Here is a 72,089-nt window from a genome sequence, read left to right as displayed (position 1 = left end):
TCTGCTAAAGCGTGACGTTACCTTCACGACTCTGGATGACATCAGCGACTGCTGGGCCTGTTCATAACACATACAGACTATTGGTGGCCTGTCACTACCATCAGACCGCGAGGTTCTGTTTGCGCAATTCAGGCGGCTGCTTTCACTGAGGTTCTGCTCACATGGAAGTCGGAATGAAGGTCTGAGCCGGTGCTGACACATGAACAGTACGGATCTTACGGCAGGCTGTCTCACTCTACGATTATCGCGGATCCTGACTGCCATCGTGACACAGGCTGTCGGATCTTAACGTTCCTGCGCATCCGTGAAATATGGAGCGACGTCTTCGCAATGGCCTCTTTTATTTCCACGCCAATCGTGGAAGGTGTTTGTCAACACTTAATAATCAGGCCGAGGGGCTCACAAATAGCCAATTATTTGTATAATTATCGTTTTCAAATTGCTTTGTCAAAACAGTGTCATAATGAAGGATTCTGCGGAGTAAACTCCTGTCTGACATTTCAAGCGCAGCGTTGGATTGCCAAGATGACTGATTGCCCTGTTTTAAATGGCAGACTGCAGGACCCACGTTGTCCCTTGATGAGACACAGAGAGGGTATTAAAGCCGATTTAAAACAATTAAATGTGGATTGGTACGGCGTCGGGATGGAGAGACCGGCGCTAGATTGCTAGTTAACCATCGACAGGGATGCATTTGAAAAAAAAATCACACAACATTTTGGTTCCGTTTCAACTGAGAAGGGTGTGGAGACCAAGCTGAATTCAGACCAGCGCATAATTTTATCAGCCGTAATCGAAATGGGTCTTTTGTTTCCAGTGGCAAATGTGAAAACCTTTTTATTTTTTTGAGGTTAAGCGAGATTAGCTTGCTTTTCTATGGACCTGCTGGCTCCTAAAGCCTTTTTTTCTTCTTTTTTTGAGATTGCACATCCTGTAATTATGTCATGTACAAAAAACCTGAAGTTCCTGGAATCATTGAGGAGCTTGAGAACACAGCACTGTTATGAGGAGACAGGGCGTTGATTCAATAAAGTTCTGGAGATGGTTGCCAGTACCGTCATCCTGTTCCTCCATTGGGACTTCTCTGACCCACGGTCCTTTTCACGGATTTTATAGCCCAGCTGCAATTCTGATTGGCCAATGAGTTTTTTTGAATAGCTGACGAACAGCCAATGGGAACAGATGCTGGCTGCAAAGTTTGATAGCCAGCTAACTGGATTGGTGGGCCGTTGTTGAATTTTGAGCTCCCTTCTGATGTTAACGAGTGGATACAGAGAGGTCTCTGAAACTGGGCTGAACTGCCATTAGAACTGTTGGGTGCCCTATGGGATCAATAAGTTAAGAGGACTATGGAAAAATCGATAAGATCACAGGATTTGGATGATCATCAATACCTCTAATTTAGTGTTTCACAAACCTTCAGTAAATGGACCCAGGATCTGCATGAACACCCACAATGTATGTTAAATGGCAGGAAATAGTCGCTGACAATTTCAACTGCAAATTCCACGGAGTTGCTTTTTGTGGATACATAATATTTTTAGTGTTAAAATATGGGTTGAGTTATGTTTCTTATAACAAACCCTTCTTGATATTTTCTTGCAGTTGTGTCCAGCTGTAATCTGCAGTTTCCCTTCAGTTGGGTTTGCCAGTGCTGTAACCACCATCACGTTGGGCTGAGCCCCCCCCCCCCCCCCGCGCCTGGCTGCAGTTTCCTCAGGACTACTTCATAATGTCATATTCTGCGATGCCCTTGAAAAGCCATTTACGTGTTGCTTTCAGCTCACTTTCCAAGTCGGAGACCTACCTTTCATCCTTCCCCGCCGCACTCATAATCCACCATGAATGCTGTGGTGAACAGGGCTGGTAAATTCAGAACCGGGGTGCAGCATGGCCCCATACCAGGTCTACTGCATTTGTGGGACATTCAGGAGCTCACCGGCAAGTCTAGATCACTGGCGGAGCAGACGGGCTGGACATAGGAGTGCTTCTCCAGCTCTGGTTATTGCTCAAGCAGATGGGACCTGCAGACTATACTGAGGGCTGATTATGATATTCAACCCCGTTAGCCTTTAGCCAAGCTGAATTATGCTGTACTGCAGCCAGGAATGCTCTTTCAGCTGTTACACCGTGGCCCACTGGGGAGCGCTACCATGTCACTTTAGGTTTGTGGGTTTGAATCCTGCTTCCACCGTGTGTATATGTGCAGTTTGTGTTACTCGGGTTTCCAATACTTCATGTTGCATGGGTCCAGAAATTTGTAGTTAGGCAAATGATCCGTAGTTTGTGGGTATGTTTGTGCCCTGTAATGGACTGGTATCCCATCCAGGGCATCACCTGTGCTGCCTGGCGTTTGCTCTAGGCCCTCTGTGACAATATACTGGATATGTTAGGGAGGGATGAGCATTACAGTGTAGCGTTAAGTCATTAGGTCTATCTGTCCTGTTTAAGGGTAGAAAAAGTGTAGGATTAGTGTGGAGTATGGTTAGGGTTTAGAGTTAGGTTAGGGTACAGTAGGGTTATAATAGAGTAAAGTAGGGTTGGGGTGGAGTAGGGTAATCCTACTGTACCATAACCCTACTCAACAAAAACCGTAGTCTACCCTAACCCTACTCTACTCTATCCAAAGTTGACTTTACTCTACACCAACCTGACCTTACATTACCCTCACCCTACTCTACTCTGCTCTACTCTACTCTAATCTGACTCACCCTATCAACCCTATCACTACTCAATAATAACCCTACTCTACCCTAACCCTATTCAGCAATAATTGTTGAGTAGGGTAAGGATAGAGCAGGACCAGCTCTGACTAAAGAACCTTTATGAACTGCAATTATTCTGCTCAGGTCGAGCTGTGAAACAGCTCCTTAAACACTACAGCCCACCATCCCAGGTCAGACTAACACTGACCCTCGCAGGGGAGGTACACTTCTGTGCCGGAGCTGGGCCGGCTCGTCCCGTAAAGCCATGCAGAGTCATAATCACGTACAGAACGTTCTGCTCGTGGTACGGCGGCAAATTTTCATCTTCCTGTGACCGTCAGTTTGTGCAACGGAGGCGGCCACCAGCGGGGAGCGCTGTTCTTGGGGACCCGCACCCCAGGGAGCAGTGCCAGAAAAGATGAAAAGCGAATAAACAAGCCCGGGAAGAAATAAAAAGGTCTCCCCATACCAGGCGTCCTCTGCTGAGGCGTCACCGCTGCGTACACACACACCCTCTCCCCGTCGGGCCCATATCAAATACATTACATTTCTAACAATGCTTAGTGCCTATTATTTTGCCTCTCTGCGCCATGGCCTCGGCGCTGCGCCCCGGGGCACGCCGGCTCACATGCTCCACGATGCCGAAATCTCTAAGTCCACTTTAAGGCTCCCAGGAGATGGTAGATCTGAGGAAGCTCATTCCAGAGTCAGCCCGGAGCAATGTCAGTCCGTGAGAGGCAGCCTGACAGAACTGCGAGCAGGGGGATTAGGGGGAGAGCGGGCGGGCGAGCGAGCGAGCGAGTGGGAGCGGGCGGGCGGGCGGGCGGGGAGAGCGAGAGAACCGCAGAGATGGGGAGAATAAGGACAGGAGAGAAACGCACTTTCAGGCAACTCTCGTGTTTGTTTTTTTTTCTCTTCTTTTCTTTTCAACAACTTAAGTTGAGGTGTAAAAAAAAAATGCAAGTCTCCCCGCGAGCTGCTGGGTTTGTTGTCCTGTTCCTCCCGTCTCGCGGTCTCTCCCAGTCACTCCTGGTGTTTCCCTCCACGTTCCTCATTCCCGCTCTCCAAGCTCATCGCCGACACTGAAGACTGTGCGCGTCGTCGTGAATAAGTAATGGCGCTCCGTACTTCCGACACACTCAGACACGCGTGTGGAGGCGAGGACATGCTGTTTTATTCCGCTGCACCTGCCCCCCCATCCAAGGTCACGCGTGGTATTCTGGGGTGAAGCCCAGGTACGATCCACTGGGGGGGGGGTTAAATTCCACCAAACACTCCACCCGGGTCTAACCCCTATCCCCCTCACCCTAGAGTCACCCAGCAGGAGACAATGGTAGGGTGGTTTACGGAGGGGGGGGGGGCTGTTACATACACACACATACACACCCCTGTAATTGGTGTGGAAGAAGGGGCCATATCAGGGTTATGTGGGAGGGGGGGTGAAAGGCAGACCCACCGCCTGTGGGTAGGTCCCGCTGATGGAGAACAGGTCTGTAGAACCGCCAGTGCCCCCAGAAGTCTTCTGAGATCCTTTTCTTTTTCAGCCTGACCCCCCCCCACCCCCCCTCTCTTTTGTGCATGCATGCTTGACTCAGAGGAAGGAAAATCGCATGAAATCGCAATTAAAGCGGAGCGACCCCACTGTCTCCGCAGGTCAGGAGTTGTTACAGTGTCAGTTGAAATTAGAAGCGGCCCGTGAGCCGGCCCGGGCCTCCGATGTGATATAGCGCCCCTCCGCACTTTCGACATCCGAGCGCAGATGTGCAGTGTGACAGTGACTCACTGGTGGAATTTCTCAGTGAAGGACGACACCCCATCCACAGACCTGCAAAACAAATCTCTGAATGGCCTCCATTGTGTTTTGTTCCTAACCAGCGGAAAACAAGCGTCCGCTGAAGCACCGGGAGAGGGTCCAGGCGTGGCCCCCCGTGTGTCTGCCCTAAAGCCCCACCCCCCCGTGTGTCTGCCCTATAGCCCCACCCCCAGTGTGCCTACCCTAAAGCCCCACCCCCCCCGTGTGTCTGCCCTATAGCCCCACCCCCAGTGTGCCTGCCCTAAAGCCCCACCCCCCCGTGTGCCTGCCCTTAAGCCCCGCCCCCCGTGTGTCTGCCCTAAAGCCCCACCCCCAGTGTGCCTACCCTAAAGCCCCACCCCCAGTGTGCCTACCCTAAAGCCCCACCCCCGGTGTGCCTGCCCTAAAGCCCCACCCCCCGTGTGCCTGCCCTATAGCCCCACCTCCCCGTGTGTCTGCCCTAAAGCCCCGCCCCCCCGTGTGTCTGCCCTATAGCCCCACCCCCAGTGTGCCTGCCCTAAAGCCCCACCCCCAGTGTGCCTACCCTAAAGCCCCACCCCCCCGTGTGCCTGCCCTATAGCCCCACCCCCCGTGTGTCTGCCCTAAAGCCCCACCCCCGGTGTGCCTGCCCTAAAGCCCCACCCCCAGTGTGCCTGCCCTATAGCCCCACCTCCCCGTGTGTCTGCCCTAAAGCCCCGCCCCCCGTGTGTCTGCCCTAAAGCCCCACCCCCCGTGTGTCTGCCCTATAGCCCCACCCCCAGTGTGCCTACCCTAAAGCCCCACCCCCGGTGTGCCTGCCCTAAAGCCCCACCCCCCCGTGTGCCTGCCCTATAGCCCCACCTCCCCGGTGTGCCTGCCCTAAAGCCCCATCCCCAGTGTGCCTGCCCTTAAGCCCCACCCCCCCGTGTGCCTGCCCTAAAGCCCCACCTCCCCGTGTGTCTGCCCTAAAGCCCCACCCCCCCGTGTGTCTGCCCTAAAGCCCCACCCCCCCGTGTGCCTGCCCTAAAGCCCCACCTCCCCGTGTGTCTGCCCTAAAGCCCCACCCCCCCGTGTGTCTGCCCTATAGCCCCACCTCCCCGGTGTGCCTACCCTAAAGCCCCACCCCCGGTGTGCCTACCCTAAAGCCCCACCCCCCCGTGTGCCTGCCCTAAAGCCCCATCCCCAGTGTGCCTGCCCTTAAGCCCCGCCCCCCGTGTGTCTGCCCTAAAGCCCCACCCCCGGTGTGTCTGCCCTAAAGCCCCACCCCCCCGTGTGTGTGCCCTAAAGCCCCACCCCCGGCGTGCCTACCCTAAAGCCCCACCCCCGGTGTGCCTACCCTAAAGCCCCACCCCCGGCGTGCCTACCCTAAAGCCCCACCCCCGGTGTGCCTGCCCTAAAGCCCCACCCCCGGTGTGCCTACCCTAAAGCCCCACCCCCAGTGTGCCTACCCTAAAGCCCCACCCCCGGTGTGCCTGCCCTAAAGCCCCACCCCCGGTGTGCCTACCCTAAAGCCCCACCCCCGGTGTGCCTGCCCTAAAGCCCCACCCCCGGTGTGCCTACCCTAAAGCCCCACCCCCCGTGTGCCTGCCCTATAGCCCCACCTCCCCGTGTGTCTGCCCTAAAGCCCCGCCCCCCGTGTGTCTGCCCTAAAGCCCCATCCCCAGTGTGCCTGCCCTTAAGCCCCGCCCCCCGTGTGTCTGCCCTAAAGCCCCACCCCCGGTGTGTCTGCCCTAAAGCCCCACCCCCCCGTGTGTGTGCCCTAAAGCCCCACCCCCAGTGTGCCTACCCTAAAGCCCCACCCCCGGTGTGCCTACCCTAAAGCCCCACCCCCGGCGTGCCTACCCTAAAGCCCCACCCCCCCATGTGTCTGCCCTAAAGCCCCACCCCCAGTGTGCCTACCCTAAAGCCCCACCCCCGGTGTGCCTGCCCTAAAGCCCCACCCCCGGTGTGCCTACCCTAAAGCCCCGCCCCCCGTGTGTCTGCCCTAAAGCCCCACCCCCAGTGTGCCTACCCTAAAGCCCCACCCCCAGTGTGCCTACCCTAAAGCCCCACCCCCGGTGTGCCTGCCCTAAAGCCCCACCCCCGGTGTGCCAGCCCTAAAGCCCCACCCCCAGTGTGCCTACTCTAAAGCCCCGCCCCCCGTGTGTCTGCCCTAAGGCCCCGCCCCCAGTGTGCCTACTCTAAAGCCCCGCCCCCCCTTGTGTCTGCCCTAAACCTCCACCCTCTATCTGCCTTATGTGTCCCTCTTCTGTCCTCAGCGGGATGTCACTATGTAACAAATCCTCTGCAGTGAGCATTTTCAGGTATTTCTGTATCTGTAATTTTATAAGCTGATGATGGCTGATGATGGCTGTATGCGTATTGATATACACATAGAATGGCTGTGTGTGTATATATGTGTGTGTGCATGTGTGTGTGTTTGGGTTTTCATAGATTACATTTGGGGACCAAAATGTCTCCAAGTGTAGTAAAACCTGAAACTTCCTTACTTTTGGAGAACATTTTTCAGCATGCAGAATGCAATATTTTGGTTGGTTACTTATGGTTAAGGTTAGGGTTAGGGTTAGGGGTGTCATGATTGGGATTAGGGTTTTTCCCATAGAAATTAATGGAAGGTCTCCATTTAGACAGGTACGCCAACATGTGTGTATGTGTGTGTGTGTGTGTGTGTATGGGCTATCATATGCACTAAGTACAAGGAATTGACCAGTTTTCTATAGTTAATGAATGTTGCACATTATTTTTTATGCGATTTTGTACAATAATGACTGGCACAGTTACTTTAAACACACATTTACATATCACATTGGTTATACATACATCATGGATCCTAAAAATACACCAGTGTTTTTTTTTTGCACGTGTTTTTTTAGTAAACTGACTAAATCAATGTTCCAGTTACTCTACAATGCCGATTCCCAGGCTTTCTGTGAAATTCATTTTTTTCATGTGGTTCTCCAGCCGCTTGCCACAGTGTAGGAGCGAGCTTTGTAAGCTGACACAGTGAGCAATTTAGCAATGAAATCACACAAGGACACAAAAAGGCAACGTTTAGCATGTCATGCTCTTCCATACCTCTACAGAGTCATTGTCCACCAGCTGTAAACTCCCGCTCCCAATTCACTTCCCATGGGGCCACGGGAGAAGGACACCGAGCGGAGCCCGCGATGGTGGCCCAGCCACGCGTCACACCAAGTCAAGAGCCGCGGGGCCGGTGCCTGAATGGTGAGTGCGCACACGTGTGGAGCCCGCGATGCACGAAAGCTCTTTACATTCCCATAAATGGGCGAAGAATGGGCCGGACCGAGCAATCGGTGACCCCGGCGGGCCTGCGGCCGAGTGCTCCGACGCTCCAGAGCACAATGACATCGGCACGGATGCTCCGGCCCCTTTTAAATCCCTTCACAAGCGCGTTTTCATTATTCACGCCTAGCTGAAATATTAAGACCTTGAGAAGCCCTTCATGTACCATCAAAAAACATAAAAGAAACATATAGAGTTCAACCCATTCAGGCCGTGAACCCAAGTCCGGTTTAGAAAGCCGGGGGCAAGATCTCTAGAGAAACTTTTTATAGCGTGTTAACTGAAGACACACCAAGGCTGATGGCTAGGTAGACCTTGCAGCCCCCCCCCCCTCGCCTCCTCGCACAGGAGAGGTTTTCATCTCTGTATTAAAGCTTTCTTGTTTGTCGAATTTTGGTTCCGGCATAAGTGACTGCTTGTAGTGTTCAAGTCCCTGTATAAATAAAAAACTCTGATGCCAGGACTGTTTCAGGACAATTGTAGAGAGAAAATGCATATTTCTTTAGTACGTTCTAAGTACATTGTAAAAATGCACGTGGCGTCTTATCGGCTACAGATTTGAATTTGCTGGCATATTCTATCCTATCCATGTATCTACCCTGAATGCATAATCCCAAATTCCTAAAAATGTTCCATGCCACAATCGTCTGATCGTCTCAAATTAAAATCAAATTCCATTACGCCAGACATCTTCGGAACTGGAAGCGGGAAGCCGATCGGCACAGCAACCTAGAGAGTAACATGCGCGAGGTTTTCGCTAACGCGCTAAAAGAGAAGCACGCCGGCACCTACAAACGCGACACGGAGTTTCTCTTTATTTCTTTGAGCTCCAGACACAAGTGCCTAGAAGGAAAAAGCATCGTTGACAGCGCCACACAACAAACAAACAACACAAACTGTCATGTTCCATAATCGTCGAGGCCCACGCGGTTTCCCTCCGAGCGAGAAGAGCTTCACTTGATCTTTTCAAACTTTGCCGACTGCCGGCACCCTCGGCTCCACCGCACCGTGGAGGCCCAGCCTTTAATGAACTCCCACGCAAGTTCGATTTTCCTGTAAAGTATACAGGAGGACCAGCCAGTCTCCTCTAGGAAATTCCCATTGTTTGGAGTGCTTGGCTTAGAAAGAGAGGAAATTTTATTACTAGACAAAACTGTGGCAGCAGGGCTGCTGTCAGATCTTTCTGTCATGGGTTTCAGACCAATACTTCATGGTCTGTAAGAATGGTGGTGTTTAAATCCCAATGGGGACCCAACGTCGCTGTTTTCCAGCTTGCAGTGTGGTCTGTAGGAACAGTTAACAAGCTGAGCCGACAGTTAATGATCTGAAGAGTAACAAATGCTACTGAATATTCGTAAAAATTTACTCTGATATGAATACCTATTCCAGATTTTGCGTGTATATATCGCGGCAGCCGGGAACTAAGTGTTGAGTGCGAGGGGCAATGTTGAGTAGGAGGGGTTTATCACAAAGGGTACGAGGGGTTTATAATGAAGGTTAGGGAATCAGATGATAACAGACTCCTCGTCATAAACCCCTCCCCCTTGACATTGCCCCTCCTACTCGACATTGCCCCTCCTACTCGACATGGCCCCTCCTACTCAACATTTGGCTCCTAGCTGTAATCATATGCCTCTCAGATTTTGGTTTAGGCTCCATTCATCAACAATAAAACATCACCAACGCTCAGGGCAAGGGCTTTTACAAACTGATTTAGGAATCTGAAATTTGAGATTGCATTCAGTTGTACAAAAGCTGTTAGAGAACATGACTTAGCATAAAGTTGTTGCCATGGTGGGGGGGGAGGGGGGGGGGAGTGGGGTGGTACTCATGTTTGTGACCAGGGGGCATAACTAGAACAGGAAAATATGCAGTTGGGAAGGCCATTTGGATTGTAACCGCAGAATGCCAGGAGGCTGGCTTACTCAGACCTGATATGCGGTGAGCCAGGTCTCTATACTGTAGGTAGGGTGACTGTAGTCTAATAAAGAATATTAACAAGCATATGAATGCCATCAGAGACTGAGATCTCGCTGTATTAATTTAACGACAGGAAGGTCACAGCAGGGTAGTCACTGAATGCCAACCAACAGCAACAACAATAATAATAATAAAATAATAATAATACATATACAAAACATATTTGAAATGAATTCAAATCTGCTTCTGAAGATTCATTTTTCTAGTTATGAATGGAGTACTCTGCTGGCTTTATTTTCAGGTTTGGGGTATTTTTGGTGGGTTTTTGGAGGGGTCAGGTGACCCCGTGGGAAGAGTGTGGTTGGTTGGTTTCGACTGTCTGACAAAAGCTGCCTGTAATTTTCGGTGGTGACCGTGTTCATATTAGGGGATTAATATAAACGTGGAATTCTCCTGGTCGTGTGCCAGGAATGTGTCCAAATGACAGTGCTCACCCGCGTCAGCCTTAATGTGAGTAACTGCCGGTCCTGTCTATGCCGATCATGTGACCAGTTGTTCGGTAATTGTGCTGTCATAACAAAGGCAGGAAATGAATAGATGCAATGAGCTTTTTTCACTAGTAACCCTTTTGGGTCATAGTTGGTTACCTGGTTTTGGAATCTCTACCTGATTCCTGTCCGGTATTGGAGGACGGAACTGTCTGATTCTCAGTGTAAATGCATCGCCTTCTTTTCTGTGCTTGCTAATAATTAAAAAGCTGGCAGGTTACAATACAGGCCGACTGTAATGTATCAAGATTAGTTTTTTTCCAATGACACTGGCTATCCAGCTGGATAACAAGCTAGCAACTGTTTAGCTCCCTAAGGGAAAACTATTAAACTATACCCCCCTTGTACTTTTGGAGGTTAGAGACCGCTAGTCATTACAAATGGTATTAACCCGCAAAAAGTGAGGAAGCAGGCAGCTGCATGAAGCAGAATAATAAGAAAAGAATGTAAAAACAGGAATATTAGGTTACTGAAAGTTTGCTGGTGTCTCGTATGAAGAAGAGTTAAAGAGAGTGAAGAACAGGCTGCAGATATGGAGGCAGAGTCATGTTAAATTGCAGTAAAATAGGAGTCACTCTGAGTAAAAGTTAAAAAAGAAAAGGTATAGTGCTTGAACAACTGATGGCTGTCCATCTCAAGGACCACCCCGGAAAAGACCATCACAATGTAATCAGAACCTTTTGATAATCTGAAAACGTCCTGCCAGAGTTCTCCTAGTAGTGCTGATTTACTCATTTAAATAAAGTCATTAGACATGTCTTAGTCAAAATAGCTCCTCTCTGAACTAAAATAACCGGAATGGATTGATATTCACTGGCATCCAATCCAGGATGTGGCCTACGTTGCCTGGGATAGGCTCCAGGCCCCCTTGACAGCCCGAACTAGGATAAGAGGCTGGAAGATGGATGGATGGATTTAATGATAGCACTAGTTTGGTTAATCTGCAGACAGTAAATGTGAAGATACTAGGCAGGTCTTCTATATGGACTGACAGCACCACGTTACAAAAAGCTCTAGGCTCCCTGCTCCATCTGGACTGGAAGGAGACCATCTAACATCCTCTCCCGCTTGAAGCGGGGCTATTTTTACCAACAAGAAATTTTAACAATCAGATACAATGCCATCTAATATTAGCCGCAGTGACTTCATTGGCTCGTTTAATAATAAAACAGGTAATATTAGACTTCAGATCCAGCCAGCAGCTATTAAGTCGGGAAAAGCCATGGATCACTGTACTTAGGCGAGCGCCGTTACAGAAACTTCGGCTAATGAGAAGATCATCATCTACCTTTCCTCCCGAGTCCACCTCCGTAAAGCCTCTTAGAAATGAATGATTAACGATTGATTAGTGATACTGCGGCACTCACCACTCAGCGAGATGCATCCATATCACAAGGAAGGAGCTGTTGACGATTTCCAAGTGGCTATAGGATGAATGTGAAAGCTTGGATTCTCGCAAGCTCAAACACGCTGAAGCATACTCTACAAATACATCGTGTCTGACTGAACTGTCACTCAGGCAGAAACAATCACCCTCACATAAACTAGAATTTTTAATGCTTTATTTGTCCTGTGACGTAGCGAACGCAACAACAGTAATTCTGCTTCTGGGTCTAGGTGCTGTTTTGTATGATCCTCACTACGACAGCCATTGGGGACCTGCTAGCTGTTTTGCCTCTTCGTACCTGTTTCACTAACTCTGACTAATTAATTCTATTATTCCTAAAATTTAGGGTGTAGCCTCACAACTCCACAGTTGGGTTTGCATCCCACCTTGCTCTGAATGCACGACTTTGGCATGTTCTATGCCAGTGTTTCCCAGCCCAGTCCTCGGGGGAACCCCGGACAGTCCGCGTTTTTGCTTCCTCTCAGCTCCCAGCGCACCTGTACCAGGTATTCGGTGTTCCTGATTGGCTGGGAGCTGGGAGGGAGCAAAAACATGGACTGTCCGGGGGTTCCCCGAGGACTGGGCTGGGAAACGTTTCAAACACAGTACAGCATTTCCTGCCTGTATTTCGGTGGTGGGTTGGTGGACTGACTTCTTGAAAGCCCTGTGCTGGGTAAGAGGTTATCAGGCTGATATGTGAATGCTTACATATGGGCTTCCACAAGGAATTCCTGGGAGCATCTGTAGTTCCTCATCAACACAAGCGCTAGGAAAGACGCAGCATTTATTTCTGCACATATACTGATACCAGATAAATGCAGGTATCAGATATGGATCGATCCACAGTCTGTAACCTTCCTACATATATTTCTTTTTACAAAATTAGAATTTTGCTCAGTCAGCTCAGAATTTAGGTAACGTTTAACATGGCCTTTGACAATCACGTTAATCCTGCCCAAGCCGCTTTGCCTGTGCTTAACAAAGACTGCAGAGCTCGAGCTGCAGTAGAACATTCCTAGCCCTTACCTTCCAGGAGTCCAGGCTGCTCCATCTCCACCATAAAATCCAGCTGGAAAACACTGTGCGCCAGCTGCTTATATCCTCAGCACTGGCCTAAAGACAGACTTAATTAGAAGGCACCTGTCTAACTGTGCCTGTTAATGTGAACGAGCCAGAAGACAATTCCAGAGAGCAGGATGTGAGGTTCAGTAATTCCCAGAATAAATAAAACGTCAGGCAGTGAAACCCTCAGCTGCGGGGGCCCCTAAATGACGCCTGTCTGTTCACAGCGTCGCCGGGATGACCAGCCGAAACAACCAGAATGTCACTCCAGCTCTACAACATTTTTACTAAAAGCTCCTAAATGCTTTCGGAAGGTATTCATATGACTCCTCCAGGGGTTTTTTTTCCACGCAGTGGGTGACTTTCCTCGTCTCACGCTCCGTTCCCCTCCATCCTTCTTCCAAACGGACTCCTCCGTGATGCTAATTTCTCATCATTTTAGCCCCCCATCTCACTTGTAATTTTTTCATTTCATTACCGGGTGTTTTGTTGGCTGCTCTGGGCCAGTCGTGGAGGAATGTATGGCCTGCAAAAGAGCAGCGGCGTGGGGGTGTCACAGGCCGCCCTGCGCTCCGCTGCCTCGCTCAGGGCTCTCTCCACACGCGCGATGACAGGGACGCTTCAGCAGGAGGGTCGGCATCCAGCAGACGGTGACACTAACCCTAACTCTCCTCTCCTCTCTTCTCCCCATTTTCCACAATGTTCTCACTGCAAAAAACACAGAGTGTTTCCCTAGCATTAGAATACTTTGTCCGTAGCGGGGGCAGTGTGTGTCTCAGAGGGTTAGGACACTGAGCCGTCCATCAGAAGCTTCAAATCCCAGGGTCGGCAGAGTGACGTCACCAGTGGATGTCTGAACAAGGCCCTCAACCCCCAAGAGCTCCAGGGACCGGCCCTGATTTCTCAGTTGGACGTCACTTTAGATAAAAGTGTCTGTTCATGTATATTTCAGATGGGGGATGTGTCAGGAAAGTATGCTAATTGGTCTATTGTGGCATCTTAACCCTTGTTTCATGACAGTTATAAGAGAATGTAGCTGTCATGGTGAATTTGGGACTGCTGGCATCTCACCTTGTACGATCTAACTGAGTAACATGCCAACATGTGTCTTTTTAAAATGATGATACTAAATCTGAAAATAGTTCATGGAGATTATTATCCATCCATTCTCTGTAACTGCTTGTCCTATTCAGGGTTGCGGGGGGTTCTGGAGTCTATGGGCACAAAGCAGGGAACAACTCAGGATGGGGCACCAACCCATCGCAGGGCACAAAGCAGGGAACAACCCAGGATGGGGCACCAACCCATCGCAGGGCACAAAGCAGGGAACAACCCAGGATGGGGCACCAACCCATCGCAGGGCACAAAGCAGGGAACAACCCAGGATGGGGCACCAACCCATCGCAGGGCACAAAGCAGGGAACAACCCAGGATGGGGCACCAACCCATCGCCGGGCACACTCACACCATTGACTCACACGCCATTGACTCACACGCCATTGACTCAGACATGAACACCTATGCTCAGTTTGACAAGTCCAATTAGCCTCCATATGTTTTTTGGGGGGGGGGGGGGGTGACAGTACCTGGAGGAAACCCCACGATGACACAGGGAGAACATGCAAACTCCACACACATGGAACCCTGGCGGAGACTATAGCCCAGGTGCCAGAGGCATGAGGCAACAGTGCGAACCACTACACCAGGTGTGGAGATGTGAGCAGCTTACAGCCCCTGTTGCCGTGGCTGTGGGGTAATTATATAACTTCACACCGGGTGTGGAGATGTGAGCAGCTTAAATCCCCTGTGGCAGTGGGGTAATTATATAACTTCACACCGGGTGTGGAGATGTGAGCAGCTTAAATCCCCTGTGGCAGTGGGGTAATTATATAACTTCAGACCGGGTGTGGAGATGTGATCGGCTTACATCCCCTGTGGCTATGGGGTAATTATATAACTTCACACCGGGTGTGGAGATGTGAGCAGTTTAAATCCCCTGTGGCAGTGGGGTAATTACATAACTTCAGACCGGGTGTGGAGATGTGAGCAGCTTAAATCCCCTGTGGCAGTGGGGTAATTATATAACTTCACACCGGGTGTGGAGATGTGAGCAGCTTAAATCCCCTGTGGCAGTGGGGTAATTATATAACTTCAGACCGGGTGTGGAGATGTGATCGGCTTACATCCCCTGTGGCTATGGGGTAATTACATAACTTCAGACCGGGTGTGGAGATGTGAGCAGCTTCCAGCCCCTGTGGCTGTGGGGTAATTATATAACTTCAGGCCGGGTGTGGAGATGTGAGCAGCTTCCAGCCCCTGTTGCTGTGGGGTAATTATATAACTTCAGGCCGGGTGTGGAGATGTGAGCAGCTTCCAGCCCCTGTTGCTGTGGGGTAATTATATAACTTCAGGCCGGGTGTGGAGATGTGAGCAGCTTCCAGCCCCTGTTGCTGTGGGGTAATTATATAACTTCAGGCCGGGTGTGGAGATGTGAGCAGCTTCCAGCCCCTGTTGCTGTGGGGTAATTATATAACTTCAGGCCGGGTGTGGAGATGTGAGCAGCTTCCAGCCCCTGTTGCTGTGGGGAAATTATATAACTTCAGGCCGGGTGTGGAGATGTGAGCAGCTTCCAGCCCCTGTTGCTGTGGGGTAATTATATAACTTCAGGCCGGGTGTGGAGATGTGAGCAGCTTCCAGCCCCTGTTGCTGTGGGGTAATTATATAACTTCAGGCCGGGTGTGGAGATGTGAGCAGCTTCCAGCCCCTGTTGCTGTGGGGTAATTATATAACTTCAGGCATTGTCAGCAGACTCTCCTCACTGTTATTTACCTCAGAGTACGTTCCCACGTGCCTCTTCGTCTTACTCCTCTCCCACTTTCCCAGTGCTCCTGGCCCTTGTTGTTTGCTGGTGCCTTTTGTCACATTACCTGCCGGTGCCTTGGTGCGATAACTGACTCCCCCCTCCCCACCCCCCCAGCCAAGACAGATACAATCTTGACTAGCCCATTCAGCGAGCTTCTGTCGAGGTAATGCTGTCCGGACTATTATGATGCTGTAATGTGCCCTCTGGCTTCAGCAGTGCGCCGGTATCGTGTCGGTAATAGCCAGGACTGAACGAGAAAGATAGGCCTTTATGCTTTTCTACTCAAACATAATTCTCAGTATTTGCCATCTTGACACCATCATTTCTTTTTTTTCCCTCTGAACACAACCACAATAACTTTATTTTATTTTTTCGCCTCGCTTCAATACACAATATTCAACCCCTATTTCTCCTTCGGCTTCTTTTCTTCTTGCTCTCCTTCATCTTCATCTCTTTTTTTTTTATAAACTTCCAAGGTCAGCCGGGAGAAACAATGCCACTGGTGTCTGGCTGAATCGTGAATGCCACCGCCGACCATTGCCTTGGTCTCCTAGGCAACACACTAACCATTAATTTTCAATTAAAGCAGACAAAGAGATGACAGCTCTGGGTCTATGGAAGATGTCAAGAATCTGTATTAATATACGACACGGGAGCATAATTGTATGTCCATTTCTTGAAAACTCATCTATGCTATCAGTGAAATGTGAATGCAGTCGATAATTTTGGGCCGTTCACACTGTGGGCTCCTCGTTAGACGGATATCATGCTTGCAGCGCACTTTCCGGAAGAGCAACTCCTCTCCCTTCCTTTGCGATTATTGTGCTTTATGTTTACCGATCATTTTTAAATGGGTATGCACAGAACAGTGCGTCACCTGGAGAGCGGAGCACCGTGACGAGGCTCCACTGCATGTCCACTGCATACCCCTTAATTCCCTCATGTGCAGTATGTAGTGCGAGCTTACATGCAATGGCTTGAATGTCCTGTACACAAGACAACCTGATGAAAGGGTGTAAATAGTTAATAGCCTGACCATGGTGCATCAAAAGAAACTAATACACGCAGTCAGGAAAATACTAATCATGGGCAGATTTCTAAGCTGAAAATATCTTGTGACAAAGGGACGGATGGTTCCAGAGGTGGAGCTGAAAACAGCACTGTCCAGGCTCGGGACACCGTTCGGGGTGGGGGGGTGGCAGTATGACCCTCCCATTTTTGGAGAGAGCTTGTTACTCGTCCCCTACGCCCGTCCAGGATGAAGCTACCCCTCTGCCGATGGCTGCCAGCCCATCATCAGGCTCATTGGGAGGTGGTTGCCATCAACTTTCAGCTATTATTTCACATCACTCTGCCCCCCCTTCCGTGACACTGCAGTCCTTTAAAATGTTACGTGGGGCTGCCAACCGTCAGCGGGCACACACCTGCAAACCCAGTGCGGGCCCAGCACGCAGCTTCATTCCAGGGGAAAGTGGCGTCATGGAGACGCGTAGCGGTGGGCGGCATTCCTGCTCACCGTTTTCCACCGGCCGCCTCGCGGAGCGGGAGTGCAGGAGAGTGAGAATAGCTGTGAAATAACAGCATGGAACAGGCCCACCTTAAGGCCAACGGGCTCTGGTGCGGGGGGGGGGGGGGGGGGGGGCACTCAGGAATGAACGGGGCACCCAGAGATGTTCCTGTGATCCCCTGTTAAAAATCCACATCCTTCTGAGAGGCTGGCTGGGAAAAGTCGCAGCTGGATGATAAAAGCCGACAGGATGCGGCCCCGTCTGTCTCGTGAGCCACACCGTGCTCATCCAGCCCCCCCCCCACCCCCCACCCTAGGCAAACTGCACCTCACGCTGTTTTTACATTTTTCACACGCAAAAGCCTAATGCTAAAGCCACACCGCCACTTCCCAACAAAAGCCGACAGCCCTTGTCAGCGATCATTCAGCGATACCTTTTATCTGGAGTAATTATCACATTGCAAACTTTTTTGTTTTTTTAGTCAAATGAAATCACAGGCTTTTCCGAACACAGTCCTTCCTATCGTGTAAACACCTATCTAAAGGTGTTAAGCGGCGATGCTCGTCAGCGATACCAGGGCGCTGAGATTCCGAACCTGCTTCTCGAGGATCTTATCAGTAAGATGTTTTCTCTTCTGTTTACTTGCCTTTCAGTCTCCCGTTTGCCGTAAGACACAAAGATGGCAGGAACCACCGGCACAATCGATGGAAACTCCCGTGTTAAAAACTCTGGATGGCATTTCTGCGAATGGGGAAGAGGGACGAGGATGTAAGTGTGGAGAAATGAAGTTTTTTGAATGTTTTGGTGACGCCCCCATCTCTTGCCACGCGACGGTTTTATTCCACGAGCCGCTTCACCGTCAGGTATTTTCATCAGGCCTCTCGCGCTGACGGCCCACGCCGGTCCTCCCCCGTCCGCATTAACAGCGGGGGCCAGGCCCCGCCCACAGCCCCCGATTGAACAAAAGCCCCTCTTGTTGGTAAGGGAACGACATAAAAGAAAAAAAACCCGAAGAGAAAAAGAAAGAAAAGCAGGTTTCTCAGGGCCTCCCACCCCCAGAGAGCCACTGCGTATCGCCCCGTCTGTCCCCCGCGATACCTGCAGCCAGGCCACACTCTGATGCCGCAGCGAGAAATCCCACAATCCCTCAGTCAGACCACATTCAGGCCCCCCTTGCCTCGCCATATTAGTGCTTTTAATTAAGGTAATTAGTTTCAAAGCAGCCGTAATAGGATTTTTTCCTCACCTCCCTGACGCAGTAAATACAGTTTAGTATGCATCCCCTAAACCTGACCTATTTTTCCCTGACCGTACCTTAAAATACTCCGGTTTTGTGACGTGCTTTCCCAGGCGCCAACGCTCACGGCCCCCTGTCCTGAAAGCGAGGCGCATGGAATGCTGCGCAGACGGAGGAGGAGAGCGACTAAAGGGCCCTCAGAAGAACACTGCATTATTTATAAAAACATGCAAAATTAACTCAAGGTTTGATGAAGATCGTCTAGACTGAACCTCTTGGAAGGGATCGGTTAATAATTAAGCACCTATTAGTTCTTCCCCTAGTCTTTAATTAATTTTATGTAACAATCATTTTTAATTCACATATTTAATTTTGCGTAATGTACCTTTTCACTTAGCATGTTTGAGTATTAATCTGCCGTCGCTGAGATCGGAGGATGCGGAGATGTGGTGATCAGAGGCTTTACAGTTGGAGAGACGCCTTCGTGGAGAGTGACGGGGGCAACTGGAGGAAACCCCCCCCCCATCTCTTGGAGCTACGCCTGTGAGGTAACTAACACGCAAACGCATACACACACACACACATGTGCGCATGTACACACACGTATCCGCACATCACTGGCAGCTTTGGGTTTATGGCTGAACTTTACTTGCAGTGTTAGTCTATGTCTTATGATGAAGACAGGCACTTAGAAGATGGATGGATGAATGGGTGGATGGATGGATGGATGGATGGATGGATGGCAGTCAATGCAGTAAAAAATGCCAACGCTCCTGTCCAGCAGCCCTGAATTCCCTGAAAGGTGGCTTTTGGATCGATGTTTCTGCTCACTGAGGCATTATTAGACTTTGCGGGAAAATCGCGTTTGGGTATGGTTATCAGCTCCTCTGAGTCTCCCAGAGTGCATGTTGGTAGCACACGCTGCTCTGTGTGGAGGGCCGGGCGTAGATCAGGCTGAGATGGGCCACGACGTTTCAAAGGTCCCATCTCCCCGGGTTTGTAGAGTCAAAGCAGAGACGCCGAGCCTGTGACGGACACACAGGGCCTCATACGCACAGCTGCATGCTCACTGGCTTTAAATTGAATTTTTTCAGAGTGATAGTGACCATGAGGACGATGTTTATTGCTATCATTGTTATTTCCTTAGCCAGCAATCAGATGTGTTATACGGCTGGTCATTTCAGTGGATCACTCTAGTTTATTAGGCAAAAAATGCATTGCTTTGATGGTGAGAGAAAATCTGCCTGCATTTCATGGAAGTGGAATTTGACACTAGTCCTTTGTTACAGTACGCTACAAAGCAGAACAGTAATAATAATACTGATTATTATTGTGAGATTTTGGCATTTTTTTCTAAAGCAGATTTCGAAGCACTTATTCCCTGTAATTTCTAACATATTTATGGGGTTGAAATGAATCCATTAAAATATTTATCCTCATTTTGAGTAAATATTTGTAACATGGGCAAGATATAATTGAACAGTTTAGCCCAGCAGCATTACTTAGATTACTAAATAACGGCCAAGAAAAACAAGTAAAATATATTGATGGAATAAAATAAACAGGTAACAACCAGGGGTCGTCCGTGGGAGATAACATAAAAAAGCTCTACTGATTATGCAGTTATAAATGTTCCCATGGCAACGGAGATGCTGGAATTCTAGAAAACAAACATGTAAATGAGCCTTCTGACTGACACTGCCTACCTTACCTAATTATCGCCCATTAAATAGAGCCACACCCCCAGGTGCCAGAAAACAAAAGGGGTCACACAGGGACGCGGTCGCCCTATTTCACAGGAGACGTGCAAAACTCGAAATGCAAATGGAACGGAAATAGTTTCTGTGCAAATCAGCCACCAAAGGAAAATTCTCTGACATTATGTCCTGCTGCGAGTGTGCACTTTTACGAAATCTTCCAGAATACAACTCTTCTTCCAAAAAGAAATGGATATTTAATATCACAGTGCAACATATTTCCAGTTAGTTGCCAGTTAACGAAGACATGCTGCACACACACAGAATTCAGAGGCAGCCTCGCTAATCGCGAAATGGCTGAAACAGTTCAGTCCCTCTGATTACGGTTGTCATCAGAGTCTTTCCTGTTCAGCACAGGAACATGGACCTCACTGCCCCCCCCCCCCCCCCCATACTTACCTCAAATAAAAAACGCAGATCAGTTCCATCACTAAATATGTCGGTGTTTCTTATTCTGCTCTGAAGCTGTTTTCTAAGCGATGCCGGGGCTGGAAGGATGCAGGGAGCAGGTTGATTAAATGAACGGACGGGTAACCCGAGGCCTGGACGGATCCCCACTGTCATACGAACATCTGTGCCCTAAACCAAGCATGGAACCTGGAAAGACACCCCAAGGCAGGGGAGGCGAGGGGTTAGCAAAAACAGCAAGACACATAAGAACATAAAAAATGTACAAACGACAGGAGGCCATTCGGCCCATCAAGCTCGTTTGGGGAGAACTTAACTAATAGCTCAGAGTTGTTAAAATCTTATCTAGTTCTGACTTAGAGGAACCCAGGGAACCACAGCTGTGAGAATAGCCAGGAGTTTAAGATTTGGTTTGAGAGTGCGAACCCCACTCGAAGTGAGCCAGCCCGGTGGATGCTCCCATAGGTGGGGTCTGCAGCCATGCCAGGGGAAGCGTTCAGACGATGGCCCGTCACTCGTCGTCGTGGGAAGGAACGACCTCGAGCTGGCGGTGCTAATGATGTGTGACCAGAGGGGAGGGCGTGGGAGGGGAGATCCACCTGGCCCCTGTTAGTCTGCCATCATGACCCCTACTGCCCCCCCGACCCTGACCCCCTCAGACCAGACGCCTAGTCAAAATACGGGCCTAACATTACTGTGGAAAAAACAGTAGAGGCCCACTTCAGTAGGAAGCGGAAAAACAGCCTCTGGCTCTCTTCCGCCAAGGCGCCTCCAACCCCCCCTCGCCCCCCCCACCCACTGAGACGCCATCGGCCCACAAAGTCACCTTGACAGATAATGAACAGTGCAATCCAGGTAGGGCCCGCGAGTACGGCGCCACCGGGGGAATGTTCAATTAAGGCGAGGGCTGATTGGGGAAGGATAATTGCGGAACGGGACAGTCCCAATAGCGCCGTTGGTAGGGCCGTGGGACTCGGGGGGGCAGTGGGGGAGGAGCGGGGCATCATGGATTCTACGGGTTTGATGAGGACCTGGCCAGAAAAGCCTGCATCTGGGGCACTACAAACGGGACGTAAACACCATCATTGGCTACTGCGTGCCATTGCCATACACTGTGCTATCCCAGCATGCCTCAGCTTGGCAGCACAGATGCCATTGCAACATCCTCTTTAATTTAGTGAATAACCAGGGCTGGCGAATGGAACCCATGTTCACGTTTACTTTTGCATTCTCCGGTCCCTTACTGAGCAATGTTTGCTTCAGGGCCATCGTTCCTGGCTGTTTCTTTTCCTGTGTTAGTGAGCACTAAGGAAACCTCTGCTGACCCCTATCAGCTTACAATCTTATAAAATGTCAGCCAGACTCAAACGACTTAAGATATTCTTTTTTAAAGTCTTTCTTTTCATTTTTATGCCTTTGTGCTTTTCCATAAACATTTTACTTCAGCAGAAGAGTCAAGAGAAAATGGTAGCTTTATTATAAGGGATTATTGGCAATTTTTGCAGCAATTTCTTTTAATTCCAGAGGGATTAAAAATATACAGATCATATTCAATGGGTGGACTTGTGTGAGCTGCATCCTGTTGCATTTACATTTATCAGATTTATTTTAGCAGACAAACAGGTGAGGACACCTTGGGGTTAAAACTTAGGATGCCCTGGAGCAGCTGGGGTGAAGGGCTTTGCTCAAGGGCCAAAAAAGTGATATAATTATTCTCCCAACCATGGGATTCAAACCCACAACATCGTGGGCAAGAGCCCATATCCATAACCTGCTAGGCTACACATCACTGCGCATAGCAGGGATACAGTGAAACCAAACAACATGAAAACACTGTCATTAGAGTGAAGATCGGCAGGAGAGGCGTGCAGGGAGGTGAGTGTGAGAGAGAGGAGCTGCAGGCCCTGAAGGCCTCAGCTGCAGGCGTCCTCCACGATGGTGACACCTGGCACGCGAGTGCAGGCGCTCCCCCCCGCGAGGTACGCCGCCGGGGCTCCGCCGCGAGCCCCCAGAGGGCCTGGGCTTGCCTCACGGTGTTTTTTTTTTTGGGGTGGGGGGTAGGCATCTTCTCCCCGATGGGGGAGCTCCGCTCGCTAGCTCCCCCCCCCCTCCAGATTCATCCCCATCCCCCGGAGCAAAACAGCTGCAGAGTGACACAAGGCAGGGGCGAGCATGCGGGGGAGCACCACCGCTCAGATTGTTCCAGAAGCGGCGCTGTCGGTTGTCAGGGAGGGGCAGGCAAATTAAAATCGACGAAAGCACATTTAAGGAAAAACAACGCTTACGCAGATTACCCTCACTCATGGAAGCCCACCTGGTAACTGCAGTGCTCTTAACACCTCTGTGCCCCCACCCATGGAGGCCCTGTCGGGGATGTGGCCGAGGCCGAAGGTGCGCTCCAGTTGCTCCATCCTCCTAACACAAACACATACACACGTTTTACACGTACATATACCCACGCAGTATACAAATACACTCAAATGTACAAACACACGTCTTAATTTATAAGCTCATGCACACGCGCACCCATAATCATCAACGCCGAGAAGTGTACAAATTTTACAAACTATACAAAGGAACTTGTGCTACGCGGTACGCGCACACGCACGCGGAAACGCGCTCGCGCCGTCAATCTACCCGCGCGCCGCAGCGTCATTAGCCGAGCGGCATTATCCACGTGTGGTATTTTTTTTTTTACTTTTAAGTCCGCGATTCTTATTTGGGAGGTCGAGGTTCGAGCGAGAAGTGTCTCCGGAACTAAAAAAAGTGGGAGCCGGCCCCCTGAGCCCGAGTCGCTCAGAGCCGCTGCACCCGCCCAGTGGCGTCCCCGCGCGCGACCGCAAACGCGGACCGTCCGCTGAAGTCGATTTTCATCTGCACGCCTCTATCATACTGTGTTATCTTGTACAAAAAACGTGTCTATATACGATATATATACTTGTTGTTTAGATCCTGTAAACAATTCTATCCATACAATTATGGCAGGATAAACAGATAATAACACAGATCTGATAATGCTACTACTACTGTTGAGACTATTATTAATAATAATTAATCGTAAAACGATTTATGCAGTACAGGGTCACAACCAAGAAGCCATGGCCACAAAGAGGGATAATAATAATTATTGTTTTATATATATATATATATAATAATTAATGACAATTAATTGTAGCAGTAATAATAATAACAATAATAATAATAATAATAATAATAATTAATTGTAATACTAATATCACACTGGCATGGTGACTTCACACCTCAAGGGTGGGAAGGTTAAATCGTGGCCCTGCTGTTTGCATGGAGTTTGCATGTCCATCCGTGTCACATGAGTTTTCCTCCATGTACTCTGGTTTCCTCCGGCAGACCAAAGATGTGCTGTCAGGCTAATGGCTGATTTCAAATTGCCCAAACTACATGACAGTGTTTGTGCGTGGCTGGCAATGGGCTAGCATTCCATCCAGGGCGTCCCTCAGCCCTGTAACCCTGACCAGGACCATCACTGAGAAGATGGATGTATAATAATAATAATAATAATAATAATAATAATAATAATATGCTGCACGTGTGTGAGCATCCCGCGGTGGGTAGCTGGTATTTATATCCAGGTAGCGAGAGCAGAGTTCTGCTTGCTGGGTCAGTGGCTAATTCCTCACACCACCTGCTGTATGTGTGAAAAATGATACAGAGCGGAGAAGGGAGATTAAACAGGCGCTTAAAGAGGCCACATTTTTCTGTAAGTGTTTCCAACAAGCACCAGAATTTGCTCCCAGAAAGGAGGTTATATTACAGGACTTGCCGGGAGGTGTGTGTGTGTGTGTGTGTGTGTGTGTATACAGTGCGATTCAGTGTATTTATATAAACAATCACATACGCAAGGACCGATTTGTGGGGAAGCGTAACGCCGATGGTGCAGCGTTGGAATCTCCGGTGCAATGTAATTTACACGGGACACATTGGCATTAATTTGACTTTGATCTACTCCAAAGGTGCTGAGGGGATTTCAACACTGTCATTGTAATCAGAGCGCTATAGAAATCCGTGTCAGTGACAAGGTAATTGGTTAACACAGACACCCCCCCAATGTAAACCAAGAACAGCAGATTTAACTTAGAAACCTGAAAAAAATTTCAGATGCTGAAGGGACGGGGGGGGGGGGGGGGGGGGGATAAAGCAAAACGGAAGAAAGAGAAAAGAACGGAAATGAAAGCAGAGTAAATCAATCTCGCTTTGACGAGCACTTAATTATATATTCTGTAGTATTCTCCATCGTTGTTAGTGTTTAATTAATTCATAAATACTGAAACAAATTACCTTTGCATGGTTGAAAATTACACCTAAATGTAGCATGGCGCTTTTGTGTTTCACAATTAAATATTCCCTCAGATTCAGCAGGCGTGATAGAGTAACAGTTCTGGGGTGAACCTGACCGCCGCTGTTGACATTTTAATGTTAAAAAGGCCTGTTTCCTTCCGAAGACCATTCATTTCACAAATAATCAGGAACGCGGACGCATGCAGCTGCACCCCCAAGACAGCAGGCCTGACTATTATCATGAAGTAGTGACTGTGTGAACAGCAATCACCTGCATCCACCCATCCATCCATCCACCCACCCACCCACCCATCCATCCATCCACCCACCCACCCACCCACCCATCCATCCATCCATCCATCCACCCACCCATCCATCCATCCATCCATCCACCCACCCACCCATCCATCCATCCATCCATCTTCTAACCATTTGAGTTCATAAATAAATGAAGGTTACTGGGTTTCAGTTACCTTAGTGTAGACTGTAGCAAGTCAGGCCTGTCAGCCATTGTCATTCTGACCAGCTGGTTACTCTCCTGTGGATCTCATCAAAGGGAAGAAATGCAACACCTTAAAAACACGTTGCGTGCCACTTTCCCTGCCGCGCAGGAGGCTTTGTTCCCCTTTCGGTGGGCCTTTGGTGTTAGGTGTTCTCCTCATGGTGGGTCAAATGCAGCCGTCCGCACTCAGCTACCGAACCATCTGCTTAAACTGATGGCTACGCTCCACCATCTGCTGCGTGGCTAGAGCTCCCACTCTCCTCCCGGTCCCGACGCGGTCGGGTGAGCGTGCTGAGGGTGTCGCCCACTTTCGCTTTTAATTTCTGCCGCAGGTCTGTGTTTTCTGGGGATTTTAGCTAAAGACGAAGTCGAGCTGCAAACTGGAAAGGCCCTAGTAATATTTACTGGAAAGTTAAAGTGTCAGTGCAGTAGGAATGGAGGGTTAGCTACATCGCGCACCTCCGGTCCACCTCAGTTACGTGGAGTGATGCTGCTCAGCCTTGTGAGAGATGTGGCCGATTTAACAGGGAGCAAAAGCAGCCCAGCCCACCGACCCGATCCGGAAATGCCATCCTGGAGGTTTCAAAAAAACGTTGCGACACAGAATGTGGCTGCAAACAACCACATCCTGACAACGTTTGCCACTGATCCCGGTAATTATTTACGGGTTCACCTTGGAGTCGCTACTGGCTAATGGATTCGGTTTCACGGCAAGGTAAGATCCCGTGTCATCTCACATGCTGACGCGACCAGCGCTTTCCGGAGTGGGGTGGGGTGGGGGGGGGTGGAGATTAGGGGGCGCGGAGGAGAAAACTAACAGGGAATTAGAGTAAGAAACAAAAAAAGAGGCTGTGGATTTTCTCGCTGACAGGTATTGCGAGCCGTTTGGCAGACATTGTCACGGCTTTGTACGGGAACACAGAGTACAAGGGGTTACAGAGTAATAAACACAGAGGCAACAACCAGCTTTGCGGAGGGAAACGGGGGGAACGGAGCAAAAAAGATACGTATGAACTGTCAACAGTTGTCATAGAAATGGGCCTGAAATTAAGGAAAACATGTGTGGCGGTGTGAGCGGCCCGGGAGGTAGAGCGTTATCACGTCCACAAACAATGGCCAGCCTGACAGCGCTTAGCCAGATAACACCACTGCCTTTATTTACATTTTTATTCTCCACTAATTCCGCTGCCTTTTCTCTGAGACTTTGCCGTCCTCGATAACTGCGCTCTTTCAAGTGGTTAATATCATGCAAAATAAGCCCCCCCCCCCCACCCCCCATCCCTCTTTATGGGGATAAGCACTACAAAGCGGCTCATGCTGCATGTTGGGGGATTTTTTTTCTTTCGGATGGACCCTCTCATTATCATCCCCTGGTTTTTTCCCCCCGTTGTTCCCTTTCACCGTTAAAAAAACAGGCCCCCTCGTGTCCAAGTCGGCCCAAAAGGGGATTGCGACAACAGCGAGATTATTTACAAACACGAGTGATTACAAGCCGGGTCTGCCTTGCCGTTCGGCTGTTGAACTCACCTTGGCGCTTTGTGGTCGCTGGACATGGATTGTGAAGACCCCAGAATAACGCGTTTGGCTAAAAAGGAGGGGGGGGGGGTGATCTTATTGCTGTGAAGGCCATTCTCATTTAACTGCTCTGTTCCCTGAGGTGACCAATATCCCACAATCCCCATCTTCTCGCAGGAAAGCCCTGGTGGCAGTGAGCTTCCAGGGTCTGGCTGCTACATGGGTGAGTCAGGCCCAAACCCAAGCGGCAGCAGGCCGGGCGAGCAAACACCTTCTCCCCTCCCGGCCCCATGAAATGCAGTGACCATTCCGGCTGACGGCAACTCAAACCCTGACCCCTTAGAGCCTCACCCATCAGATACATCATCACTGACTTGCAAAGGCCATTATTTAATGTTGTCTCTGTGTTTTTGTAGAATACCATTCTGAGCATGTAGTTTCGTAGACGTGTCTTTTTAGCTGATTATTCTTTGCATTATGCATTTTCCTTTGGAGTTAAATCCACTACTGTGTGTGAAGTTTGCATGTTCTCCTTGTGTTGGTTTCCTCCAGGTTTCCCCTGTGTTCCAAGAACTGGATGGATGGATTGATGGAGTGCAATCCATGAAGCAGGTGAGGTGAGGCATTTCAATACACACGTACAGTGTGTGTTTGTGCGTGCAACAAATCAAACAAATATTCACTTATAATAATTTTCAGTTATTGCAGTTTGCAATCAAAATCATCTTTATTCCTGTCAGTGCAAAACACCACTCTCTCCCCCCCGCTGAGGATTAACCCTGGTGTTAAATTCAGAGTGGCTTATTCACAACTTTCCACAGAATGGTGCGAGTTTTAACCAAAAAAACGCCGAAATACAGCTAGATGGAAGGCTTAGATCATTCTCTCTGTGTAGGAAAAAAAAAATCTCTTATAGAAGTGGATTTCCATAAATAAGTGCAGCCCATGCGATTGCACAAGAGGATGATAATATGTCTATCTGTGATGTATGCAGGTAGATAGAGCGCGTAAACACACAAAAAGACCCGCACAGCTGACAGCTTACAGGAGGCCAGATAAGCCGCTAAGACCGAATTCGGCTTTGAAGTGAGTGAAGGGGTTACGTTTGGGTAGCTGAGGGAGTAGCCGGCCTCTGTGCAGGTAGCGTGGAGCAGTGTTTGTTTGGCGTGGAAGATAAGATGTTTTTTTTTATTTTGTTATTATCTTGAAGTCATAAGCTCCTGCGTAAATTAATGGCCCAACGAGGACAGACAAAGCGAGCGCTTCAGGATCAGAAGCAGCAGAATGGCATCGGCGGTAATCCGTCTCGCATACTGCCTGCCTCCATATCTGCCACCTCCATCTCCCCGCCGCTGGAACCCGGTGCCGCCGAGGGGCCCCGACTGTGGGATTTCACGGGCTGGGCAGTGTGCCGCTTAAAGAAAATAAAGAAACGCTCGCGATAAACAAAGCAATTACGCTTCTGGGCAATTAGCCGCTGGTGGGAGGCTAGCGGAGCGCCAGGCCTGTTTCACGGTTGCGGATCTCATTCCTGGAGTGTGCCGCTGCTGATTGGTGCTCGCCTCACCGGAGGACAGCCTACACGCTTGAGCCGGGCTGCATCTCATTATCTCTACAAGGCTTACCATAAATAACCAGCAGGCCCCCCCCAAACAAACGCCACCGCTGCCTGCGCCGTGCCGTCGGCCGCGGTGACAATAATGGAAGTGCTGTATTTGTGATACAAGCGCATGGTGCACCTGCCCTCGATTGTGATCACACGCCTACTCCCCCAGTCCCCACACTAAGGATGTGTGAACAAGGACAGCAAAGTAAAACTGCAGCACTGCGATATCAGACCGTCCCGCAGATTTACCCCCCCCATCTGTTTTGCGATGATGCTCTGACAAATCAAACCCCCCCCCCCACCCCCCGGCACCACCCCCTTGACGCAAGTGCCGTGAATCTCTATCATTTTCCTTTATGTCATTGGAGATTCAATTATAATCATCTGCATTTCAGGTACTGGGACAATATCCCCAGCTGACGTCCTCCTCATTTACACCTAATGAGGACTTGTTAAGGGCTTCCGCCTCCCTACATGTATGCAAATTCAATATTCTTGCCAGGTTTCCATTGGCCCCAGAGCCCCCTCCTGTTATTGGCTGGGATTCCATTAAAGCCTGTTTAATATTAATAGGTACCTCAGCCCTCGCCGTTCAGACGGTGGGCTCTCCATTGAGATGTTCCCTTTGAAGGCCCCAGAGATGACAGCACACTTGCAGTTCCCCCAAATTGTTTTGATGGTCTTTCCCTTCGGGAGCCTTTAAAGCGATTCCTAAAAGCCCCAGTAGTATAGGGGACTGCCGGGGGGGGTGCAGTACGATTTTGTTCACTATACATCCTCACGTGCCCCCATTTGACTTGGGAGTGTGTTTGTCGGGGTGAGAACATGGGTGGGGTCAATCGATGGCAGCCAGCCCTGTCATCTGCAGTCCGGCCAGGGGTCAGACAGCACACACACTCGCACTGAGCGACCCAAGCAGGATTAACAGCTAAATAAATAAATCACGTTTCCATGGCACAAGGTGACATGCATTTCCATGTGTGTGGCATCTTCCCTGATTTTCCTCGACAAACACATACAGGAAGTCCACACGGGCCGGGCTCACATGTGCAGGGAATCTCTGCTGCACTACAAAACATAAATGAACACAAATAAACATTAAAACACCGGATCGAAAAGGACGGATCAAGCCCTCTGTTTTCATATAGCATCACACTCAGTGGCTCACCCTGATCACAGAAGGTAAATTTTTTCGATCCAGATGTAAGTGTGGGCCGTGTCCACTGTGAGAAGGGCCTATGGAAAAAGAGACACTAGGGGATTGCTGGGGGGTCAGCCGGGCGGGGGTGGGGGGGCAGCCGGGCAGGGGGGCAGCCGGGCGGGGGTGGGGGGGCAGCCTGGAGGAGTGTCTCTGGCTAAGCTGTCAGCGACGGATTGGGCCCCAGGCTCTTTTAGGAGAGATAAAGGCGGAGAGGCGAAACTCAAGCTGTGGGTGGACCCAGCCTGGTACGCAGCGACAAAGTGCTAGAGAAACAAACACTGGCAGTAAACAGGCAATGAGCTCATTCTGGAAACTTCTCCCGGCTGAAGTGGATGGATGTCTGATGGCAGTACAAAAAAACAACAGGCTAGCCGTGACGGGCCCCGGCTGAAGTGATTACTCACGGTATTCAGAGATGGATATCGTTTACACAGACACACGCTCTGCACCCAACACGCACACTCACAAACACAGCGTATGGGGAGGGGCTGTCGACAGTACCTGAAGACTCTGCTTCAGTAAACTGGGATCTTTCGGATTCATTGGTAAAGAAATAACATCATTTTGAGGATCCATCTGAAAAGCCTCGAACAGAAATGAATAAGCTTCAGCCCACTTGGTAGCTGCGGTCCACAGATCTGTTGTGCGGTAAACTTCCTCCATCGCCGTACCCCAGTAATGTAAGACCCACATTTGGCCACAGGTCTCGCTCTGACCTATTCTGATTGGTCAGTATTTTAGGGGAGGTCCTACCATCAGCCTGTCACAGGACTCATGAAGGACCAGAAGAAAACTGATTGGTCGAAGCCCATAGACACTGAGTGAAGAGATTCATTAAAGGAAAACTGGGGACCTTTTACGGTTTCCGAAAGATTAAGGCCGTAGAGACACTGCTGTTCAACTGTATCTGTCACTCACAGGAGGATAAGGGTGCGTACAACCGCGGCGTGTCTTCTTTCGAAAAAGTGTCCACAACCCCTTAAATAAACAGCCTGTGACATGCGGGGGTTCATGCCGCTGGGTTTTATGCTCTTTTTTCCAGTGCATCAAGAATTCATTTAGAAAGGTGTTTTCTGAGGTGCTGCTGGATGGTGCAGCATGGCGATGAACCGCAACATAATTGCCTAAGCAGGTGGAGGTGGATGGATGGACTTCATTACCATTTTTGGTAAACATTGTATTGTGCGACACAAACAATGTCAAAGGTCAAACCTCCAGGGAATTTATTACAATTGTTTTAATGTGCAAAAATAAAAATCACAATGCATTGTGATGCTTCAGAAAGGCCCCATGAAAATCAGTGCATAATAATGATAGATACTTTATCAATCCCTGTGGGGAAATTGTCTTCACACCTCCCCCAATTGCTCTTTGCAGAACAAGCTGGCCGTGAAGGGCAGCCACCTGTCGCATAGCAGGAGTTGGGGGTTAAGGGTTTTGCTCAAGGACCAAAGACATGCCAAAGCTGGGTGTGAACTGAGGACCTTCTGACCACAGGGCATCCAGGCTTAGCCCACTGCTGCCCTAATATATATGTGAGTATACAACCTCAGCAGATATATTGCACAGGACTGGTTCTGATTCTGGATGGCTGTGTTCCACCTCGGAAGACCCAGTTTAATAGGAGGTCACAAAGACCTCTACCGTCTACACCCAAAAACACTCGGGGCACCATCCTCCTGCTAAGTGCAGCACAAAATGGACACATGAGTGACCCCATCCAAACAGAAATGGACATATGGGGTGACTCGACCCAAACGGAAATGGACACACAAGTGACTCGACCCAAACGGAAATGGACACACAAGTGACTCGACCCAAACGGAAATGGACACAGGGGTGACCCAATTCAAACGGAACTGGACGGAGAAGTGACTCAGTCCAAACGGAAATGGACACAGGGGTGACTTGATGCAAATAGAACGCAGCATGAGCGCCAAAAGCTGCACACTGTCAGCGGCTTAGGGTGAGCAGTGACCATTTAGTACACTCGCATTCGCACAACACAGCAGCGCCATGTCATCGGAAGAGTTGCAGAGAACAGCGTCACGATGAGGGGATTAAAATGACACAATCAGAGGAGAAGAGAGGCAAGGTGAGGTGGGCTGTCGCTCTTTTGGAGGTACAGCTTCTGCACCTTGTGTTTATGTGGAATTAAGAAAAGGTTCTGTTTACCGGGATTAACTTAGACCCGACATCAGGTCTAGACTAGTCGCATCTGTCACTCAGCAGAGCTGGCTGCTGCGGGCCAGGCTCACGTGCCGACGTCAGTCAGGAGCAGAGCGAGCAAGCGATCCAATCCTCTCTCAAACCTGTCAAAGGAGACTCATCAGCGGGGAGAGGGAGAAACTTTTCATTCCCAAAGAAGTCGCAGATTCTTTCGCGGATGAAACACCAGTTGAATTCCACTTGACGGCTTGTTTGCGTTGCCTTTGCGAGGGGAAGCCTGTGAACTGCCGCTGACACAGCCTCATGTTTCGGAGGCCCTCTGATTGGCAGGAACAGAGAGCCCCCGCTGAGATCGCGCGCTAGAATCACGGGACTGGGAAACATGCCGGAGCCTGCCGCTGCCGTGCATCATGCTTTCAAGCGGGAAGGTGAGCTTGGCAGAATCAAACGCTGATAAAAGAAGAGTCACATGCCCATTATTGCCGTGGCGACAAGGGCTACACGTTCCATTCCACATGGTCGTCAATCACCATGATGTAACGTCTCCAGTTTTACAGCGTCAAAGCTGCACTTCCAGTCTTTCATTTCCCTTAAATGGATTTTCAAAGCGGCACCTTTCTTCTGACTCGATGCCACGAGAACGTCGACAACATGCGATGCTTGAATATTAATATTAATATTTTTTATTGACAGAGTCAACCCTTCAAAGACCGTGATCTTCAGTGGAAAAACTTGGATTAAAAAATCCTGTGATCCAGTAAAATGAAGCTGATTGCTTTACAGGTACAAGCGCTTCGGAAATCTCCTGGATTCCACGTACAGGTGCTGGGAGTGGGGGGGAGGGGGGGGGGCGAAAGAGCAATGGAGACGGAGGCAACGTGGGGGTGCAGGGGGTGACTGGGGAGAGAATGGGAGACGCAGAGAGCGGGCCGCCCCCTCACTCTGCCGATGTGTCCATCAGCGGAGTAAAATTAAAGATGAATGCTGTTGTGAGGCCAAAACTGAGGCGGCTTTAATTTCAGATTCCATAACTCACGCCCGTCTTGAGGCTTGACAGCCGCCGCAGAACAGACGTCTGCCCTTTTAAGATACTGCTAGCGGTCCCGGGTCCCGGGGCCCGGGGCCCAGCCCTCATAGGCTGCCCTGCTGCTGGTGCCGGCCTGCTCCTGCCTGCTCCCTCTATCCTTGTCACAAGCTCTGGGCTCAATTGCCTTTTATCACATTTTATCAAAGGCCTCTTTTCCAATTTCACCGTTTTCGTTTTCAAACCTTTCTGCTAAGCACCTTTCTTTTATATATATATACACACACACACACGCACACACACACACGCTTGCAGTGTTTTCAGCAGTGGTTTCTCCTTCTTGGCCACACCCCCCATGCGGGGATGCCAGTGCTTTTCCCACCATCTCCACGGGAACATAGATGACTCTGGACGGCCAGCGTCGCCCTCGGATCCACGGATGATTCTTCCAGCTGGATGGCCGCAGAGAAAAGCCCAGTCCAGAGGCGTTCAAGCTGTTCCCCATGCCGACCCGCAGTCGCTGCTCCTGACGTCTCGTGCCTTAACCAATAGACCCAGAGCAGCCGTCCATGCCCAGACACAGGCCACAGCATGAGGGTGACTTCACAAACACAAAAAAAATCAGCTACCACCAACTAATGTCTTTCTCTCTTTGCAACAACAAGATTGCTCCTGTTGACTTCCTTCTCTCTCTGTTGAGAAGCTGGGGGCCCGGGGGGATGGGGGGCAGGGGCAGCAGATGGTCTCCTGGCCTGTGGGCATACAGCAACCCACGGCATCATATTGCAGAAACAACGACAGCTTTTCAATCACTGAGTAACGTGGTTACTCCTCACCCCGTGTGGACGTGGCCGGGGGCGCGATCGAATGGGCTGGACCTCAAGGACCCCCTGGAGCTTCAGGCTGACTTAGTTACGGAATCGCGGTCGCCGGGGGTGACATCTGTGGCCTACCCAAATGCCATGGAACGATCCGGAACACGGTGTTAATAAAAACAGCAGGAACACATAGACCTGTTTGTACTCCTCTTTTCTGGGCTTTGTTTTTTCTTTTTTTGTTCTGCTGACCGGGGGTGATTGTGGGAAAAGGGGAGAAGGGTCCGGAATTGTAGCAGTATACAGTAGGATTTGCTCTAGGGTAGCTTCAGGAATGAAGGTCAGTGAAGTTTTATTAGGAGTTGGAGGAGACAGAGTGTACCTGGGAGATAGTCACAATGACAGCTGTGTTATTGGTGCCGGCGATGAAGAAGAACAGATCCGCGTCCTGGGGGACCGGCGGGGGGGGGGGAGGAAGTTGCCTTTCACTCGTGACGATCTCATATAAACAGGCACTCGTGCACCGAGACGCACACGCACGCACGTGTTACACACACACACACACACACTCGTACGCACTTGCATGGGCCTGCTGCAGTAAGTACCTCTTATTTATGGTCATGTGCTAGACAGAGAGCAGCAGCTCATACACTTTGATGGGTCTGCGCTGGCTATGAGAGCTCAGGTCCGGCTGTCACTGCTCACCGACTCTTCAAAATACCCAGCAGGCCCTCGCCACCAGCAGCCGCCCATAACGCCGTGTCACTTATTACTTTTGGGATAATCCCCTTTGAAGGGAAATCGGCACCTCAGCCGTGAGCCCTAATCCCACAAAATCTGGCTAATTGCCTCTTTCTCAAACGCCCGCGAATGCCCTGACCGTACCGACCGGCAGCAAGCCTCGGGGAAGACGCTGACATTGTCCGTGGCCAAGGAAGCCGCTCGGAGCAGCCGCAGACAGCGGCAGTTCCCCGGGGGATGGGGGGGACATGATCTGTGGTGAACCAGAAGTAGCGTTTGAGGTCTCTTTGTGGGACACTGAGGCATGCAGCGGTGCTCGGGCTTTGTGGGGGAGTTAAACTCACCTCCCCCTCCCTTACTCCTAAATGCACGTCAAGGATTTAAAAAACGAACTGCGAGTACAGTGGACGTGTGACATTCCACACAAGGGGAGTTAGTGAGACCACGGGCAGTCCTACGACACAGCTCTCAGGCCTGTGGGATCACACCATTTGTGAGAAAACATCCATTTCCTCTGAGATAACATGAGGACACGCCATTTGCATGCGTCATGCGGCACGCAACGCCATCGCTTTCTTATCCCCGTTTTTACCTGTGGCTTTCCTTATCCTAGACGTGGCCGTTATCCGGAACCTTCCGGGGACACACAGACACAGTGACGCACATGGACACATAAATGCCTCTCACATGCAGACTGTCCTTCTCTCCCACATGCCTGACGCACACATATAATCATGTGACACACACCTGCTCACTAACACACATGCTAATTTTGTATGACATTGGGGCTCCCACATGTGTGACACGCCCATGTTCAGTCACACACATAGACACACACATACAATCTGACATACCAGATCCATGAACACAGTTTTTTTCTGCAACATCCCTATGCATCCACACAGACACACACATGCACACAGCAGTGACAACCATGGGCATTTAAGAGGAGGAATTCTGGGTGGGTGTATTGATTCAGCCTTTGGGTCCAGAGTAGACACTCCTTACCCCCTCACTTCCAGCGAGTGAATCCATGGATAGAAATGAGACAAACCCCCTGCCCCCCAGGGAGCTGATGCATCAGAAAGCCTCCTTTATAAACCCTGACCAATCATTTAAGAATAAACCTTCCCTGTGAGTGCATTCCCCGCATCACCAAACGTGTAGCATTTGTCAATCGATAAAGGACCAACAAAAACTGTTACCAGACCATAATACTACCGGTGCTTCATATGCTGCCTGACTCTGCCTGTCTTGTTAAGGTTACCATGGGGGGATTACCTCCTCCAAAACTGAACGAAACATGAGTAGCAGTCACCCCCCCCCCCCGACACCAACTCGAACTTTGCCTGAGTCCTCTGTCCACCCACCCCCTCACCCCCCCTTTGCCAAACTTCACCTCGACAGACTAAACAGTTGTGACTCGGCTGAGTGGGCGCTCGAACTCCAGATGCGGCTTCTCCCCGTGCGCCCCCCACCACCCGTGCTCCCTCCCCTCCCCCCACACATTGCTTTAATTGGAGTGGCAGGCACAGGCGCAGCGGAATACACGGGGGGGGGGGGGGCTGCTCCTGGCCAAGGCGCTCCATTAGCGCTCCAAATAAAAGAAAGCTGAGAAGTGTTTTCAGGTGTTTATTGCTAACTCAGCTCAAGGCAGCTGCTAATGTGAATCATGCCTCCTCCCTCCTGCTTTTGTCTACTTTGTCCAAAAAAGTAAGGAAACCGGGAAAAAAAGAACTACTGTGATTAGCTTGACCAGAGATAGCCATGATTAATGCTACTCTGATTAGCAACCTGAATGCTAACCCCAGTTAGCATGGCCAGAGTTAACAATGATTACCGCTACCCTGATTAACAGCCCAATGCTATTCTGATTAGCTTGTCTAGTGTTACCCTGATGGTATCCCTACTGTTTCCCTGATTAGCAGCCTCAGTGCTAACCTTAATTAGCAACTCCCATATTACCTCCATAAGCAGATTGGCTGCCTTGGTGTTAGCCCCTCATTATCGTCCCCAGTGTTACCACCTGATTTTTTTATATTCTGTAGAGCACCCTGTTGCCCCCTCCTCAGGTGGACCAGCTCAGGCTAGGCTGCCATTCTTATGAATCGTGGCTGCTCTGTCAGGGCTTGGGGGGGTTGGCATTCACTACTCCGTGGCGCACTGGGCCCCCCCTTCCTCAGTGTGCCTCGCCGGACCTCATGGAGAACACACAGCGCAGGAAAAACCGACCCCCCCAGCCAAGTTTCAGCAGTATTTCCCAGGTGCATCACCCTCAATATTATCCCTCCATTAACTTTCTTTTTTACCCAACTTCCTCTTAAATTTGTTCAAAAATAAATCAAAAGCGGAGGGGGGGACGAGTGAAAACAATGGCCCCCGCTGAGCGATTCCCCCGCCGCGTGCGCCGCTTCACACCGCGATGCGCCACGGTGTCGTGTTCTGGAAGGAGCGCGACCCCAAACCGCGGTGGGCTCCACGGCCGCGCTGAAGGTTGTCTGATGACCCCCAGCCATTTAACCCCCCACCTCCCACCACCATCGTATTTTTAGACTCAGGTCCAGAAACAGTGCTGTTTTTTTTTTTGGGGGGGGTGGCTTTTTAAAAATCCCAGGGCACACAAAGGCAGCCCCATTTCAGTAGATTTGAAAACAGCACCTCTCAAAGCCCATTCCAAAATAAAAGAAAACACGGAAAGAAAAACAAGAAAGCAGCACAAAAAAGAGGAAATGTTATTTAAAAGGTACCAGACCGCATCATTTTCCACTGATATTATACACTCCCTGCAGTATCCAAAATATATACGGGCTGCAGGCCAAGAATTTAAAAATAAAATACATAGACTCAACATCTGGACAGAGGCTGAACAAAACTTCCATTTAATCACAGCTGAATAAAGTACTCTGCAGTTTACTTCTGTTTTTTCACTAATTCAGCTTCTTCTCCCTGAGGGGCTCTGCGACTTCTCATCTAGAGACGGCTCGCGTTTCGCCCAAGCTTCCTGACACGCTGACAAGACGTTCATTTTTATTATAATTATCCATATTGTCCGGAGCATAGGGAAGTGCTGTGTTTTCAGAGGCAGGAGAACTCCACAGCGCACGTATTGTACCAATAGTCCAGAATGGACTCTTGGGTTTCTGTAAGCTAAACAAGTTAGTGGGTTTTGGCACCACCGATGGAGGTAATAGTTGTTTAAGCTGCAGGTTCAAATCCTGCTCAAGGAACTTCCTGGATACCTTCCAATCATGTCTGCTCCTAACGGAAATATTTACCCCTTTAATGACCTGGCACTGAGGACTCGTACGTATAGTGATTACAAGATAAAGTCTGCATGGGCAGTATACAGAGGACGTCGTTTAGGTAAACTGTAGTGGGACAAGGCTCTATGCGGCTGTTTGGGAAGATCTGCTTTATGATATCTCTGTGTGTAATACATCAGCTGCTAATAGCATTAACTCGGACACGTCGTGTTAAAAGAAGACGTTCTGGCAAAACCGGGATGGGGTTTTCGGATGTTCCTTGGTGGTGTAGACTTTGGGGGGGGGGGGGCATCTCGGCAGCATACGGGAAATTCCACAGATACCAGAAACGGCACGATCTCTCACCCCCTCCTCATGGGCGATACCTGAACGGGAGGCTCCCAGTCACCTGACAGCAGCCCAGATCGTCCTTCACGGAGTAACGGGAGTCCTGAAGGAGCTGCCTCAGAAGCGGAATGTCTCCCGGCCTGAGGGCAGATGCTGTTTACAAACAGGCCCCCTGCACCCGTCGCTCTCGTCTGCGTTAGCGGGACACAATAGAGCTGTCAAGCCCAGATGTGGGGGGGGGGGGGGGGGGGGGGAGACACTTATCACGCTGATAAAAAAGCCGGCGTTATTTAAACCGGCTGCTTGGCACGGAGCATACCGCTGGCGGGCCTTTGTAATCCACGCAGCGGCCTGGGAGAGCATTATAAACGCATCGCAGGCTCTATAAATACAGTAGTTAGCGCCTCAACGACATGCTGACTGTGTACAGCGTGCAGCGTTGGATAAGTGGCAGGGATTTCACTGCCGGCGTGATACCGCGCATGTCTGACACGGCGTCAACAAGTGCAGGCGTGCAGGGTCCAAGCAGACAGCGACACCACCCACAGGCGCTCTTAACAGGGCGCTAACGAGCTCACCGATGACACGGTAGGTTCCAGGCAGGCAGGACGGCTCAGGGAAGCGTGCTGTTTCTAGGTCTGGCTGTTTAGGCCTTTAATATAACCTCAGCTGCTTCAAGAAACCCAGTTATCCGTCCATTCACTCATCTACTCCAACATTCACTCATCCACCCATCCATTCATGCATCTATTCACTCATCCATCCACCTATCATTCATTCATCCACCCATCATTCACTCCTCCACCCCATCATTCACTCGTCCATCCACCTATCCATCTATTCACTCATCCATCCATCCACCTATCCACCCATTCACTCATCCAGCTATCCATCCATCCACCCCCTCATTTACTCATCCATCTACCTATCCATCCATTCCCGCATCTATCCATCTACTCATCCACCCATCTTTCACTCATCCTTACATCCATGCATCTACCTATCCATATATCATTCACTTACCCACCCATCCATTTATCAATCCTATAGCAACATAATAGTATTTGTGTAACTGACTGTTTGTTCTCTGTATGACAGTAAACTCTTTTTTAAAATGTTATTTATGGATGTTTTTTTACAGTACAGGGTAACAAGTAAACAAGACTCTAAAAGTAAGGGAAAGACAGTAAACTGTTGAACCTTGAATCCATCCATCCTGGTCAAGGTCTTTGCAGCAACAATAAAATGCCCACCAACAAGGGTTTCAGGGGGCAAAGAACAGAAAATAAGCCTCCATAGGGACGATAACACAAGCAGGCCAATGAAGATTACTCTTCAAACCAACAAGCAGTAGGAAAATGCAGCGTGATGCGCAGCCTGGGATCGTTAAAGGAGTGAGCGTCTGTGTGGAGGCAAACTATAAAACATCCCTTTAAAGCCGCTTGTTTGCTGTGGCGTCATTTTAAAGGGGATGGCGCGGAGCCAGCTGTGAGGTCACCGCGCTGCCGCTCCTGACACACAGCACCGCACCAGCCAGCGCACTTATTAAACTGGACCCCGTTCAACTATTTATGGAGTTTGTAGCTTGTTTCCTGCTAAACATCCATTTAATTTCATCTTTCCTCATAATTTTAGGGTTTATGGCCCGCTGATGTCAGCATGCAGACAGATGCTGTGACCGGGCCGTTCGGGTAGAACCACGCCACTTCAGGGGGGCTCAAGGGGGGGGTGCAAAATGAGAAACGTGATACATAATTTTTCATCAGGGAAGAGAGATGTTGTGATTCCCGGAGAAGCGAGTCACTACAGTAACAGCAGCAGTCCAGACAGCCCATTTATACTCTATGACCCGGTCCTCTTGGCTTGGCTGGTCAAGCCCTCGGACAGGTGTGCGTTTTTTTGCTCTGATTACGCCACATGATCGCAGCGATGGACCAATATCCCTCCCGGGGTTCCTCCATGTCCCCTGTACTGCCTAGGATAGGCTTCTGGCCCCCCAGTGACCCAGGCCAGGATAAGCGGTTATGAATGGATCCATCTTAAATTTCCCCTTGGGATCAATAAAGTCGCTTTTAATCTTAATCCACAGTCAATGGTTCAGTGGTAACACTCTTGCTTCAAGTCTGCAGGCTGTGGGTTTGAATCCCACCGTCTGCCTCCTCTGCCTGTGTTCCTGTTCATGCTCTGCTTCCCCCCAAACATTAAATGGAATAGTGATACTTTATTAACCTGGTTGGGGAAATTGTCTTTACACCTATCCCATCATGCTCTCTGTGAGGGACATACAGGTTGGGGGTGACAGAGCCGGGCTAACCAGTGTGCTGCATGCCTGGAGCTGGGGGTTCAGCCAATTGGTGTCTCTAATTTGCTCATTGTGGGTGCGCTGTGTCATGGACTGTGTCTCCTGCTCTGTACCCTGTGCTTTCTGGGATGGGCAGTTCTGAGATGGATGAAAGGAAACACAGGTTAAGCACAGTGTTTCGGGACAGGGCAGCTAGTCTGCTCTCCACATGTGAAACGCTGGCCCGTCACGACAAACGAAACCGGGCCGGTTCGAGGTAGCAGCTGATAATCCAGGGCAGTCTTTGCAGATGAAGCCAGTCTACATCCTCAGCGCAGAAGTGGGAAAGCTGAAAGAGGCCTGGGCACTACGCTGGTGTCTGATTCACTTTAAAGCACAGCTCTTTGTGGTTGGAAGAGGTCACAGAGGTTTTTTTCTGCATCCCCAGAGCTCTTAAAGTTCAAGGAACACTTGCTGTTTTTCCGACTGATACTTTTACAACATTAAAATTGCCGAGTTTCTTTGTCAGGCTCCTGGAAGTTGCCAGAAATCGTGGCTGTTTTTTTTAGCTTTCTCCACTCCGGTTTCAAATCACCACTGGCAACGGGACGGTCTTCTGGTAAAAACACGCCCAGCCCTGTTATTTCCTGGTATCCCGGTCACTCCTTGGCCCTGGTGAAATGAGACCTTTGCATTCAGCATAGGTCTCTCAAGGAATCTGGGAATGCGAGTCCAACACAGCCCACTAACAATGGGCCCAAAACCCAGGGTCTGTAATTGGCCAAAATAGTTGCTGAGCCGGCATCATATCCGGGTCTGGCTGCCGATCATTAGGAACAGCTTGGAAAACAATGAATAAAACAAATGTCGCTAAATATTTTCCCAGGAGTAAAGCGTGCAGGCGCCTTGAGCTCTCTGCAGCCATTTTCAGTTCTCTGCCATTTACTCATTTATTTAAATCTCTCTTTTTTAAAGTAGCCCCGCGAACAAAAAAGCCAATGTGCTGCTTTTCGGACAAAAATGCCATTGTGCTGCATGTGCAGCGGACATGAAAGGCAGCCCCGCGGGTCACGGGGGCATTTTCATACAGCTGTGCAGAATGGCCTGCTTCATTAATTAATTCGCTGACAGTTAATCACAATCTCCTCCTGCCATCAGGAAAAGAAGGAACGCTCTGTTCACGGGTCAGCACCGGCCGGCTGCCCGTCCCGAACCGGGCGGAGCCGGGCCTGCTGGAGCTGACCCTCCTCACACACTCCTCGGTGGTGGGGGGGTTACCCCCCCCCCCCCCCTTTGCGGTTTCCTCAGTGCGGTGCTGGCCCCACTCACCCTGTGAGGAGCCAGGAAAACAAAACAAAGATCCCAACAAGTGACACATTTCCTGGGCGCTCGCTTTTGCTGACATGCTCATTTCAGCCATTTTTACAGCTGGACCTCTTTATTCTGTTGGTAGCCCCCCCCCCCCAGAAGGGGCCCATATTGTTGGTCTTGGTGTTGATGGCTGTTTTTTTTTCTTGCACAGTAACTTTTGTGGTTGGGGCTTGAACGTGAAGGGGAGGGGCTGGTCATGTGCTCGCCCGGAGGACGCACTCTCATCCTGCCGGGGTATTCCCTCCCCCTGCACCGCCCCTCCGCCCCAAGGTGCTGAAGAATAGGGGTGTGAATTTCCAGCAGAACGTAACATAGCCATGCCATCCCTCGGCATCGCTCTCCCCCCCCCATTCAGGACAGTTTTAGCCACACCCTGAATCAGCTCGTGACATCAGAGGCAGGGGGAGGGGCAGTTTGGCGTGTGAGGAGGGGTGGGTCAGTCCCTCAAACTCCTTCATTGGGGGAAACGTGGGAAACTGGAAACAGGTGGAAACACAAGGACACGATGCTAACGTCACTTAGCAGGAGACACAACGCCCCTGCCACCCCCCCACCCTTGTTTCACAGAGCTGCAAGGCCATACCGGGCTGGGCTGTCTAGGCCAGCAGGGGCAGCTGGCTCTGTAAGGCCCCAGCTTTTACTGACAGGCAGCTAGCAGGCCGCCTCAGCAAGATGGGGCCCTGACACTGGCAGGTCGCCACCTGCACTCTGCGTGTTTGGCACCAGGTGGCTCCTGCCCAGCGACTTCACCTCCTCACCAGTGAGGACAGAAGCTGCAAAATTATCGCGAAACCAAATAATGACACTAGCAGGCTTACCGATAATTCGGCCGGAGCATCATAATTCTGCATTAATAATTCATAAAACCTTTCCCTTATGACTCATTAGCGGGTCTGTTGGAGACGCTGTCCTTCGCGGCAGAAATAATAACGCTGAATGGAGGAGACGGCGTCTGCGGTCAGCTCCCCCGAACGCCTGGCAGACGCTCACGGGCTGCATGGCCGCACTCACAGCCCTGACGTCTGACGGCGGCGGGACGGGATAGCGGAGTGGGGGACGAGGGTCGACACAGAGCCGGAGGAGGGGGGGGGGACAATGAGAGCCGTCAGCGGCACCGCTAATTTACACCCCCAGTAATGACTGGCAAGGCGAGATAATGAGTGGCCATCTGACAAGAATAGCAGCTCTGCCTTATCTACCGCCATCCGCGGCTTGCATGCCTCACCTGCTTCTCTGAGGGCACCCCCCGTGTCACATGTCACCCCCGCAAAACAATGGTGGCATTGCCGGCCCCCGCTTCCTGACAAACACACCAAATTAAATCCCTTAAATATGCAACAGCTATTGACGACTGAACCTATTTTTCTTTAAAGAGATTAGTCCGGCTGATGAATTTGACAGCATGATGATCTTTAAGCCCCCCTCCCCAGTACTCCAGTAACTCCCCCCCAACCTCCCAGAGCCCCCACCCTTCTCGCTATCCTGTTAATACCCAGATCCTGTCTAATGCATGGGAAGAATTGCATTTGCGGTACAGCTAAAGTGTTTTTCTGTGTTGTTAACGTCTCTGTGTTTGTGTTTGTGTATGTGCGTGTCTGTATATGAATACAAACGTGTGTGGTGCTTGTGTGTGAGTGTGCGTGTCTGTGTGTGTGGGGGGGGTAGTCATGTGTGTATTACATTGCGGGTACCAAATTTTGACATTGTGGGGACTACCTTTTCGGAATCTGTGACTGCAATCAAACAACTAAATGCCAAACGTTTTGCATTTAGTTTGGTGGCTTATGGTTAAGGTTACGGCTGGGTAGGAGTTAATGTTGTCGTAATTGGGATTAGGGTTATGCCCATAGAAATGAATGGAGAGTCCCCATAAAGATGAATGTGTGTGTGTGTGTGTGTGTGTGTGTGTGTGTCAGTGCACCCCCGTGCATGCCAGGGAGGAGGTCTGCCTTTTCTCCAGCCTGTTTCCTCTGCCTAGGCCTTGTTGTGTCTGCTGATAAGCTTGGGCCCTTGGAGTTTGCAGGCATGGGTGGGGGCGGTGAGGGGGGGGTCACCCTTGCCAGACTGCAGCAGAAACAGCAGCCACTGTGTGTCACCTCAGCGCCCTCGCGCAGCTGGACCGCGGCCTGGACATTCATCACTTCCTTCTGTACGCCCACACGCGTGTATGTATCCGCATCTTTGTGGGGACACTCCATTCACATCCATGGGCATAACCCTAATCCAAACAATGACAACCATAACCCAGCCCCAACCTTGTGGGGACTGTACAAAAATGTCCCCACAAGGTAAAAAGTTAGAAGTTTTTAATCATATTGAGCGGATATATGGCTCCCACAATGTAAAAGTTACAAACACACACACACACACATTCACATACAGATCCACACGCACAGACAGACTCTAATCACACACAAAAAGCCAGGTGCACATGTTCACATACACCATCATTCAGCCCCCTGCCCCCCCAGCATCTATCTTACTGCTGCCTGGCTGCTGAGACCCAAACACACACACGGCGTTGTTTGTTTAACTCTCCCCTCCGTTTACACTGCCCGTAAACGTGCTCTCTCGAGCTGCCTCGCTTTTTCGCAGGAATCTGCACTTTGCTCAGGCTTGAGTTATGCTTCGGCTTTTGTTTGACAAATTCCTCGCTGATTTACTGCCGCGGAACACAGAGTGACTGTGTCGTGTTGTGGCTACGCCGCTTTCCAGGTTGTCCTACAGGGACACTTCAGTTGATTCATTCGCCAACCCCCCCTCCCCCAGCCCCCCACCCCCATATTATTCTCCCACCAAAGCAGCTGCGAAAGACATCAAAACTTTATGAGTTCTTTAGGCCTGCAAATGAAGACGAGATCAAATAGCTGATATTTCGAGGCTGGCACTTGCCTGGGGCGGGGCGGTCCGGGGGGAGCGGGGAGGGGGTGCTGGCAGGGGGAATTTGGGCCTTGATTGGGGGGGGGGGTGAAAGGTCAAAGTGCAAGGAGCAGAGTCACAGTACTGCTGGGGCACAGATGTGGCAGGTCGACTAGACATCAGCACTGGCCAGTCATTTTCTACAGAGGAATAAGGATTCAGGGACACAGCTTCAGCTCAGAATCAGTCTGTGCCCCCCGTCCTCTGTCCTTTGCCCTATGATCCAGGATCAGGGTGTTTACATTCTAATACGATCCATCTTCTAATCAATTACCCTGCCTGTCTCAGTCCATAAAAGTCAAACACCGAAATTATAAAAAAATAAAAACATATTAACAAAGCTAATTTGTGCACTTGATATAGATTGCTTGAAGTGGATAAACCTTGGCTAAGGCTGTCTGCATTAAAACATTTAAAATATATAATAAATATATTAAATATAAGTAAATCGTAGTGCTCGCTCACTATCAATAACACACATGATAGGACATGATACATATGTACATTACAGGCATTTAAAAATGTCAGATGTGTCATCGAGGCATTACAGCGTAGATTAGGATGCCTGGTGCTTAAAGATATTCCATCCTGAATTTGAAATAAATAGGACAGCCACACTGATCTGGGATCTGTAGAGTCACATCGAAGTGGCCGGTGAGCATGATTCCACTTGACGAGACCCACCTGTCCTCTCCGTAGTGGCACGTTCTCTGCACATACTGCCAAAGGGCCTTTTCCCATTGGCTGTCCTTGACTCATACCACCCCCTGCCCCCCCGCCAAGGAAGTTACAGGAGAGCAAACGGCCAGGAAGCCACAGAGGGAGTTGGGGTGGGGGTCATGGCAGGGGGCGGTGTGCAGCGAGCTGGGCAGAATACCTGACCTGTGGATCTACTCCAAGCAGCTGTACACTTCCTCCCTGCGTCATCAGTGCATTAGTGACATGGCGCATGACATGTGAGCTGTGAAATATGGTGAAATCAGCCAGTGTTCATGAGTGCTTTGACTTCCATTATATTAAAATCCTAGTGAACGATACGGCATGCAGATCTGAAAGAGTGATGTTACAGGAGAGAGTGGACAGGGGTATGCCAGCCAACTGTGTGGTGGGGGGGGGGGTGAATTTACCTCTCAAGGACACAGGACAGAGCCCCACCCACCAGCAGTCATCCCATACATTCCCTGACATGTTTGCTCTTTTTAACTGATTATATCTAACATTACAAATATAGGAGTGTGTTTTATGTGCATGGAAATTGACTTTTGTAATATTTAGCCCGTAGTGGATAGTTCTGGGAAGTGAAAATCCAGACCAAGATTTTGTTTCAACTAACCAGTTCAATACTGAGCGACCGTGACTCTTTATACTCAACAGGTTGGTTGAAACAAAATCTTTGGTGCTGCTTTTGACTCTCTGGACCTGAACTGGAATCCACCACTGGCTACATACTAAAAAAAGTCAATTTTCATGCACATAAAATACACTTCTTTATTTGTAGCCTAAGTAAAAACTGTCAAAGTTTACCCAAAATCAATCATGGTGTTCAGCTCTTTATTGCTGTCCAATGCCCTGCAATGTTCCCAGGAAGTTACTCACCACCCGTGAACATCACACTGTATTTCCTGTGATGCAAACTGTCCCTGTGAAATGCATCTCTTATACACATCACTAAACATTAAAACATATACAGATTGTTAAGCACATTTTCATACTTGTCTGTTTCATTTTTAAATGGCATTCCTCTCTTTTCCCAACCACACAGTTCAACAGCAAAGTCCTATTCGCAGATAAGCTCCCTTGGCGCATAGTTTCTCACACTCTGCTGTCAATGACACAGATGTTTCCCCAAGGATGAATGAATGAATAAATGAATGTTACATTTATATAGCACTTCTCTAGACATCTAAAGTGCTTTAAAGAACCAATGGGAGCCACTTCATCCACCATCACCACTGTGTAGCCCCCACCTGGATGATGTGACGGCAGCCATTCTGCACCAGTACACTCACCACACAGTAGCTAAGGTGGTGAAGGGGCAGGAGAGAATTCACCATTTAGATACAGGGGATGATCTGGAGGCCAGGTTTGATAGGGCCACAGTGAGCAACGGATCTCGTACGACCTCAGAGAGTCAAGACCTCGGGTTTACGTGTCATCCAAAGGGCGACAATATTTTTTACAGCTCCCCTGTTGTACACAGTGTCCCCATCACTGCACTGGGGCAGTGGGATCCACACAAATGACAGGATGGGCTTCCCTGTTGGCCACAGCGTCCCCATCACTGCACTGGGGCAGTGGGATCCACACAGATGACAGGATGGGCTCCCCTGTTGGCTACAGTGTCCCCATCACTGCACTGGGGCATTGGGATCCACACAAACAACAGGATGGGCTTCCCTGTTGGCCACAGCGTCCCCATCACTGCACTGAGGCAGTGGGATCCACACAGATGACAGGATGGGCTCCCCTGTTGGCTACAGTGTCCCCATCACTGCACTGGGGCATTGGGATCCACACAAACAACAGGATGGGCTTCCCTGTTGGCCACAGCGTCCCCATCACTGCACTGGGGCAGTGGGATCCACACAGATGACAGGATGGGCTCCCCTGTTGGCTACAGTGTCCCCATCACTGCACTAGGGCATTGGGATCCACACAAACAACAGGATGGGCTTCCCTGTTGGCCACAGTGTCCCCATCACGGCACTGGGGCACTGGGATCGACACAGACGACAGGATGGGCTCCCCTGTTCACCACAGTGACCCCATCACTGCACTGGGGCACTGGGATCCACACAGACAACAGGATGGGCTTCCCTTACGGCCACACCAATACCTCTCCCAGCAGCAACCCAGATTTCATAGTAGGTCTCCCATCCATTACTAGTCAGGCCCAAACCTGCTTAACTTCTGATGGATTATCTAGCCAGAACTGCAGGTGGTATGACTGCTGACCTGGTTCTCAGCAGGTCCCCATCACCATAGGACAGACTAGGTGCCCCAATGAGACCACACACGGCCCAGGAACACAACTCCGTCCTCAAGAGCACTTAAGAGGGTCATGTAATGCTTTGACCATTTGAGATATGTGATTTAGCAAAGCGAAAAAAGAAAGTATTTAGCATGGCTGTGTGTCTGTTTTTGGTTTGCTGTATCTCAGTCAGGAGAACAGAGGGAGATGCTAGGAATTAAACAACGAGGTTGCCCTGGTCAGACCTGGGGAAGTTCACAGCTGTGCAATTGAATGGCCAAAGTTACACAAAGGAGAAAATGAAGAATAATAACTTAAGATAAACAAAGTCAGCTTTTGCGATTTGCCAGAGGACACTAATGCGCCTTCTCATGTAGACAGTACTTTAAGCAGATATAGGAGAAGAGAGGAAATAGCATGACCACTAGACACATAAATACCGTAATAGAGTGTTTGGAGCCCAAACATTAAAAGAATATGGTGTTCTGGGGGATTACAGCAGCAGGGAGGTTGCAGAATGTTATCTTCAGTTTAGAAGGCATTTAGGATGGAGAAATGTTAGGATACATCTTCACGGTTTTCCCGGAGCTTACAGGGGTCTCGCCGGCGGCGCTGTCAGACATTGGCGCCGAGGAGATGCCTTGCCCATTTAAGCCAATTAGCGGGAAGCAGAGGCTAACACCTCGAAGCTGTCCGTCTGCAGGAAAATCGATGGGTGTTAAACCTTTAGTTCAGATATAAACAGCTGGATAAGTTAAGATCAATAGGGTGAGATCCCACCGCAAATGGTCAATATTTCATCAGCTCTACCGGGTGTGGAACCTCCGCTGGCGAGGTGCGTCTCTGCGGCGGACGGCAGGGACGCGGCGGCACGGTGTTAATGATGCTCGCTCACCAGATGACACCGATAAATTGATAGTGCTAAGGCACAGGTCCGACCAAGAGGAGTCCAATAGAAAATAACAAAATAAAGACTAACTTCATCCCTATTGATTTTTTCCCCTTTCCAGGATTTCATGTGGGGCCAAAATCACTAGTTTTTGGTTTATCACAGACACCGACCCCCGGGCCTGACTGGACCCCGTAATGTCTACTGACTCCCGGGCTTGACCGGACCCCGTAATGTCCACCGAGCCCCGGGCCTGACTGGACCCCGTAATGTCTACTGACTCCCGGGCTTGACCGGACCCTGTAATATCCACCGAGCCCCGGGCCTGACTGGACCCCGTAATGTCCACTGATCCCCGGGCCTGACTGGACCCCGTAATGTTCACCGATCCCCGGGCCTGACTGGACCCCATAATGTCCACCAACTCCCGGGCCTGACTGGACCCCGTAATGTCCACCGACCCCCGGGCCTGACTGGACCCCGTAATGTCCACCGACCCCCGGGCCTGACTGGACCCCGTAATGTCCACCGACCCCGGGCCTGACTGGACCCCGTAATGTTCACCGATCCCCGGGCCTGACTGGACCCCGTAATGTCCACCGACCCCTGGGCCTGACTGGACCCCGTAATGTCCACCGATCCCCGGGCCTGACTGGACCCCGTAATGTTCACCGATCCCCGGGCCTGACTGGACCCCATAATGTCCACCAACTCCCGGGCCTGACTGGACCCCGTAATGTCCACCGACCCCCGGGCCTGACTGGACCCCGTAATGTCCACCGACCCCCGGGCCTGACTGGACCCCGTAATGTCCACCGACCCCCGGGCCTGACTGGACCCCGTAATGTTCACCGATCCCCGGGCCTGACTGGACCCCGTAATGTCCACCGACCCCTGGGCCTGACTGGACCCCGTAATGTTCACCGATCCCCGGGCCTGACTGGACCCCGTAATGTTCACCGATCCCCGGGCCTGACTGGACCCCGTAATGTTCACCGACCCCTGGGCCTGACTGGACCCCGTAATGTCCACCGACCCCTGGGCCTGACTGGACCCCGTAATGTCCACCGACCCCTGGGCCTGACTGGACCCCGTAATGTTCACCGACCCCTGGGCCTGACTGGACCCCGTAATGTCCACCGACCCCTGGGCCTGACTGGACCCCGTAATGTCCACCGACCCCCGGGCAGCACAGGCTCGCCTCCATTCCCTTCCATCCCGTCTCCCCTCTGACTCCTTTTCCCGCCAAAACTGCCCGGTGACCATATGAGGTGAAATCGTGGTGAGAACTTGACAGCGATTAGTGGTCACGGTCAGTGGGGCAGACCCCCCACCCGTTCACCATCTCCTCTGTATCAGGGCGGCTGTGTTTATGGCCCCCCCAGCATTTTTAACGATAGGGAAAGATGCCGAATTTGGAAGATCACTACGATCCCGGACCTCATGACCCCCGAACGTCCCTCCTCCATGTGAATAATTAATAGACCCCCAAAATAAACAGTAGGGCTGTGACGGTCTTTGCTCTGTGGGCTTTATATACTTTCTAGGGCTCTTTTTACCACCTTACACTATCTCAAAGGCATGTTGTAATTAATATTTAGCTCTAGGGGTTCCAGGCATAGCCCCCCCACACACACCTTCGATTTCACTGCCTGCCTTCTCATAACCTTTATTATTCTTAATGTTTTTGTTTGACGTTCTCGCAGCGTTTTAGACTTGTCACACTTTGCCAGCTTTTGGGCCAGTTGGGGTTAGCTACCCACCCACCCCCCTCCTAGACTGTTGGCAGAGAAGTTCACCTGTCACCAGCCCTTTAGGGGGGGTTGTAGCACAGTCAGCCTTCCAAATCACACAGCCCCCAGGGGAAACTCTGTTCATTGCCTGAGTAATCCTAAGTATGGCTATACACCCCCCCCCCACAAGTTAGTACTGTGTGTCATTTCTGACAGTCTCTCCCAAAAACCCTAAATACCACCTATCCCACTACCGGTGTATCTGACAGCCCCAACATTCAATCAGCAGTAACACATTTCACTCCTGCACTGTCCCTCAGCAACACACAAATAATATTTCAGGAATTTCAGCAGTAAACGGACCCCCCCCACCAAACAGCCCGTTTAAAGTACAGATATGAGAGAAAGCTGATGCTTGGTATGACAGAGTGCCGAGTTAAACTCCACAGCTCTCCCGGAGGTGTATGGTGACGGGCCACATGCTCCGACTGAGTTCGGGCTCTCCTCGCCCTCCTGCCTCAGCTCCCTTCGCCCTCCTGCCCCAGGTTCCAATCGCCCTCCTGCCCCGGCTCCCCCACCCTCCTGCCCCGGCTCCCTTCACCCTCCCATCCCAGTTCTCCTCGCCCACCTTCCCACTCCGGTCCGCCCACCCCGGCTCCCCCCGCCTTGCAGACAGTCACATGTGGTGCACATTAGGCACAGTGTCTCCCAGACACCCCCCCCCCCAGGCCCCGGACTACTGCGGAGGCAGAGGGAGCTGCGAGAGGCAGCCACCAAAGGATGGTTTTCACAGCTGGGCCAAATTGAGTGGGAAAAAAGCAGAGGGATAAGAAAGAATGAAAGGAAGGAGGGGGTGTCAGGAGAAAAAAGGAAAAAAACAGCAGTGCAACCGGGGTCCGGCGGTGGGGGGGTGGGAGTGTTCGGTTACACACCACGGGTAGGGGGTGCTCAGCCGGCTGCCCTGCCCACACACGTAACGCCAGGAGTGGGGGGGGGGGGGGCGGGGGGGGCGGGGGGGAGACGGCAGCGTTTCAGTAGCCAAGCCGAGGGGTGGAGAGTGGAGATGGGGCAGATCGAGTCCATATGGTGGCTGTTATTTCAGGCCGGGGAAGCCACCATCACTGTGGAAACGTCTGGGCTGCTTTCTGAGGCTTCCTTTGTGTGTGTGTGTGTGTGTGTGTGTGTGTGTGCGTGTGTGTGTGTGTGCGTGCGTGTGTGTGTGTGTGTGTGTGTGTGCGTGTGTGTGTGCGTGTGTGTGTGTGTGTGTGTGTGTGCGTGTGTGTGTGTGTGTGTGTGACCCACGAGTGCATATTAACCTTAAAAAGATGGATGTTCCTTTAACATTCTTTTATAAGTTGTTTTTTATCTAAACATCTGTAACAGTGTATAGTTTGCATGATCTCCCCGTGTCATTATGGGGTTTCCTCTGGGTGCTCCAGTTTCCTCCCGCAGTCCAAAGACATGTTAAGGTGAATTGAAGTTCCCAAACTGCCCGTAGGTGTGCATGTGTGTGTGAATGGTGTGTGAGTGTGCCCTGCGATGGGTTGGCGCTCCAACCTGGGTTATTCCCTGTCTTGTGCCCATAGCTTGTAGGATAGGCTCCAGGCCCTGGTGACCCTGAACAGGAGAAGCAGGCACAGAGAATGGCTGGCACACTGTAGCAATGGGTGTGGTGGGGTGGCTGAAGACAGGATGTACCACCATCATGCTGCGGTTCGGCATCTGTCACGGCCCAGGATGATGGCGGGGTCCCACTGTATCCACAGGCTGTGGTGGATCAGGGAAGGGGGACAGGAGTAAGACAGGGTGAGGCGCGGCTGGAGCCTCCCCCCCCCCCCTTGCATGGGGGAACAATTAATATGCACTCATCCATTTTTTAACGGGGAATTCAATTAGATTGAAATGGTGAAATACAGCCTGGCCATGGCTCTTGTTTCGGTGCCAGAGCTGACATTTTCGCTAATGAAGGCAGGTTTGGAGCAGGGTGCATCGATCAAACTACCCCGTCATTGGGGGGTAAACAGGACACAGACCGGATATGGCAGCTGACCCACACACACGGCCTGGACGCGGCGGCCCGGACACACCGGCAGACCCAGACACACTGGCAGACCCAGACACACTGGCAGACCCAGACATACGGCCTGGTTGCGGCGGCCTGGACACACTGGCAGACCCAGACACACTGGCAGACCCAGACACATGGCCTGGACGCGGCGGCCCGGACACACCGGCAGACCCAGACACACGGCCTGGACGCGGCGGCCCGGATACACTGGCAGACCCAGACACACGGCCTGGACGCGGCGGCCCGGACACACCGGCAGACCCAAACACACCGGCAGACCCAGACACACCGGCAGACCCAGACACAAGCCGGCCCGGACACACTGGCAGACCCAGACACACTGGCAGACCCAGACACACGCCGGCCCGGACACACTGGCAAACCCAGACATATGGCCTGGACGCGGCGGCCCAGAGACACTGGCAGGCCCAGACACACGGCCTGGACGCGGCGGCCCGGACACACTGGCAGACCCAGACACACACCGGCCCGGACACACTGGCAGATCCAGACACACGGCCTGGAGGCAGCGGCCTGGACACACTGGCAGACCCAGACACACGGCTTGGACGCGGCGGCCCGGATACACTGGCAGACCCAGACACACGGCCTGGACGCGGCGGCCCGGACACACCGGCAGACCCAAACACACCGGCAGACCCAGACACACCGGCAGACCCAGACACAAGCCGGCCCGGACACACTGGCAGACCCAGACACACTGGCAGACCCAGACACACGCCGGCCCGGACACACTGGCAAACCCAGACATATGGCCTGGACGCGGCGGCCCAGAGACACTGGCAGGCCCAGACACACGGCCTGGACGCGGCGGCCCGGACACACTGGCAGACCCAGACACACACCGGCCCGGACACACTGGCAGATCCAGATACACGGCCTGGAGGCAGCGGCCCGGACACACTGGCAGACCCAGGCACATGGCCTGGACGCGGCGGCCCGGAGACACTGGCAGACCCAGACACATGGCCTGGATGCGGCGGCCCGGAGACACTGGCAGACCCAGACACATGGCCTGGATGCGGCGGCCCGGACACACTGGCAGAGCCAGACACACGGCCTGGATGCGGCGGCCCGGAGACACTGGCAGAGCCAGACACACGGCCTGGTTGCGGCGGCCTGGACACACTGGCAGACCCAGACACACGGCCTGGACGCGACGGCCCGGACACACCGGCAGACCCAGACACACTGGCAGACCCAGACATAAGGCCTGGACGCGGCGGCCTGGACACACTGGCAGACCCAGACACACTGGCAGACCCAGACATATGGCCTGGACGCGGCGGCCTGGACACACTGGCAGACCCAGACACACGGCCTGGGCGCAGCTGATTTGGCCAGTACCTTTTTAGTGTAGCAGCATGCAATGCTCACATTTACACATCCAGTGCACGGCCTGCAATCTGGCCCCAGAACATGGCTTCTGGCTCCATCTGGTTGCTCACACAATGGTGTTGAGATGAGGGGAGGGGGGCAGACCTGCACATCTGTGACAACTTTGTAGCTGAATGAAATCAAACAGTGCACAGGTGATTAGCTTCCCCCCACCTATAACGGCTTTTAACCTGAACGCGGGAAGTAGATAGAGCTGGAACAATTGTCACTTCCTGTGACTTGTAAACCAAACTTGATTGTGAATATCAGGCTCATTTAAACATGTGACCATACGTACATCTTGAACAGACTTACAATGCACTGAACGCGCTGATCTCTGTTATTTAGAAAGACAGCCGTGTTCTATAAAACCCTAACTCTGCAGACACTGACACACAAGGAACCTGAAGATATTCATTTTTATTTGTTTATCATCTGAAGAGGAAAATCCAGAGAGGACCTTTAAGCTGTGTGTACTGGAGAGGATGTTTACCCCACTTGTCTAATTGTTTCTCATCTCCGTGTAATAAAAAGAACGGCTATTTAAATATTCCGCAGTGATGCAGTCAGTAATTTAGGGCGGCAGTTTAAATCTGACACTTCTCTCTGGCTATAACGAGTCTCACACATAAACCTAATTAAATGATCCCTTCCATTCTGCGGGTGGCCATTTTTTTTCTGGGGGGGGGCATGTGTGGAGTGGGGGTGGGGCTGGCGGGTGGGGGGGGGGTGGTGTCGTTAATTACCACATAAGAAACATTAATGACTCACTTCACCTCCATCTCTTTGAGGAAAGGTCACGCGAACAGTATTCGCCATTAATCTCTGCGACTGTAGGCACACAGTGAGTATCTCCGAGCGACGCGCTTCACAGCGGACAGCCTGGAGGCCCTTCACACTCACAACATTTGCGCTCTGTCCCCTTGAACCGCGGCGAGTTCTCTCCCCACCTGTACATCCAGGAACGAGATAAAAGACGTGATGGCTGCAGAACCTCAAGGACCCAAACTGACACATAACCACTGGCATTTCAGTGCTGCAAAGGAAATGTAAGACCCCTCATCGCAGGGCAAATTATCACCCTGCAGTGATGGAAACCACATCTGTTGGGAGGTACATTATGTTTCATATCAACCTGGTGTCGCTATGCATTCCTTGGTTACGGACGCGATTTGACACGCCATACTGTAGGTACCTACTGGCTTGTAAGTACACCCTGGCCCGAAGGTATGCACCAATCTGCCGGTACAAATCGGCCTCTAGGTACAAATCGTCCTGTAGGTACATACCTGCCTGTAGGTAGACACCAGCCAATAGGTATGCACTGGCCTGTAGGTATACACTTGCTTGTAGATACATACCTGCCTATAGGTATATACCAGTCTGTAGGTTCACACTGCCTTGTAGGTACATACCTGCCTATAGGTATACAAAGGTCCCTAGGTATATGCCAGCATATAGGCACATACTGATCTGTAGATATACACCGGCCAGTAGGTATATACTGATCTGAAGGTACACCAGCCTGTAGGTGCATCCCTATCATTAGGTACACACCGGCCTGTAGATACATACCAGTTTATAGGTACACACTGGTCTGTAGGTATACACCAGCCAGTAGGTACACACTGGTCATTAGATACACACCAGCCTGTAGATGCATACCAGTTTATAGATACACACTGGTCTGTAGGTGTAAACCAGCCAGTAGGTACAAACCGGTCATTAGATACGCACCGGCCTGTACGTGCATACCAGTTTATAGGTACACACCAACAGAAGCTGCAGACTGACCCCTTTTGTTCCGGAGGCTGATTGTTTGCAATAACTAGGCTGATGCTGCTTGTGTATGTCTCCTACAAACACGTACATGAAGGCCTCAAGTTAACATTCAAGCCGTTTGTTCATAAAAGTTTCAGTGACCCTTATACACAAAAGGTAGCATTTTCAAACATAAATTAACTTTTCTCCTGCATGGCAGTGTTTATCTCATGGAACGCAATCGGACCACGTTTGATACTTCGACTGTTGTGTTTCACTGCATTACCAGCTCCAGCGGCCCCGGGTGTTAAATCTCGAATGTTACAGGGTCAACCAGCTCCAGCTCATTATCTCATACCCGGTAATAAAGTACGTGTGACCCCAGAGGAAGAGGTCCTTTTTATTTGCTAGAATTTGACATTTGAATTCAGAGAAACTGCTAATAAGCGGGGGAAGGGGAGGTACTTGGCTTTGAGTAACGGCGTAACAAGAAACAAAATCAAGACTGTAAGCAAGAGCCTGCGAGGGACAGGCTGCATGGTTCTGATTTCACGGAGCAAGGACGCTTTCAGATTAATTTCGGGAGGGAGGCGGATTTATCGGCAGTGTTTTCATATTTACACGGTTATTTTATGTCATTTACATGCTTATTATATGTTATTTCATCTCGTTTCAGTGCAGGCTTCACTGTAACTGGCACTGAAAGGCCAGTGATGCCAGAGAGTCCAGGAGAATGGAGTCCGTCGTACACTGCAAAGCTGTAAACTGATCCATAATCGGGAGCGGCGGATGTGGATCGGGTACGGGCCGGCTCACCCCCAGCCCCCCCATCTGCACGTTCATGGTAATGTGATGTGCGCCGGCTGACTGGCTTCCAGATGAGTTCATTACCTCCCTAACGGTGTCCGCAGTCACCGGCTCACACAGTAACACCCTCAACACCATCTCACCGCAGAGATGCCCCTACGCAGGAAAAACCTCCTATTTTTATTTTACCCCCCCATGCCCCCCTCCATCAAAACAGGATGGTAGCAAGAGGTAGTTCCTTAATTTAACGTAGGACAGTCATCTGGAGGAGACTGCGATGGTGGTATTGCACAAGTCTGTTTTGAGGGGGGCAACTGGGGGTGGGTGTGGGAGGAGTGAGGGAGAAACAGTACATGATACAGCTGGACAGTATTTGGGAACAAAATCACAGCTACGTAGCAATAATAAAGTATCACAAAACCCAGTCCATTCTCTTTACAGCCATGGCTCAGTGACAGATATCACGCTGATAGCGACATATGCTCTTATCAAAGACAGTAGCGCCATTCAGATACCTTACTAACGAACGTAGCTTGATGACCCATCGAGTCTAAATGCCCGAGGTTTATCCGCCGTCTCTCGGGCTGTCGGTGGCAGCAGGTTTGCCCACAAAACTGGAGCAGACAGGCCCCACCGCCATGGGGTAGTTAAGCAGCAATTAGCCTCCTGCTAAATTCGGCGCGCAGCCACACCTGGTTGCAATCGGCACACATCAAAGACGACAGATGCGCCAAAAACAGGCCCTAGTCGGCGGCTGCTGGGGTCTCTCCACAAACGACTGATTCCTGAAGCTGCGTTTGCGCGGAACGCTCTGGCATACAGTCTCCCATCATCAGCGACTGCTGATAATCCAAAAACAGAAATCCACAAGCTTCTGGGTGTCAACGCTCGACGAATTTCTCCAACACGTGAAGCTGTAAGTGATCGACAACTTATAAAGTGCAAAAGGAAATTAATTGTCACTCAAAACAAAAGAGGAGGAGGCTGTTTAATTTGTAGTTCCAGGGAATTAAGATAATAAATTAATTTTGTAAATCTCACCTTTGATGCAGAGCTATTCTGCTTTGCTGGTTAAAGGGTCCACATTGTCTGGACAGCATCCCCCCCCCCCATCCCCTTAATTACTATTCAAATGATTCTATAATAACTGCAGCTGGACTTCATTGTTATTGTTTTTCAATAAATTTAGCTCAACAGATAAAGATTAATACAAATCCTCAAATTAATGTGAGATGAAACATACCCCATCAAGTCTCCGGGACAGGGCGGGGTGCTACGGCAGCTTGGCAGGGGGAACCGGGGGTTGCCCGGTGTTACTGGTGCCGTCCGGCAGTGGTACCGCACATGTGGCCTGTGAGAGCCAGCGCTAATTTGTCTGGCAGACAATTTGTGGCCAGGCCGCTGTGTGCATGCGCCCTTCTGCTGATTTAGCCGGCCTGTGGATTAAAGAAAACACCGGTTTCTGCTCGCCTTCTGTTTTTACTTCCACTATTAACCAACCTTCCAAAAAACTCATACGGAGAAAGAATCCACCCAGAACACAAAACCTCTGCGTGGTGAAACCAAACCAAAACAAACAGCAGGACCAAAGCGAGACTCGTTCACTGAATCGTCACGAATTTCAGCCCCCTGTGGAACACGCGCATTTTGGCGGTGGTGACGCAGTAGCACTGGGTGCCCCAGGCTCGGACGCCACTGAGGGTCTTTGTGTGCTCGATTGGTGCGGGGCAGGAGCCAAGGATCGGACCAGGGTCAGGGGGGTGCAAAGGGCTCCAGAGGAAAGACACAAGCGGAGCCTTTCACTGCCAGTGGAGAGACAGAAATGGAGGGATAATGAAGAAGAGAGTGAGTGAGACAAAACACCATACAGAAGGGCTGGAAGGGAAAGGAGCAGAATGAGACAGGAAGGAGGGATGCAAAAGAGAGAGAGAGCAAAATGCGAATAGCTACAGTGGTGAGGAGAGAAAAAAAGAGGGTGGGGAAAAAAGAGAGAGAGAGAGCAGAATGAGGAGCGACAGTGGAGAGGACAGTGAAGTGAGAGGGGGAGAGAGGCTAGAATGAGCGGGGAATGAAATGAGTGAAGGAAAGGATATAAGGAGAAGCAGAAAAGGGGAGAGAGAGAGAGAGAGAGCAGGAACAAGAGAATGAAGAGAAGCGAGGGGCAATGACCTCCTTTAGGTGCTGAAACAAAGCACCTCCGTCCCTCAACGAAAGAGACGCCGAGCGACCCACAACAAAACAAAGGGGTGGCGGGGGGGCAGGAACGGCTGAAGCACATTGAGGTCCGAGCCGCAGAGACAGAGAGAGATAGTGCATCTTTAAATATTATGATTTGACTTTGAACAAAGTGACTTTTGAAGTGAAAGAAGCTGTTTCCCCCCCTTTTCATTTTTTTTTCTATATTTTAATGCTCCCCGCTCTATCATGCAAATCCCCATTCAAATTATTAGAGTATTAGAGCCCTCAGCACTAATGTCAGTGAGACAAAATGAGATGGGGGACTTAAGCACCTAACGAACAATGAAATTTCAAAGCCCTGGGACAGGACAATTAAGCAGCAGGCTTAGCCAATGATGAAAATTTATTGCTATCTAATACATATTTCTATTTTCTGAACACTAACCAATTTGAATGTGATTAAGGAGGGGGTGTTCATTAAAGTGTAGCTGTGTAGAGGTCTATATTGGGGGGCCTTTTGATGTTAAATTACAAATATGCACATGCAGGCTTATTTATTGTCTTGCGGTCATGCATTGTTTCCCTGGCGCCTCTTAAACGGTCGTTAACCCCGCTTGCGGCCGCGGAGCCCTGACGCGTTAACGAGGGGGAGGGGGGGGCATTGAGGCCGTAGGGCAGCCACAAATGAAATCTCACACTCTTACCACCCCCCTCCCAAAAAGCCACACCCACGTCGCCCCCCCCCCCCTGTTTGTCCATGACCCAGAGATCCTGCTCTTCAAGGAGGAGGTATTGATGAAAGCATTGGGTCCAGACTGACCACTGACTGGACCTCGTCACAGTGAGACAAGTGTGTAGAGATGACAGGGCTTGGGGGGGAGGGTGGGGTAGAGACTCACGCTGATTGGCTGGCATGAGAGAAAGGAAATTGCTTAGATGATTTTGCAGATAAGCCTGTTATGCTGAGTCAAAGTAGAAGGTCTGAGTCCAAATCAAAAAACAACCAAAACCCGAGCGTCGAGTCACAGCAGAAGGCAAAGCTGAGCAACTGAGTCAAAACAAAAGCCCCAGGTCCAAATCGAGGAGCAGGCAAAACCAGAATGTCGAGTCACAGCAGGTGTGTGAAGACAAAGATGGGGGATTGAGTCAAAGCAAAAGAACTGAGTCCAAATTAAGAAATAGTCAAAACCAGAGAATAGAGTCACAGAATGCACGTGAAGGCAGAGTTGGGAGACTAAGTAAAAGCAGAAGACCTGAGTTCAGATCAAGGAGCAGTCAAAGCCAAACCATTGAGTCACTGCAGGTGTGTGAAGGCAAAGCTGGAGGACTGAATCAAAGCAGAAGGTCTGAATCCAAATCAAAGAGCATTCAAAACCAAAGCATTGAGTCACTGCAGGAAAGTGAACAAGTCATACTGAGTCAACAAGAATACTAAACATTCAGTTCAGCTTACACTCACCTTATAGTGAAGTGCAATAACCCTGAGAGAGTCTGATATTGGGGGACACTTAATAATATAAAGGCAAAGGTCTATTTATTGGGAGGATGAATGAAGCCAAAAATAAATCTTAGGGATTCATGTCTCCCCTGGTCCCCATGCACCTGTATATGTTACATATTATAAATATTTATAATACTTGCGTAGCCCCTTGCACAGCAGGGTTCAGCACACTGCATGTTGTGACAGAATACTCCCGTTATTATCAACAAAATTATGACGTCCCAGAGGTGATAGCTGTCATTCTCACATCTATCAGCCCTCGCTGCCACCACCCTCTCAGTGGTTCGTGGATTCTCTCTCCTCAGAGCCCTCTCAGTAGGTACCCGTCACGGCTGGCCGTGAGCACGCAACAAGCCTAGCCGTTTCGGAGATGATCTGACCCAGTAATCCTCCCATAACAATCCGGACCTTGTCAAAGTCACTCAGATCTTTATTCCTGCCCATTTCTTCCGCATTCAACATATCGGCCATGAGTCCTGAATGTTAGCTTAAAGTCTAATACATCCCAGACCTTGACACAGATATTCAACATTACTTACTTCACATGCAGGTGGACATAACGTTTTGGTGCATCGGGGTATGTTACATGTTTTAAATACTGATTACATGTGCACGTATGTTCCCCATGGTGCTCACAGAGTATCTCTTAAAGCGGTAATTTTGGGGTGCAGGTGAGGTGGCGTCTCGTCACACGGACTTGGCATCGGCGTGCCGGTCAGGATAAAAGGTGACTGTCCGCCGGAGATTGCAAACTGAAGCCGAGGGATGTTTCCCCAAGCTGGATGAGAATTGGCCTCCATCTGCAGTGTCTGAGAGGAGGGTGCAAACGCACATACACACGCACAAGCACACACACACGCACATACACACGCACACGCACACGCACACACACACGCACATACACACGCACATGCACATGGAGCACTCCTGCAATTCCAGGGGGGTATGCCCATTCATTTCCCCTAATAAATGCAGTCTCAGGCTCAGTTTAACAGGGATAAAGGACATTTTCATTAACTTTCTTTATATTTAATGTTCAATTAGTCCTGGGTATAACTGGACACTAATAAGATGGAAATATGGGTGAAAATTAATGTTCCAGTCGGTACGGGCCCACAGATTGGCCGGCAATCTCTGCGGCATTCTGCGGATGTGGCGGCACCAGCCCGGTCACGGAAGCAAGCGCACCACTGAATTTATAAATACATTAACAGGCATGCACATATTTACACCCCCCCAGTATGGGCAGGATATGTACGGAGGGATGAGCTGTCAATGAAGAAAACAAAATGGAAACCAGGAGTGTTGTCGTGACAGCACTGGAGTGGCAGAAACGTTTTAGCCGCTAGCCTCTCTGTGCCTTGGAGTGCCTCAAACCTCATACTTTCTCCACGTTTTGTCTGAAAACAAGCAGAAAGGTGAGCTAGTTCTCACAATAAGCCCCTTCCTCTTCACTGCTGGGGTCCATGTATGTGTGTCTCTGGGTTTTTGGTCTGCAGCCTGACAGAGGCTCCTCTTCACATCCAGTGCCCATTGGGGCGGGTTGAGGTGGCAGGGATACCTGGATCAGCTGTGACACATATGATTTCGATGCTACCTCAACCCAGAATGATAATACTGCAGCCTCATTAAGGCAGAGTGACGCTTTGCACTTCATGCTGCCATATTTCCCGTTTTAGTAATTTCTTTTATTTATCTTATATTTTTTCATAAATTTTTTAAATTTATTTAGCCATATCTTCTATTTCAGCCATTCCTTCTATTTATTTCATATTTAACCCATAAGTACATACCTCTGTCTTTCCTAGTCACATGTCAGCTTTCAACACACACACACAGACACACACACACACACATACACACACACACATACACACACACACACACGCAGGATGCCGGCGCAGGTCATGAGAGTGTTCAGGGCCAGATCATGGCGTCTGGCATCCAGCTGTGGTCGAGCACGAGTGTGAAAGCATGCGGCAGGCCAGACGGGGCGGGGCAATGGGGGGGAGGGGAGAGTGCGCCGTTCAAAGCCACGTCCTCCTGGATGTCATCTGACAGATGTGTGGATTCAGGGCCTGGTCCCGGGGGAGGGGCATGTAACAGCAACACAGGAAGCCATCATGCCATGCCGTCCATGTGTGCTTTCCTCCAAGATAATGCATTAATCAGAAACAGTACGAGGACAGACCTTCGCAATCCGGCCTCCGTGGCGTCGGAGTGCTGATCAGTAACAAAGATTTAACTGGCATCGCAGAAGTCAAGTCAAAGTCAAGTAAAACCATCTTTACAGTCACGGGTCATATACCGAAATAAAATTTAGTTGGTATTAGTGTTAATAAAAGTAATAAAACAGAAATATATAAGATGTTTAATCATGACGGAGACTGCATGTCCGTTATAACGAATAAAACTACAGCTAAATGCGGCCCTGGGGACCAAATTGTTTGTCCGTTATAAGCGAAATTCCGTTATATGCGAGTAAGTTTTATCTGATGCTTTTTCTGCATGTTCTTAAAGGCGCACAGCCGGGACCAGCGGACCTCGTCCATTATAGATATTGCGTTATAAGCGAGTCCACTATAAAGGGGTTTTACTGTACAAATATTTCGAAAAATACAGTTGCGCAAATACGCAATAGAAGTGTGCAATAAGTAGATTTTGGCAGTAACACACACGCACATACATACTTACATGTGCACTGTATACACCCCCTGTGATGCCAGTGAGCAACCAGCATCCATCCAGCCACACTCCCACATGTGGTCTCTGTCTGGGGGAAGGTGATTGCATGGGCCCTCTCTGCATGTGCAGACAGTGACCTCATCGGGGTCACGGATGTACACCAGCTACACGCATGCTTCACAGGATCAGACGGAAACCCAACACTGGCGTGTTTACCCCCTGGGGGGGGGCGGGGGGGGCAGTGAAACACAAGCTGGACAGGGAGCTGGAGGCTGAGATGGGGTGAGGTGGGGGGATTGTTAAAGGACATCTTTCTAGATGGTGCTTTGTGGGGTGGGGTGGGGTGCAGGGGGGGGGCATACATGATACACTCAAGCTGTCACCCTGCGGTCTGCAGAACCGTGAGGTCGGTCTGTCGCCAAGGAAGCCGGGGGCTCGACGCATCGGGGACAGCCCCGGAGCCCTGCGTCGAGGACCAGCGTGCGATAATGAGACCCATAAATATCTCTAATTGAAGAGGCACGCGCGAGAGACGCCAGCTTTCCCCCTTAAAGACACCTCAGCTTCACTGACCATGAATGATGCTGCTATTTAGCACGTAATTTCTCCCGGTGAGAAGAGTGGCCGCCTTTAATGTGATTATTAAAGGGAATGACTACATCCGATCAGATAGGGCGGCATTTTAATTTGCCGCACATTTTCTCCTTTCCGCATTCAGCACATTCCTCCAGGACGAGGAGCAGATAAACAGCCGTGTACATAGCTGATTACTGCTGTCTCTCCACGCTACTGGGGAAAACGCCGCATAACAGCCAGCTTAGGGGGGACCTGACAGTGTATCGCTATGGTAAGACTGCACCCCCCAGACCCCAACACCCACTCCTGCCCTCCCATCTACAGTAGACCCATCCAGAGATACGCTGCCACTCTCCACAACATTTACGAAACAATTATTTCTGAAATAAAATGCCTCCTCAGCGGCAGCCCATAGCAGCCAAAGTGCTCCATTTTTACGATAAAACTCGCTCTCATCTCATAGATGACTTCTAGGTTATTGTATGCATTACGCTAAGTAAATAAAATATTTGCGTGAAGCTTTGCCAGCAGTCCCATCAGCAAAATAAGCAAGATATTAATTATGTTATAATCTCACTAAACGTTTCAACAATCACCTCCCTGCTGAACTTGTTTGGGGTGTTTGAATTTTATGCCTGACACTCCAACATCCATTGCTAAGGGGGTAATTTACAGAAAATACTACTTGAATTTGATTATATTATCAGCCTCACAATTAATGTAAAAAAATAAAACAGATAACCTCAGAATTGTATACTCTCCGGCAGCATTAATTGCCTTAACATTATTCACACTTTGATTATAGATGGGAATTTACAGTGGGGATTTCTGTGTAGTTAACATGCACACAAAACAATTTGGACCAGAACAACATGACTAATTTCTCTTTCTGTTATCTTAAGCAAAAAAGAGTCAAACTAATTTAAAAAGCAGCTTTAGCCAAACACGGTTGGATATACACAACAGACACATTTGCCAAACATGCCAGGGTACACGCAATGAACACACTTACCCAAAACAGGGTACACGAAATAGACGCACTTACCCAAAACACCAGGGTACGCGGAATGGACGCGCTTACCCAAAACACCAGGGTACACGCAATGGACGCACTTACCCAAATCACCGGGGTATGCGGAATGGACGCACTTGCCAAACATTCTGGGGTACACGCAAAGGACACACTTACCCAAAACACCAGGGTACACGCAATGGACGCACTTACCCAAAACACCAGGGTACACGCAATGGATGCACATACCCAAATCACCGGGGTACGGGGAATGGACGCACTTACCCAAAACACCAGGGTACACGGAATGAACACACTTACCCAAAACACCAGGGTACACGGAATGGACGAACTTACCCAAAACACCAGGGTACACGCAATGGACACACTTACCCAAAACACCAGGGTACACGCAATGGATGCACATACCCAAATCACTTGCCAAACATTCTGGGGTACACGCAACGGACACACTTGCCAAAGTGCCAGGGTACACGCAACAGATATACCCACCAAACACACAGGGATAAAAGCAACAGGCACATTTGCGAAACACACCAGGGTGCACCCTGGGAACCCACGCAGGCCCATATAGAATGGTATCTCCGTGTTAATTTCGTTCATTCGTTTTTTTTCCTGGTGACAGATTTAATTCGGGGCTTTGTTTTAGCGAGCCAGGCGAATGAAATTGAATTTGCGGACGTGGCCCCGCGCGCCCATCGCTGCCATGTCAACAGTGGCATCTTTCATTTTTTCTCCTTGCCGCTCAATAAATCAACACAGATCACAAACAGAGTTAAAGACGGGTAATTAAAAGCAAGTGAAGCTTCCTTCTGCCATAATCCAATCTAGTCAAGCTGTTCGCTGGTACAGCATCCTAATCAAGATGGCACTGCAACATAATCACGGGGGTGACAGAAGAATAACAAATATAACACTGATGATAATGATAATAAGAACAACAAAACAACAACAAAATAATGATGATGAGGAGCATGACGATGACATCAAGAGAAAGACCACCTCTACAATACATTAGTAATGACACATTCTACAAAACTAGAGTACCTAAAATGCTTAAAATGGCTGATTCAAAGTGTGTTCTCAGGTCTTGCTAAGGATGACGAGGACACCCCTCGCCCCCCTGATTTGTCCATCGCTGTCACAATGCTGTGGTCAGCGGTCAGCTGTTTGACCCGACAGGGTTTGGTTTGGGTCAGAACCATGGGCTACCCACCAAACCCACAGGATTACTCACCTGGAAAAATGAGCATCAGTAGATGCCTTTCACTTGCTGGAGAGGGAGGTCTTAGTATGGCTGCAAGGGTGTGTGTATCTGCATGTGTCTGTGAGAGTGCGCGTCTGTGAGCTTATCTGTTTGTGTCCGTGAGAGTGCGCGTCTGTGAGCTTATCTGTTTGTGTCCGTGAGAGTGCGCGTGTGTGAGCTTATCTGTTTGTGTCTGTGAGAGTGCGCGTGTGTGAGCTTATCTGTTTGTGTCTGTGAGAGTGCGCGTGTGTGAGCTTATCTGTTTGTGTCCGTGAGAGTGCGAGTGTGTGAGCTTATCTGTGTGTGTCCGTGAGAGTGCGCGTGTGTGAGCTTATCTGTGTGTGTCCGTGAGAGTGCGCGTGTGTGAGCTTATCTGTGTGTGTCCATGAGAGTGCGCGTGTGTGAGTTTATCTGTGTGTGTCCGTGAGAGTGCGCGTGTGTGTTTATCTGTGTGTGTTTGTGAGAGTGTGCGTGTGTGTGTATCTGCATGTGTCTGTGAGAGTGTGCATCTGCGAGTGTGTATCTGCATGTGTCTGTGAGAGTCTGCGTGTGTATCTGCGCGTGTCTGTGAGAGTGTGCGTCTGTGAGTATCTGCATGTGTCTTTGAGAATGTGCATCTGAGTGTGTATCTGCATGTGTCTGAGAGAGTGTACGTCTGTGAGTGTGTATCTGCGTGTGTCTGTGAGAGCGTGTGTCTGTGTATGTGCGTTTGTCTGTGAGTGTATCTGTGTGCATCTGTGAATGCATGCCTGTGAGTGTGTTGTGTGAATCTGTGTGTCTTTCAGTGTATGTATGTATGTTTTTCTTTTTGTAATTATAGCACTATGGGGACCAGGTGTGATAAATGTGATGAAAACCTGTAACTTTTTGTGGGGACATTTTTTTGATCCTCACAAGGTGGAAACTCAATTATATAGAAGTGTGTGACTTTAATCAAAAACCTACGACTTTTGTTTAGATTCTTTTGGTTAAAGTTAGGGCTGGGTTAGGGTTAATGTTGTCATTGTTTGGTTTAGGGCTATGCCCATAGAATTAAATGGAGAGTCTTCATAAAGATTGAGTACAAATGTGTGTGTGTGCATCTGTGAGTGTATGAATGTCTGTGAGTATATGAATGTCTGTGAGTGTATGAATGTGAGGGGGGAATGGCCATGATACAGAGGACTGGGAATAAAAATGACAGCCAGCAGGGCCCCATCTCTGTCACCCGCTGTCACCGGCACTGGCCCCCTCAGCTCAGACGTAATTAAACAATTAGTCTGTTTCAATTAGCACAGCCTTTTTTTCTCTCCCCAACATGCCTTCATAGAAAAATTAATTAGTCAATTAGCCAATTAACATCTGAACAGGGCTTTGTGTTAACAAGCCTTTTACAAGCAGCGGTAACCCCTCTGTAATGACGGCACTCACTGCGCGTGCCAAGGGGCCCGGCGGGGCAGGGCGAGGGGGGGGGGCAGGAGGACCGGGGGCGGGCGGCGCCGCCATCTGGTCGGCGGACGGCTGCGCGGCATGGCACGGCCCCAGAGGCGCTGTTTATATGCTAAACAAACACTAAATAATCCCTGTTTACTTTATATCGACACGACGCACTTGTGCGTGTCGGCAGGGCTGTAATTACACAGCTACATCAGCCACCACAATAACGGCCAAAGTATAAACTTTGTCAATAACCATTAGGAGCGCTGCTGAATGATTCCAGCTCAGGTCCGAGAAAAACAGGCGACCACGTCCTCGCCAAATGCGCTCCGCTCGCCCCTGGCCCTACCACTGAGTCAATCTGCAATGAGTGCATTTGTCCTACAGGGCAGTCATGGCAAGCCACATCGCAACTGGGGCAGAGGGCACAAAGGTCTCCCTGACCCAGAAGCCAGAGTTTCCAGGGTCTGTCTAGGCTTGAGGGGGCAGGACCTTAGCAAGCGACAACCTCCTCATGTCGGACAGGGGCCCAAGAACAGGAGCGTTTCGGGAGGTGGAGCCTTTGCTAATAACGACTTCCTAATGTCGGACAGGGGCCCCAAGAACGGGAGCGTTTGGAGAGGTGGGGCCTTTGCTAATGACAACCTCCTCATGTCGGACAGGGGCCCAAGAACAGGAGCGTTTGGGGAGGTGGGGCCTTTGCTAATAACGACTTCCTAATGCCGGACAGGGGCCCCAAGAACGGGAGCGTTTGGGGGGGTGGGGCCTTTGCTAATGACGACCTCCTAATGTCGGACAGGGGCCCAAGAACAGGAACGTTTGGGGAGGTGGGGCCTTTGCTAATGACGACCTCCTAATGTCGGACAGGGGCCCAAGAACAGGAGCGTTTGGGGAGATGGGGGCGTTTGCTAATGACGACCTCCTAATGTCGGACAGGGGCCCAAGAACGGGAGCGTTTGGGGAGGTGGGGCCTTTGCTAATGACGACCTCCTAATGTCGGACAGGGGCCCAAGAACAGGAGCGTTTGGGGAGGTGGGGCCTTTGCTAATGACGACCTCCTAATGTCGGACAGGGGCCCAAGAACGGGAGCGTTTGGGGAGGTGGGGCCTTTGCTAATGACGACCTCCTAATGTCGGACAGGAGCCCAAGAACGGGAGCGTTTGGGGAGGTGGGGCCTTTGCTAATGACGGCCTCCTCATGTCACACAGGGGCCCAAGAACGTGAGCGTTTGGGGAGGTGGGGCCTTTGCTAATGACGGCCTCCTCATGTCACACAGGGGCCCAAGAACGTGAGCGTTTGGGGAGGTGGGGCCTTTGCTAATGACGGCCTCCTCATGTCACACAGGGGCCCAAGAACGTGAGCGTTTGGGAGGGGGTGTCGGCTACGATTTACAACCTCCCAGAGAGTAGCAGTTTGCCGGCTATTCAGGGAACAGGAGGCTTTTCACAATGTTTATTTTCTCGTGCCATCTCTAAACAATCCCTTAAAAGGACACACAGCTGTTTGGGGAATGTTTGCACACCCAATTCGGCTGGCCTCCCTTCCCTTCTCCATGGTAACCCCCATCCTGGCCAGATAGCCGCAGCAAGTGCTCCTGGGAAACAAGTGCCGAGTTCTCCCGCCGGACCCTCCCCGCTGTAGACGGAAGTGCGATCGGCTCTCATGTCCTCGTCATGCATGACATTATAACATTGTCACATGGCACATGCCGGAAAGGCCCAGAAAGCGAGATGTTAGGGTGGGGACTAGCAGCATCTCCAAACACGCTAAGAGACACACAGACATTTCCTCGAAGTTTCTGCGGCAAATATCTGAAAACAAAATAGAGGGTGGGCGGGGGGAGGAGGTAAAAGAACAATATCACGCCAAGATCCAGGCCAAACGTCATAGGGACTAAAACACGCCTTGACCCGATGCAGCCAGCTATGCTTTAAAAAGCCTCGTAAAAAATACCCCAATTCGGCATCACGGAGTTTCGAGTTTTCCATGTAAACAGCCGAAAGTCTTCGCCTTACATGGGCAGACCCCGTGCTACAGGTTAGCCTTATATATTTATGGTAAACACTCACCGATAATTACCTGCATCAGTAGGTATTGAGAGACACACCTTTGTGCCGTGCGGCCTGTTCACGACGACCTTTGTCCCAGGACTTTAAGTTAAAAGTGGGACATAAAGGGCGCTGAGGGATCCGTTTAATGGCTGTGGGCATCTGGGCACTTACTGCCCGCCGAGTGTCACTTTTCTTTCATATTTCTCCTTTGGACTTTTTCCTCTCCATCCATTTGTGGGAACCCTAAAGAGGAGAACATGGTTATTAGCCTAAAGAGAGGAGAAAGAGCAAGGTAAACATGAACAAAAATGTATCATATATTGCATATGCCTGTCATTATGTATTAAATTCCTTGCCCAAATAAGCCTGTTCTCTGGACAGTAGGAAATGCATTAGCCTGCCCTATATATGGGTATATAGATTGACTTTACAGCAGGGCTTGGTCATCCCCCTGACCGAATAGAGTTTAGCCACTCACACAACGCATTTAGCCGATGCTAAATGTCCAAAGTGACGTACAAGTGAGAAAAGCTTTGGATCAGAGATCAGGGTCAGCCAGCGTCCAGCGTTCCAGGAGAAGCCGGCAGCTAAGGGTTTTTGCACAAGGGCGCAACGGTGATATTAGTCGGGATTCGAATCCATGACCTTCCAAACATGGGCACAGCGTCTTACCCCTGTCCACAGGAGAGGCTGGCTGCAAGACATTCTTCATCATTTTATTTTAAAACCATGTTCAAAAGCTGCTCATTTCACTGACTTACTTCATGTTTTTGGATTCGAAATTAATAATTGAAAACATCTGGCAATGTGAGTCATGTAATAGCGTCTCGCATAATGAAAGGCGATGAACTTTGGTGCAGAACAGGAGCAGAAGGATGAGTCTGAATGCATCTTAGCTGGTGAACTGTTATACTGGGATATAGATGCATCATTATGGGATGAGGTAATGTGTTTATATGGCACAGAGACGATACTCCAAAACCTATAATGTATCGCATAAATCAGCCGTGCAGCCAGACTCGTCAGCATAACATTTAACTGTTTCAGTTATCAGATGAGAGAAAGATTCTTTCCCATTGAATTTCTGTCCCTGCGCTATCTAATTATCCTCTGCCGTGTGCCATTAAAGGTGATGTCGATATCGATTGGATAAGACAGCCATCAAAAAGACATGCAAGTTCCTACAACGCACATCATTTTTCAGGGTCTCCTTTCGAGTGTGAGTATGCGTAAATGAAAGGCGTCGGTATACTTCAGATTTTCTTTAGACGGTTATTAATAAAGAAGAAGTGGCTGTTGCACCTTTAAGAGGACCATTCATAGCCGGGTTTCCGGGATCTTCACAGCTTTTCTCGGCACGGCTGGAGGGAGACTTGGCCTCCGCTGGATTCCAGCCCTCTTTCTTCATCCTGTATCTGGAACCTTATCAAATGGATTCCCTGAAACGGACCCCCGAGGCTTCCTAGTCAGCCTTACTCATAGCGGCCCGCTCGCTCCACTCCCAGCATCACTGCAGTGCCCAGCTGCATCTGTTCACCTGTAGGGGGCGAGCCATGAGCAAACTCAAGCTGGCAGCTCACACGTTAGCGGCCCATGCGGGTCGCGGACTCCGCCGTTCCAGAGGAGTTCCACGAGGACGTTAGGCGGACATTTTAACCCGAGCAAGGGGGGTGCAGTTTAAAACGACCCTATTATGATACACGTTCGGGTCTTGGTGTCAGAATCACATACAGAATTTCACCGGAATATGTGGAGCATTTAGACAGATTGACATTATGGAGCATGTCAGTCATTATCCTGTATATCAGTTACCCCACTGTATGTCAAATATTACACAGCATATCAGTCTTCCAACTGAATGTCAGTGGTTATATAGCATTTCTTTCACAATGCAGAATGTCAGTCATTAAGCAGTATATAATTCACATAGCATGTCAGTCACACTGAATGTCAGTGGTTATATAGTTGGTCAGTCACAATGCAGAATGTCAGCTGTTAAGCAGTATATAATTCACATACCATGTCAGTCATTATACTGAATGTCAGTGGTTATATTGCATATCATACTGCTGTTACACAGCCTGTCTGTCATTTCGCCACATGTCAGTTATTCGATCATTTTTGAGCTTAGAGACAGCGTCAGCTGGCGAGTCCTCCGTCCAGCAGGGGCAGCAGACACCAATGGAAACCACACCCCAGGACTGAGAGGGGTTAGGATCAAGCCTAGTACGGGTGGATCCTTTAACCTGATGTCGTAGCTGACTCAGTCACTTCCTCCGCTGGGCTCTCCTGTCTCCTTTATGGTTCTTGTTCTGACTCCCCCCCTATTATTAATGTCTCAGCGCCGGCAAACAGACGAGCACTCCCCTGCCAAGGGGAACAGTTTGTTCCCATTTAACAGTAAACATCCGAATTTATCTCACCGGGCCGCTTCACTGCTCCGCTCGTAAAACCCCGCCGTTTGACATCAGCGCGCTCGGCGGTGACACCGGAGAGGCAATTACCCGCGGGCGCGCGGGCGCGCGCTTTCACTGCCGGCAACCTGCCGCGTCCAAATAAACAATTACGCGGCGCCGCGAGCGTTTACACAGCACAGCCGCCGGGAAAGGTCACGGCTGTGGAGTCCGCGTCCCGCCGCTGCGTCCGCCTTCCGGAGAGGGGGCGGGCGTCTTCTTAAATCGGGATAAAGATAGTAACCCTACCGCTCCCCTGGCCTCTCCGAATGATGCCGCCGTCTGAGGCAGACTGACAGCTGACATTCTGGGCCCCTCTAGATAGACCCTCCCCCCCCAGCCCTTCGGGAAGAAGGGGCTTTCTGTCTGAGACCCCCTCGGTGTGTGGGTACATCTCCATATCTCATTGGTGAAGCCAGCAGCGAAGGAACGGAGTGCTGGCAGGTGCAGGGATGCCGAGACTGGCGGCCTGGACAGACCACCTGCCCCCCCCGGGCAGCACCACGGCTCTTTCTCGCTCCCAATTTCTTTTCAATGCGCTTCAATTTAAGCCACTTACGAAACCTTCGCCGCGTATCCCTATTACAAAAAAATTACGAAGGCTAACGTTTAATAAAGGAAATGTGAGGGGGGTGGGGGAGTTTCAATAAATCAGTTATTTTTGTTTTTAAAACTCAGCTTTCCTTTTCGCTCTCTCGCCCCCTAACCCCGTCTCGAGCTCCTTCTGAAGGTCGTATTTACAGACCCGCCTCCCGGTTCACGCAGTCATGCGATGCCGCTACGCTTGCGGGGTTCGCACCGCGTTT

At 50.3% G+C, this 72,089-nt stretch overlaps 2 long non-coding RNA genes across 3 annotated transcripts; one reads left to right on the top strand and one right to left on the bottom strand.

The window, feature by feature from the left end:
* Nucleotides 1-22,589: 22,589 nt before the first annotated feature.
* LOC125727518 (uncharacterized) lies at nt 22,590-25,498 on the bottom strand. Its single transcript, XR_007388792.1, has 3 exons — nt 25,257-25,498; nt 22,784-22,884; nt 22,590-22,683 (listed from the first exon to the last, which is right to left on the bottom strand). It is a non-coding gene; the product is annotated as an uncharacterized LOC125727518 (long non-coding RNA).
* Nucleotides 25,499-25,760: 262 nt separating this feature from the next.
* On the top strand, nt 25,761-31,524 carry LOC125727517 (uncharacterized). 2 transcript variants are annotated; one of them, XR_007388791.1, is made up of 4 exons: nt 25,761-26,000; nt 27,353-27,417; nt 30,985-31,350; nt 31,384-31,524. It is a non-coding gene; the product is annotated as an uncharacterized LOC125727517 (long non-coding RNA). The 2 variants fall into 2 exon arrangements; XR_007388790.1 differs by having other exon boundaries at nt 30,985-31,524.
* Nucleotides 31,525-72,089: the final 40,565 nt, after the last annotated feature.

The sequence above is a fragment of the Brienomyrus brachyistius genome, unplaced genomic scaffold (genome assembly GCF_023856365.1).
Source record: "Brienomyrus brachyistius isolate T26 unplaced genomic scaffold, BBRACH_0.4 scaffold100, whole genome shotgun sequence".
NCBI lineage: Eukaryota > Metazoa > Chordata > Actinopteri > Osteoglossiformes > Mormyridae > Brienomyrus > Brienomyrus brachyistius.
Note: the sequence above shows the minus strand (reverse complement) of the source record. Positions and strands in the feature narration are given on the sequence as shown.